Source organism: Miniopterus schreibersii (genome assembly GCF_964146895.1).
Source record: "Miniopterus schreibersii genome assembly, chromosome: 10".
Taxonomy (NCBI): Eukaryota; Metazoa; Chordata; class Mammalia; order Chiroptera; family Miniopteridae; genus Miniopterus; species Miniopterus schreibersii.
The window spans coordinates 83,094,720-83,155,667 of record NC_138110.1 but is presented as its reverse complement, the minus strand read 5'-3'; the positions used below and the strand labels follow the sequence as shown (position 1 = coordinate 83,155,667).

Sequence of the window (60,948 nt, the reverse complement as noted above, 5' to 3'; positions counted from 1 at the left end):
GAAGGTTTGTGGGTCCTTGACCAAGTCACTTACCTCTCTGTGCCTCAGTTTCCAGGTCTATAAAGTGGGACTAATAGTAGAACCTACTTCACCATTTGTTTTCATAATGAGATGAGTTAATACTAGGACACACCTGGCTCATAGTAAACAAGCTGTAGATCATGACTGTTTTGTTAGCACCTGAAGTATCGTGGTTATTTCAGGTGCTAACAAAACAGTCATGATCTACAGTGTTTCGGGAATGTTGAAACAAAATAGTGAACATGTCTGCAAACCAAGGAGCTTTGAAACATTGAACCCAGGTGACCCTTGGAGAGGTCACGCAGTTCTTGACACTGTTCTTGACACGCTTTCTCCAGCTTTTCACTATAACACTCTGCCTTGAACACCTTGCAGGTGTACCTTGACCCACTGTCTTGGCCACAGTGACGTGCCGGTGCTGGCGTGTCCGGCCTCGGGCCGGGCAGGCTGCGTTCCGCTTCCTCCTCTGGCCCTGAGTGTGTGTTCCTGAGCACCCACCGAAGGTGCGCAAGTGAGGAAGGGGACAGAGGGACGGACACGGTCACTCTGCAGACGCCTAATCACGCCCTTTACCAGTGTTTCCCAAATCAGTAATTGTCTTCTCGACATTGAGCTATAGTTTTTATTTCTTGGCTGATTTTCAAAACAAGGTGACACGTTCCCTCCCTCTTTTGGTTACGTCTTTACTGAGCGAGAACTCAGACCCCGTACAGTGACCCCACTTCACCTGTGCAGGTTGGTGGTTTCAGGGTGCTCGGAGCCGCACACTGTCACCACAATAGGTGATAGAGCATCGCACCCCCCATAAAGCAACCCGGGCCCTTCATCACGGCCCAGCCCTCCCAGCCCCCGCAACACAGACCAGCTTCTGTCTGTCTGTCTCCCCCGTGTTGGCTGATACTTCAGAGCGGGAAGGGACGGGCTTCCTCTCCCGAAGGGACAGTGCTCTCAGGCTCCCCCCAGACTCTGCTCCTGGCTCCTCAGCCCCTCAGACGCGCGCTTGCTTTCATCTGTCTGTCTGCCTGGTCCTTAGCTTTCTGTTTTTCTTCTTTGTGGGAAGAGCCACTTCTTCCTCTGTCACCCGCCCCCGCACGTGGTGGCCAGCCACCCTCTCTCCTCCAGGCGGGCCCTTCCCCGGTCACCACCCCTGCCCCACCGCTTCATCCAGCGGCTGCCTGAGAGCAGCACCTTCCTGTGTTTCTCTTCTCTGGTTTTCTTTCTTAGGGGTTCGCGGGATTTTCTGTCTTCAGGTCACTTTGTGGTCCCTCAGATGTCCAATGGCTGGCACCTCTTGTCTGCGTGGTTCTCGTCTGCCCTGTGATCTGCTTTGATGGATCAAACACTTCCCATCACAAGGCGGCGGCTCCATCTTCCTCAAATCTCCTTCTTACAAAGTTCACTCCTTTTTTTAAAAATTTATCTTTATTGTTGAAATAGATGTCCTCCCTCTTCCCCATTGCCCCCCTCCACCCCGCACCCACTCCCTGCCCCAGGCCTTCCCCACACTGTTCTCTGTGCCCATGGGCTCCGCAGAGATGCCTGTAAGTCCTTTGGCTGATCCGCCCCCACCCCCTCCCCCTCCCGCCTTCCCCCTGAGATCTGCTCCAAGCTTCCATGTCTCTGGATCTATTTTGTTGGTCAGTTTTATTTAGTTCATTAGATTCCACATATGAGTGAGATCATGGGGTACTTGTCTTTCCCTGACTGGCTTATTTCACTCAGCATAACACTCTCCAGGTCCCTCAGGCGCCCGAGGCCCACCTTCCGCTCCCAGGCCCTCCCCTCCTCCTGACGCGCCGACGGTGCGAGTGACCAGCCGGCGAGCGTTCAGAATCCATGCCCTAGGGGGCACTTTACAGAACACGTCTCAATATTGCTTTGTTATTATGAAGGTTCCTGATGCACCGAGCAGCTCAGTATTTTTTCAGGAGTGCCTCCTATCATTTAATCGAACTCTTCAGTGGAACGCTCGACTCTTTTACTACCTCTGTCGATTCTGTGCTTATGAATTTAACATTCGACTTTGCTTGTCATGATTCTCAGAAACAATCTCAAATCTGATGTAATGACATTTTAAAGTAGTTGAATTGCTCAGTTCTGTAGAGCGTACTAGGTTTCGGATGACTGGGACTTGCTTTTCTTCTGAATTATTTGGCACCAATGACATTCTGGAGAGACTTTTCTTGCCTTTGTGAGCAGAGTGGAGCCTTCGCTGCTCAGGTGTCGGGGGACAGGCCGCTCGCGCTGCTCGGTTCAGTCACATGTTTTAGGCTCCCCCACCTGAAGGATGGGTGAAACCTGCTGCTCTCGGGAGGCCGGGAGGCAGGCTGGAGGAGAAAACGCCCGGGCAGGTAGCTCCACCAGCCTTCAAACCTGGGGATGAGCAAACGGCACCCGAGATGGGAGAGGGTGGGCGGTTTACGCAGACGGCGGGTGGCTCATCCGTCCCGGCTCAGCCCTCACGTGGGCTTTAAGTTCTCCCTCCCCAGACACGAGCCCCCCCCCACTTCCATCTCCACAGAAAACGGGTGGCTCAGATCACAGAGGCAGGAGACAGCAGTGAGAAAAAGACAGAGAGAAGCTACTGTCTTCTCTTGACTGTCACCTGACAATGGACTGTCACCTGGCCATGCCAGTCAGGTCTCACCTAGTGTCGTTACTCCTGTACTTACTTTTAAAAAATAGTCTCTTATCTCCCCAAATAAGCAGTAAGACCATTGCCTGTACAAATAAGTAGTACTTCAGGTGGAAATGCCCTTTGTTAGAATTTTTTCTGGGTAAATTTCAGCCCCGTATCCCTACTTTGCACAATCGCACCCTCACAGCATTGGGGGGGGTGTGTGCCGAGCTCGGGTCCACCTGGTCTTTGGTGACTGCATTAGTGCAGGGCACCCAGGGCTTCTGCCAGGACCCCGCGTGGGCGGGAGCTTCCTGCTCCACACATTGGCTTTGGTTTCTCTTTGCTGAGGAATAACATTAACAACCCCCGAGGCCTGGTTTCAATGACAAGGCGTTCCCGGAGTTCTGACAGCACTTCAGTCTGTGGCTGGCCTGCTGGCATCTGCTACGCTGCACGTGGCTCCCCACGTGGCTGCCTGCCTGCCAGGCTCAGGGGACTCGCTGTGGGCAGAGTTCCTCTCCTGGTATACACAACACAGCTGAGGAAGTTAGGGTTTCTTGTCCCTGCTCGAGACCGGAAGGAGTATGGTCTCCCTGACCTGGAGTTTTGAGGACAAGATGAGGCCCCTGGAAAAATCAGCATCAGAATCCCTGGGTTGTGGACAGTGGGTGACGGGGCCCCAGGGATTTCTTGCAGGGCCTCTGTGGGGGCAGTGTTCCCTGAGCCAGGTGGAGACAAGACGTGACCCGCTCTGGGTTCTCTCTGCCATCCTGGTCCCCAAGACCCTGGCCTCTGGGCATGACCCCAGGGCTCCGATAACCTGTAATCCACTGCGGTTGTCCACCCCTCCACATGGGCCTCGTTCCCCCTGCCTGTGGGGTGCCTAAAACCCGTGGACTCCATCAGCTGTAAAACACAACTCCCATGGGTAGGTGGCTGCGGACTCAGGGTCCTGCTCTGCTTCTGCAGTTGGGACGGTCACAACAGCTCTGATGGGGCCAGACAGGTGGGAGCTGCCTGTGTCTGGAAGCCAGTGGTCAGCTGGAGCAGACGGTCAGCTAGAGCAAGTGGTTATCTGGAGCAGGTGGTGAGCTGGAACAGGTAGTCCTCTGGAGCAGGTGGGTGGCTGGAGCAGGTGTGCACATGCTCCTGGTCCAGGTGATGCTCAGTTTCATCTGCTGTCACCTGCTGCCCTTCATGTGGTGTTTCCACTGACGTCTTTTTTTCTCAGATGAATGAAGACATCCTGGAGCTGTTCCTGCCATTTTCTCTCCCACTGGACTTTGGAAGTCATCTGATCATGTCTTGTAACCTCCACCTGTCCCATTGCTGCCACCAAACACCACCCGGACCAAGTGCAACTAGAAAAACCCAAGACCACACAGATGCCAAGGTGCTGCAGGGGAGGGAAAGCAGGTACCTCCCTGTGTGCTCCAGGTCTCAGTCTCGGCTCCCTGGAGTTTGGGGGAAACAGTATGGGGGGGTCTTGTACTTGGCAGACATTTGCTGGGACAGAGGAAGGAGCTGCTTGTGGGGGACACTGACATCTTGTGGGTGGGAACAGGGTGCTGCCAACTACAAGAACCCCCAACAGTGATCTGCCGCACCCTCCCCTAAGTCCCAGACCTCACATGGGAACTTTGGAGCTAAAAACAGGGTGTTTTGGGTAATGAATGCGGCCTGCCTGCTCCCTTCTCCAGGCCCAACAATTCCAATCGCGTCAACAGTTTTCCATAAGCTGCCTGCCAGCACCTCCCTCATCTGCGCACACGGACTTAATGGTCCCTCTCAGGGCCTGTGGGGCGGGGCTGTCCCACTGCTCAGAGAAACCGGGTCCCGGTTAATACCATTGGTTAATCCGTGGTTCTGGGAACAACAGCGACCTGGAGGAGACCGAAGTTTGAATGGTGTCCCTGTTGCTTGTTTTCCTAGATTTGCTGTGAATGACTGGAAATTCCCCGTCTCAACACCCACAAACCAGAGCTACCAGAACCAGAAATAGGAGGACTCCCACAGCTCTGTAAGCAGGTCCATTGGGTCACCAAAGGCCCCAGCTTCCCTCCGACATGCTCACAGGATGCAGGGACCGCCACAGCAATTAGACACAGTTGCTACTGAGAGAAAAAAGTACCAAATGCTGCTAGATTTAAATTTTTCTTGTGTGTGAAATTGGTCTCTGGCCAAGTTATAGATTTGGATTTTAGAAGGAAATGCAACAGCCGGCTGGCTCCAGAGTAGCAGCAGGTCTCGCAGAAGACGGCCTTGTTATGCAACACTGACCCGGGGAGAGGAATCCCTCCTACGAATTAGTGCCCTGCACTCTGTCCAGATACAGCTGGGTGATATTTGAAAACTTTCAGCATCGTTATTGTCATCACCACAGCACGTGCCCAGGGGTCCACACTCTCAATGAGAGAATTTGGTGAGGTCGTCCTATATGCACCCAGAGACTTCTGAAGTGTTTCCCTCCAGGATAAAATATCTTTAGCTAAAATTGCCGAAGGTGAGATTGCATGTGACCAGTCTGCTCTCGTCTCCCCACAGGAGAAGGGCAGGAGGTCCTGGCTTCCTCCCCACAGGCAGAACAAACCTTGCCTCTGCCCGGGGACCTGCACAGTCGAAGGAGCCACAGCTGTGCCCAGAAAAGGCAGGTGTCTGCTCCAATGAAGAGTTTGCTTGAATGCATGGAGACTGCACTGGGGGAGGGCACCCACTGAGGAGACTCACAGGGGAGGGTCCTGAGCCTGGACGGTCAGGTGGATATGGCCGGACCATCAGCCCAGTGGAGGCTGCACAGGGACCAGGGCTTCCTCTGCAAACGAGCCTGCAGTGGCTCACCTGTGTGGTGTGGTGCTGTGTCCTGTTGCAGCGGCTCACCTGGGAGGGGTGGTACAGTCCTTGTGCAGCGGCCACCTGTGCCATGTGGCACTGTGTCCTGTTCACCAGGTGGCTGTTTGTTCAGTTCTGAAACTGGGGACATTTGCTAATTTGACAAACAGCAGGTTGGGCACTGCCTGTGGGGGTGCTGTGAGAAATGATTCCACAACGGCCCAGATTCAGGCCCGATCAGTTGCCTGAACTGGGAGCAGTGGTGCAGCTATGACGTGCTTGCTGAGACCCTGCATGGAGGCTGCAGCCCCAGAGAAACCCGGTGTTGCAGGCTCAGAGCTGCAGGCAGCTGGTTCCCTGTTGTCATTACACAGCTGAATATTCTGAGGCAATTCTGCTCACAGGGATTTCTCACCAGCCTCACGGTTTGCTGTGTGTGCACGTGTGAGTGTGCTCACAGGTGATTGTATAGGTGACTGTGTGCATGTGTCAGTGTGCTCGTAGGTGAGTGTGTAGAGGCGACTGTGTGCGTGTGCTTGTTCCCAGGTATGTGAGTGCACGTGTGCACACGTGTGTAGGCATGTGTGTAGGTATATGTATATAGGTGAATGTACTATAATAGCTGAGACTGTAATGAGTTTAGTAAGAAAAAAGGGAGGTGAAGGCCAGTTGACAGAGCAGATGAGGAGGGAGGGATAATAGTCGTCTAACCAGCGAGTGATGATTTGGGGGAGTTCTGGGGCCCCTCTTGGGAGCAAGTCCCTTACCTCAAATCAAGGGAGGTGGATGGGGCTGTGCTGCCCAGGAGCCTGTTGAAAACTCAGACTCAGGCCCTGCCCCTGACCCCTTTACAAGATGCTGGGATCCAGCTGAGAGAAAGTTCCAGAAGCTGGCCCCCATCCCCCAATCTGGTCTCTCCTGCTCTACACTTATTTGATTCTATGAAAAGAACAGAGGCTCTTAAGAGGCTATTAAGAGACCAGCCGAGCAAGTGAGCATCTCAAGTGCTGAGAACGTTTGCTCGCCTAGCGATTGCCGGGGCCAGCGCAGGTGGGGGCAGCGGGGTGTCCAGGGGCTGCTTCTGGGCCACGAGAGCTGGGCAGCTGTTAAAAAGCCATTATTTAAGATTAACTCTCATAAACCTACCGTGACAGAAACGCATTGAAGAACAAAGCTCATCAACCTGAATGTGTTCGACCCAGTCCTGCATGTTCTTACCTTTGCTGGTGAGGTCACAGTGTGGTGTCCAAAACTGGCCCAGGCAGGGATGGGGAGGTGTCACTCCACAGAGGTTGGAAGATGTGACAAGTTGGCCCCTGCTGACTTCAGGGGGCCTCATCTGCACCACCCTCCTGCGGTCGCCCCTCTGCCTGTCCACCTGCCCTCCTGCCTGCGTGCCTCCCTCCCCAGAGGACCTGCTGGGTGTTGGGCAGAGCCATGGAAAGCTGGGTCAGTGGGAGGTTCAGGCACAGCCTGTGTGTCTCTGGCCACCTGTACAGCCGTCTACCACCACTTACTGTCCCCACCCCAGAGGATGGCACCCATGGGCCTCGAGTCACCATTTTCCTCCTCAGCAGCCGTGAGCTGGGCAGCAGCTGTCCCAGGTACCTCTGCTCCACTCCGCCCCAAAGAAATGCAGTTGGGCAGGACCGGCCTCCGTGGTCTCTCCACTGCCCTGTGCACCTGGGCACGTCTTCCCAGGAACCAGCACCCGGCCCAGCACCAAGTGAGCAGTGAACTGGACGACTGGTCCTCACAGGGCTGGCTGTCTTATCTGGAATTGAGACCATTCACAGAGAAGTGGAGATGCTGACACCCCCACCCACCTCGTTTGGACCCTCCACCTGGTGGGGTGCTGACTCCTGGGGGCCTCAGAGCTCTCTGCAGGGCTGACTAGGCATATCAGTGATCGTCAGGGTGGGGGCTCCCTGAGACCCAAGAGCCCCTGGTCTGATGTGGCAGGAGCGGGGTGGGTTCTGACCCTGGATCAGTCCTGACCTTGAGTCCCCAACTGAGTTCCCCCATCTCAAATCTGGACTGACTTTGCTGGAGCACTATCACCTCTGGGGAGATGGTGGAGTCGGGAAGAAGCTGTCCTGACTCCTCACGTTTGCCCTCGGAAGTGACGTGTCACCTTATAACCTTGTCCCACTTGGGAGAATGTGCTTGTCAGCTCACGCTGCTGGGCGTAGCTCAGGGTCAGAGGCCAGATCCTAAGAGGGCTTTTGTTTCCATGTGGCTTGGTGCCCGGCTCAGCCTCTAGAGGTCAAGAGGGCGTGGGAAATTGTGTGTGACTAAGAGACCGTCAACTCGAGTGGTGGTGTGTTCCCGTGTGGGCACATGCACGTGAGTTGTATGTACATGCCTGTGCATGCATGCATACGTGTATTCCCATGTGGGCACACATGCAGTGGGAAGCTTCCTCCCACCTCCTCTCTGCGGCTTTGTCCCGGAGGGCCTGGAGCCACGTCCTGGATGCTGCTGGTCACTGCATTCTTAGTGCTCTACTGTCGGCTTCTGAAAAACATCCCAGTAATGCAGACCCACAGCCATGGTCAGCCGAGAACAAACTCCCATGGCTGGGGCCTCCTAGGGCTTCCTGGGGCCTCCGGGCACCTCTGGGCATGCCAAGTCCCTCTCTACAAGCTCTATGACAGGGACGGGCTCAGGGGCCCCCCGGAGGAACAGAGGATGGCCCACTCGCTGCTGCAATGCACCAGACAGAAGAGCTTACAAAAAGGACCTTTATTAAATGGAGGAAAGACCTGTTTGGTGGGTCAGATATGAAATATACAAAACTTTACACCAGATCTGAAGAGCAGGCGCGGACGGCAGGCCGTGTGCAACCTGGTCCTGAGAAAAGAAGGACACAGGTTCCAGGGACCCCGGCACTGCTCAGAAACGAGCCCTGAGGGTTGCGGGGCAGCGGGGCTCCAGGCCTGTCCACGCGTGAACCGGCCTCTCAGAAATCCCTGCTATCTGGTGGCTTCAGAGTGAAGACCACAGGATGCTGGGTTCCTGCTGCGCCCGTGTCTCGTCGGATCCCGACTTCGCCCTGAACAATATGCTGTGGAATTTAAAGGAAAACCCTCCAGGCCCCTCACCACACGACAGGAACCGCGGCCCCGTCCTACGTGGCCGAGCACCACAGATCTTTGGCACGGCCCACACTTCCCATCACTGTCACGGAACAAGTAGACTTTCCGGTAGTAAAACTTCTCAAAACACCCATTTCTGCAAAATAACGTTTCTGTAGGTGGAGCTTTGCAAAATACACACATCTTCCTGGAGAGGACACCCCATCTGAGAGCTGGCATGGGAGGTCGAGGTCGTCATGGGAGGGGAGATGACATTGCGTCAGTCTGGGAGCCCTGCAGGTCACATGAGGTCGAGCTCCGCCTCTAGCGCCGCGGCCATCTCATCCGCCTCCGAGCTGCTCCCCTCTTCGTCCTCACAGCTGGATTCCCTGCTGGACTCGCTGGCTGCGTCTTCCTCATTCAGCTTCCTCTTGTGGCCCCTGAAAGAGAAGCACTTGCTGTGAGGTGGCCCCTCAGCATGCTGCTGTCAGCTGGGGACTTACAAATGCCAAGGGGCTTCCAGCCTCAGTATGGGAGCAAACCACAGTTCTGAGGTGGAGAACACAGGTGGGGCCACCAGACCCAGGACATTGTCTCAAGTAAAGGAGTCACGTGGCCACCTGACCCGGGAGCATGACATGGGCTCCCTCTGCTACCTTCCCTGCCAGGACCGAGACGTGGGGGATGACAGAAGAAAACAACACTGGCGTCAGTGACGCATCAGAAAGTCAAGAATCTACAACAAAGAAACCGTTTCAGCCCGGCCGGTGTGGCTCAGCAGTTGAGCACTGACCTAGGCTCCAGGAGACTGCAGTTCGATTCCTGGTCAGGGCACTTGCCCAGGGGGCGTGCAGGAGGCGGCCGATCAATCACTCTCTCACCATTGATGTTTCTCTCTCTCTCCTTCCCTCTCTCTGAAATCAATAGATATATTAAAAACAAAACAAAAAACAAACTGTTTCAGGTAGACAGTGAACCATGTTCAATCCCACAGGACGTAAGGGGCATAAGGAAAGGGGGCTGAGGAGCAGGAGGCTGTGGTCACTGTCCGCTCCCAGGCAGTGGCCGCAGTCAGAACTGGCTCGAACAGGACGCAGGAGCAGCCCAGCCCATAAACCTGCCTCCGTGGGAGGCTCTGACTTGAGGGAGCCTCCAGTCACTCTGGGTGGCTTCAGGCTCAGTCTGCCCACAGGGAGTGGGGCCAGTTACAGACAGGTGGGCGACAGCAGGGCCAGCCAGGCTCGGGGCCAAGGACGAGTGACACACTTATCCAGCCTACCTGGAGCTGCCGCCCATTCCCCAACACACAGCAGCCTGCTGTGTACAGTCACGGGAACCGTGGCTCTTCCATCTAAGACCCAGACAAACTGCCCCCCCCACAAGGCTCTGGACGGTGTTGGTTCTGACCACATGAGTGGGTCGTCAACCCCAAGGCAGGTCAGGACACAGGGCATGACCATGGGTAACAGCCCAAACCACCCATGCCTGGTGGGGGAAGAGAGCGCGACTGACGTTCCTAAGGGGAGTTCTTCGTTCCCTCTGTTTTAGAAATGACAAACCCCAATATATTCAGGGCCTTCCAGGTTAATCACCAATGTTAGAAACATCTTCCACGCCCGAGTGTCCACGTGTAAGCATGGGGTCACCACGCCCGGGAGTGCAGGTGGGGGGGGGGGCATGGGCAGGTGCCAGGAATCCAGCCCTGAAAACAGGGCAGTTTTCTGTGTTTACCACAGACCAGATGGGATGGTCACAGCACCAAGACTAGACTTTTCTGGCACATGGAGAAAAGTCTTTGGTGAGGGGAACGTCGACTGTCATCGCTGTCAACGGTAACGATGGGAAACTGCTATGCTCACTGCGCTGACCCAGTGTCTCGACATGCCCACCGATTCCACCAATAGCCTGAAGGGTCCTACGCTGACGTTCAGGTCAAACCTGCAGCGGCGCCTCCAGGTACAGACAAGTGGGGCGCCCACTGGGGAAGCTCTGGCTTAAGCAGATGCATCCCTGACTTTATCTTCGGGACTGACCTCCAGGAGCTGGAGCCCTGCCATCAATAGCCAGCATTTGGCAGCTGCCGATCTGAAGGGATGAGTCAGCTCCTGGCAAAGCAGGAGAACCAGACCCCTCTCTGCTTCTGAGAAGACGCACTGTCAAGTTCGGTGGCATCTGGATGCCTGAGAACAGCTCGGCCCCGCTGAATCGGCAAGATGTACTGCCAACCGCACGTGCGGCACCAGCACGGGCCCTGCCACCACGCAGAGGGAGGTCGGCACGCGCCAACAGGCCACATGGGAACAAAAAACCCAAAGCACGTTTCATGGGATTTCAGAGAGAAACACTAACTCTTGTGCTGGGTGGTGCCGTGTCCACCTCCCCCCAGGAGAGGACAGACCTCTGGGGGGAGGCTGTCCCCAGTGGGCTACAGCTGTCCCCTCTGAGTCTTGGTGAAAACGCTGCTTCTTTCTTTCTTTCTATGTGAGACAGAAGACACTGTTGGGTTAAAAACTCATAACCACAGCACATGCCACAGACAGATGAGACGACATCTCACACTAGGAATACCACTGAGCCAGGCCCCAGTCCTCATGTCCCTTCCCCAGAAACCCCCCTGGAACGCTTGCAGAAATGCAAACACAGCGAGCAGATGACTGTGTGCAGCTTGTCCTCACCCAGCACGGAGTTAACACCTTGCTGACCGGCTATTTCAAGCCAGAACTCGCCCCTGTGGCTGGCTACTTTGTTCAGCAAAGTGTTTAAAATTATGTAAATTAACATAAGTGCAGACATAAGTTATCTCGTGACGGATCAGCAACATTTGGACACAGAAACACGTCTAAACTTGTGACCGGGCAGCAAGGTGTTCACACGTTAGCTGGGAGCTCAGCCTAGAACCCACTCAGCTCAAAGTGGCCGCCTCGAGGGAGACTGTGTTTCTTGCTACACTTCGCGGCTGCAAATCTGTTTCCTGTCTCTGAGAAAGTCCTGCAAATGAAACAGGGACCATCTGTCTCCCTCTGTTGCTGGAATGTCTGCCCAGCCTTGCCTGTCACTGGGTGTTCACTCACCCAGGTGCAAAGCAGCTTACGGTCAGGCCTGGCAGGGGGAAGGGCCTCAGTGGATAGAGGGTCTACACAGAATCACTCAGTTCTGGGTGGGCTCGTGGGACAGTGGAGGCACCGGGAAAAGCACAAAGTGTCAACCTGTGTCGACCACACCATGGGCCCAGGTCTTCTACCAGCACAGTGAGGGGCTCCCAGGGCTAGGGAGGCTCCTGCGAGTACCTGTGTCCCTGCTGTGGACACAGGGGCCAGGTACCCTCCCGACGCGACCAGGACAGAGGGGCAGGGCTCCCAGTACAGCCAGGAGGGCTGCCTGGATCCCACTGCAAACACAGTTGCACTGGGAACAGACACAACCCCTTGCAGAAGACAGACAGCCGCCTGAGCAACAACTGAAACCACAAAATCTGAACGAAAACCCAGGTCACCATGATGTAACACTTGGAAAATGTCAAGTTTAAGGAATCTGTGTGTGGTTGGCTCAGAAGCAGAAGACAAGAACATTGGCCATCTCAGGACCACCATAGAGCAACTTGGGGTCCCTTCCCACCACCTGCTGAGGGTGACAACAACCCAGCCGCCTGGTCTATGAGCCGCGTGGAGACCAGGCCTGGGGCGGCATGAGCATCGTGTCTGAGCAGAAGGTGCTGCCACTCCCAGGGACAGCGCGTGGGCATGCGCGCTGCTCCTGCGAGCCCTCCCCCGGGGCCACCCTCACCTGGGCCCCCGGGGATCTGCTGCGTTCCTCTCTCCGGGTGACTTCGACTGGAGCGTGTGCCCCCTCTGGGCCACTGGGGCCTCAGGCTCCCTGGGCTGAGATGCCCCCTCCTGCTCCTCGGGCTTCTTCTTCTCGCTGTCGCTGTCGTCGCTGCCTTCTCCTAGAATGTCATCCACCTGCCAAAGGGCCAGCAGTCAGCTTACGGATCCACTTGCCAAAGAACCACCCACGTCCCTCCCAAGAAATGAAACACAGTGCAGATTTAACGTGCTGACCCTGCTCTCCCTACGAGACACACTTTCCAGTGCCACCTGGGGTCCCACGATCAACACTACTTTACACACCCACACTGGGCTCGGCAGTTTCCTCGGCCCAACATCAGCAGCTGAGGAACATGATGAGGCTCACGGGGGGTGGGGTGGGGGGTGGCGCAGAGCCTGGAGTCACTTTTGGCTGCATAACTCTGACGGGACCTCGTGTTTAGCACGCTATGGGATTTTACGTTGAACGACTGGGAGTCCAGGCCGCGGCGTCAGTGGTGCCTGTGCCTTTGCTCTAAGAGCCTGCAGGTTAACCATTTACGGACTTGCCAGGTGAGGGCGATGAGGGCAAACACGCTCTGGATAGCAGGGCGGGCCCTGAGCGACACAGGACACCAGCACGGCAGCAGGAGGGACAGGACAGAGGCTGAGGTCTGCAGCGCTCCCACCGGCCGCCACACTGCCACAGCCTCCACACAGCCTCCACACAGCCTCGAGGTGCTGGGACCCAGGCTGCCCCCGCCCCAAAAGCCAGGGAGGGAGGAGCTGCACCCCCCCCTTGCCAACGTCATGACAATGGTCACCAAGGGCGCCGGTGGCTCACTTCCCAGATGAGCTCTGCAACCCAAGGCCATTGGTCAATTCACCTGCTTGACCTTGGGAATGACCTTCAAGCAGCTCCCAGCCCTTTAGCCCAGAAGACTTGGGGTAGCAAGTACAGACTCCAGCCAGCGCCCTGCTCTGCCACGACAACTGGGACACTGCCATGGTCTCAAGTGCTGAGTGACCACAACTGCACCCGTTTTCACTGTTCTGAGTTAACTTGTGAGAGACGTGTTGCCCTCCCCACGGAGCCGGCCTCAGGCAACGCACGGAATGGAGACGTCAATCCCAAGAAGAGCCATAATCTGGGCCAAGGATCATGAATGTATTATGCACAATCCCAATCCCAACCCACAGTGCAACTGGAACGAGGCCACGAGTGCGTGACATCCGCCTCCCACCATCCCCACAGCAGTGAGGGGACCTGCTTGTCTCAACACTGAGCCAGTGGAGAATGTGCTATTTTGTTCAGAATTAATGACAGGACGGTACTGCTCCCAGGGCAGGGCAGACACACCCGCACGGTGGCCTCTGGGGGCCATCTGACAGCCTGCCTCAGGACAGACACTTTGATTGGCTCGTCCCAAACTGCCCTTTAGCTTATCAGTCAGCAAATCTATGGTCACTTCTTCTAAGGACATGTCTTAACACACGCAGACAGCACACGAGGCTCGAGCTTGCTGTGCTCTTAGAAACAAGCTTACAAGTTCAACCAGAGTGTCTCCTCTACAAACACAGGTCACGGTCTCAGGATGGCGGGAGCCCGTGTTGGGCTGTCCCAGCACAAGCACCGGCCAGCGCCCTCACCATGGCCCTGAGCCCTGGGAACCCCGACGACACTATGGCCCTTGTTTGGCAAAAACCTTTCTCTGAGGGAAGCTCCACACACAAACTACTTGGCACCAACATGACTAAAACAGACAACCACAATAGGCGTGCACATACCTCCAATTCTCTGAGAAACACAAGCAGAAATTCTCTCAGATCTGGGTTTGCAGGACGTGGCTCTAAGATGCTAGGGTGCTGCCGGGTGCACCATGAGGACAAGCGCCTGAAACAAACAGCTTGGGGGCAGCTGTGGAGCCCCTGGAACACCTGCCACGGGCCACATGTGCTTCCTGGGTGAGCTGAGCTGTGTGTGAAACAGCTCTGGTGGCAGAAGGAAGTGGGCACGGAAATGACGGGACCCAGGCTGCTGGGGCTGGAAGAGGCGTCTGGGCCCTGACACCCTGGTTCACAGCAGGCAGCCACTGCAAACCCATCTCCTGTCAACACCGATCCCAGCCTAGGAGCCCCCTCTGGTGGACTAACACAACTACAACAAGCTCAGAGTCCCAGGGACCTCAGGACAGGGCACAGGTGAGCACGGGGGCCTATACAGAGCACAGGTGAGCAAGGGACCTCAGGATATTGCATAGATGCGAGTGCAAGGACCTCACAGAGCACAGTGAGTACAGGGACCTCAGAACATGGTACAGATGAGCAAGCTCACATTTACAGTCACATTTCTCAGGACCCTCCATTTACTGAAACGAGTGCCACCAGGTAACTACAAAACCGTGCCAGGTGACCTGGGGATATGTCACGATTCCTAGAACTTAACTGTATTTGACATGAATGTTTTCGGCAGAGCCCCCACATAAGGAATTTATGCAAAACGACAGGTCCTCGGCTGCTAAGTCAGGGCGGAAGTCATCAGAAGTGGAGAAACTCAAGACACACATGTCCCGAGTCACCTCCGAGAACAGGATCTCGTCTGAACAAGGATCCTTGGCAGCAGCAAGGACCGGCGGCTCTGATCCCAGTTTCCACATTCCAACCTGTCCTCCCGTGAGAGGTGCTGGGAGCAGGGTTGCCGCCTGGGACTAGGACATGCCTCTCCGTCTGCGTGTGGAGCGGGGAGCTCCTATCTATGTGTCTCCTGGTTTCACAGGGACTTTTGTGACTTCTCTCCACCTGAAGCTCCTACTGTGCACACAGAGCCCCTCCTAGGACGCAGGAGGCGGCGCAACCCTCAGGCTTCACCCTTAGGACCAGTACTTGCTGAGACAATGTGACCAAGGAGAGGTCTGGCTTGGCGTGGAGGACCCACCGGGTCCACGCGTCTCCTCGTTGGCCAGCTGACACCTAAGCTTTGGAGGTTCTCTGAGACTCACAATGACAAATGACAGACATGTCCAATGGTCACAGGGTCTGCTGACACCCTGGAGTCTCACGTAACACCCCTGTCGAGGAGCAGACTCTGAAGGACAGGCCCCTCTGGTGAGGCTGCTGGCTGCCATAGGTACAGGGCGACCAGGGAACCAGGAGTGACTCTGCCCTCACTGCCCTCGCACAAGCAGCCACAGGACCCCTTCAGTGGGCGCCAACCAGGGGGAAGGAGCCTCATGTTTGACTAAGTCTTAAGAAAGAGCAGACATCTCTGCTCAGCTGCTTGGGGAGACTCCACGAGGGCCCTTCCCTATTGCACGCAGCCGTGGGGACAGCAGCCCAGGCCAGCACCACTGGCCACTCCTGGCATGCTCATGCCCCCACTTTTCTCAGCTCTCCCGCCATCCCTCGTGGGGCTCCCCAGGACCCCCCGAAGAGGAGGAGAGTCAGCTCCTACTCACTCAGGGAGCGCTGACCACATCCCCGCTTCCCAGGGTACCTGCCGCCCACAGCACTAGCGTGGCTCCTTGCTGGAGATGAAACAAGCCCCCGTCTCGCAACGCCCGCCATCCTCACCCCCTGCTCCCTGGCAGAGCTCAGAGGTCTCACTTCAATCCTTCCTATTCCGCAAAACAGTCTCTGAAGCGTTAAGGCTACTTTTTATTTCTGTAACAAATACTAGGTTTCAGAGGAAGAGTCACACTCAACACTCATCTGACATAAAAACTCCTCTGATACGAAATAAACAAGAGTCAAAAATGCTGTCACTGCCTGAAAACCGGGCAGGGTGTCTGCACGTCCCAGCAGTGAGGCCACCCATGACCAACCGGGGACAGACAGGTGGCCAGGAGGAGAGCAGCGAGGGCCCCAGGTGTCCTCCCTCCCGGCCCCTCCTAAGGGGGCAGCGTCCCTCCACTGGGGCTTGGAGAAGTCGTGTTGAGGAAATTCTCTGAGAGAGAACCTTGTATGAAACAGCAGCTTGTGCCTTGTGAGCTCTGAGGCAGGTGATGGGTTAGAGGAATTCAGCCCCTACAGAAACAGCTTAATGGTCACAGGATAAAGTATCGTCTGAGGATGCTAATCTGAGATGCTATACTGAACAGACCATGTACATCTTCCTGCTCTTGCTAAAAATAAACTGAAATTCTGTTTTCCTCCTCAGCACTCAGCCCAGCATTCCCCGTGAAGACCACATGACCTGTCCGCACAGTGCGGTCGTGCCAGGCAGGTGAGCACTGTGGCCAGGGATCTGTCCCTGAGATGAAGAGGACACTGCCCGGCCCGCCAGGGCCCACTGGGACTCTAGTGCTGTCTGTTTACTTGGGACGTGGGACATAGTTCTTACATCGGCCCTTCAAACAAGTCAGCCCAAGAACGACGCTGTGCTAACCACCTAGAGACAGAGACCCCGACGGGTGTGGCCCCTCCCCAAGGGGCCTGGCCCACGACCGGAAGTGAAAGCATAAATAAGGGCCAGGAGGGCCCTCGCTGACACGGGCCTCTGTGGTTTTAGAGATGGACACGAGACAGACAATACTGACTGACATGGCTGTCTAGCAGCACCCCTGGCCCCCACCTGCGTGATGCCAGGAGCACCCCTTCATCAACGACAACCGCAGATGCTATCAGGTGCCCCGAGGGAGCAGTGGGGAAGGGAGGGCCCACTGATGGACACCCCCCCCCCAAAGTTAGTGCACTTATTGCGATTCGACACTGTTGTGAATCTCTTTTCCTAGAAACACAGTGCTCGTCCCAACCCACAGGCAGGACACTGGGTCCCGGGGCCGGCCGAGGGCGCGGCCGTCACACGGCGCTCACCTCTCTGTCCATACTCTCTAGGTCTTCCTTACAGAGCGTGTACAGCGGCAGGGTCTCTGACATACTGGGCTGTCGCTTTCTTCTGGGACCGGGCTGCTCCCCAGCGCGATTATCTGGCAGCTCCTCACCAAACATCTGCTGCTGATGTGGCTGAACAGCTCTGAAAAGAACATGTTAGGTCCCACGTGAGGCAAGGCAGTTTCAGTTCACCTTCCCATCACTGAATCGGATCCGACCCGCGACAGGCAACCACACGCGCACACACAGAACACTCTAGAAACATGCTCTCTTCTGCCCGCTGGCTCGAGTCTGCTGGCCTCCAGTGGATGCAACACCCACGGCCGCCCAGAGCATCTGCCGGGCTTCACTCATTTTAGAACAAAGGGCAGAGAGGAAGAGCGACGATGAAAAATTTCCAAGAGGCCAGCAAGGAGTGTTATTTATCCTCAAAATAAGGCTGCGCAAGCCCTAAGATTTAAAAAACAAACTCACTACATCTCTACTATCCAGGCTATGAAAACAGGAAACGTGACGGCGAAGTGAAGACACAGACGCCACCTACCCACAGAGAACGCGAAAAGGCACCTTGAGTTCTGTGTCTGAAGTTGGATTAACTATTAAGTATTAATACACTAAACCAACCAGCAAAGACCGCCCCAGAGCCGACACCGTGTGAGCCAGAGACGGTTCCATCATGTTCCAGCAGCTCCCTCTACACGTCTCCATGGTCAGGTCTCGTGGACACACCCACACGGCCTGTCACGTGACTCCTGTCACGGCCGTGGAGTTTAAGGGGCTCGTGACCGCGGGAGTCACTCCTCTCTGAGCGCTGTCTCTGGAGCCAGCAGCTCTGGGGCTGGGAACCAGAAACCACAGGTTCAATCTCTACAACACTGAGCACATAGTAGTAAAACCTCGTTATTTTGAAGAAAAATGGGGGTATAAAGTCTAAACTACAAAATTAAAAAGCAGCAACTGTACTGAACTGATCATATGTTATCTAAGGAAGGTAAAATGTTTTAACCTGGAATCAGAAAGGACAACCTAAAAAATGCTGATCTCGGCTTATTCAAGTCAGAGTAAGTTGACTCCTGATCAACACGGGGTCCACCTGTGCGTGGACGGCCTTCAGTAAACACCTGCTGTTTCTGATCTGAGTTGGGAATTATGGGTGCGGGGGGCCGGCCGTGTGCATGATGTAGGCTGTTCTACAGAGGGGCCTTGAACATCCCGGAGTCTGGTATCCCCAGGGGGTCCTGGAACTGATCCCCCGAAGGTGCCCAGGGACAATGAGGCTCTGGGGACTCAAAGATTATATGTGAATTTTCAACTGTGCAGGTCACACCCCGCTGTTCAAGGGTCAGCGGCATGTTCCCGGCCTCGCCAGCAGTCCACCCACCACCCTGAGTGCTTGACCCTCACGCTCTGACGGGGACACCAGGCCCACTTACCATCAGCTCAACACGCAGAGCTCCAATATGAATGCGGAAAAGTGGCAAAGGGATCTTTTTACTAAAAATAAATACATTGTATAGTCTCCCTTCAGAAAAATGGTTCCAGAGTTTTAACAAAAACATGGAAGGTGGGAACGAGCACTCCCCTCTTCAGAAGCTGACCAGGGGCCTCCGGACCTTAGGGTGCGTGGAGCTAGACGGAGCCTGGGCTGCAGCGGGAAGGCGCGAGGGGGAAAGGCTCGATACCCCATGTCCCAAGACCTTGTAAATCGGTCATCAAACTGAGGGTCCTGAGTCCCTCAGGGCACCTGGGAAGTTCTCCCTTAAGGCCGGGGGCGGAGGGTAAGGGGGGGACAGTCTGTTTCTTCCTGCATCTTTCCGGAAGAACAGATCTTGACAGGCGGTGGGACCACTGTCCTTGCTAAGCCAGAGACCCACAAAATGCAAACAAGCCCCGTTTCTCATTACGTTTCTTTTCAATCTGGAAAATAGTTATGCATCCACCAGCAGCTACAAGAACATTTTAAACAAAGGGAACAGCAGCCTTGGCAAGGAGACAGAAGCACCAACTGACCAACCAACCAAGGAGACGCAGAGGGGGGTTCCCCGTCACCATGGAGGAACAGGGAACAAAACCAGTGACCTCAGAGATGGGACAGAAACCAGCAATCTCCACCAGACAGAAAGGAGACTGAAGAGGGAATGAGGAGAACAGCTCTGGGGACACGTGAGACGGTCACAAGGCTTCGACGTCCTGTCCCTGGGACCAGGAGGAGGAGCTTGGCATAGCCTTCAGGTCTGGGGCTGAGTGAGTCCCAGACAGGACGAAACAGCACAGCCACAGGACCACAACGAAGCCCCAGCTCAGACAGGGAAAGGTCCTGAAGGCGGGGAGGGAAACGCAGCTCGCAGGGCTGGGAAGAGGCGGCACAGGGTCTCCACCACGCGTGATGGAGCCAGGACAGAGGACGGGGGACGGGCTCCTTGACTGCGGCACAGTCACACCCATGTCTGCCTCAAACATGAAGAAAAAGAGAAACTGCACAGGTCAGAGGATAGCAGGGAACCAGGGCAGCCTTCTGCTCCTCACTGTCCCCCGATTCCAGTGTGATCAGCGCCCCCCCGAGGGCCTCAGCACTCGGACTTGGTGGACACACACAAAGACCTAAAACGAAAACTGCACCCTCTCAGGGAGAGGACCTGGCACGAGGCAGGGCTGCCAAGCCAGCACCAAAGTGAAACCCACGGGAGGAAAATCAACCACCTCATCAGAGTAAGAACTTCTGTTCTGCCAAACACTCTAAGACAGCGGACACCAGGCAGAGGGGAGTCTGCAGTCACAGAAGTGACAAAGGGCTCGTATCCAACGTGTACACTCAACCCTGAACCTTGGCAGTACAAGCAAGCAGCCCAGTTAGAAAAAAGTCCAAAGAGAGGAGGTGCTCCTGCCCAGGGCACACGGACGGCCCAGGCTGGCCCAGCACGAGACCTTGAGGAGGTGCCAGTGAAAGGGGGACACACCTCATGCTGTGTGACACTGAGAGGCAGCGGGGCTGCTGGGGCACGAGAAGGTCCCACCCTGAGAGGGCTGGGACCTGCTGGGGCACGAGAAGGTCCCACCCTGAGAGGGCTGGGCAGGTCCTGAAAGGACCAACCCACACTTGGCACCAGGACCCGACTCCGAGCGCCCTGGATGGGCCAGCGTCCGAGCCCAGAACCCACACCTCTCAGTGAGTGTGTCAGACGCTCACAGTTCCAGAGCCTCCAGGGAGATGGGTTCCAGGTGCCCTGTCACAATAGGGTCCCGGGCCCAGAACAGGCTGTGTTGCCGTTCTCAGGGTGAGGAGAAGGGGCTCCCCCTCCCACCGCCCTTGACACATAGGAACCACGGCGGGCGGGGGGGGGGGGGCACCTGAGCACTAGGACCAGCAGGAAACAAGGTCTGGCGAGCGCCTTGGGGGGGAAGGCATGGGGCTCACGAGGCCCAGAGCCTGCAGGTCCTGAACGTGCAGTCTACACACCTTGCATCTGAACTGCTGACCATGGATGGGGACCTGTTCTAGGGGCTGGGCAGCCATGTGTGGATAGGCCCAGGTACCTACCTGCTGGGGCTTCATTTTCCCTCCTTACCGGGGACCCCCATCCCAAGGTGCCACGACATCCCCACTGAGTTCAGGGGATGCCCACATGGGACTACCACCCAGCTGCTCTCAGGGGCTCAGCCACCATGGCCACTGGGCTGTAGCTGTCCCATCATGCCAGTGGGGAAATCCACACAGAGGGCCACCTGGCCCTGCTCTTGTGACAATATCACAGTGACTTCCTGAGGAGCGCTGTCCCTGGCCTCACCCCCCCACCCCCCAGAAAACCTCTTATGGTGCAGCACCTCCTCCTGAGACCATGAGGCTGTCAGGACGGGTCCACAGTGTCCTGTTCCTGGGCAAAGCATAGCTGGATACCCAGAAGGGACGGAAACAAAACCATGTGCACCCAGCACCATCCAGTCTCCTCTCAGGTGGGGAACCTCAGGAAGGACGACAGTCTCACCACGGAGGAAAGATTCAGCAATAAACACCCCGCCCACTCTGTGGCAGGGATACACGTAGGCCCAACCGAGCACCTGGAAGTCCACCCACGTCAGACGCTAACCAGAAGCCACCCTCCTCGGAGGGCCCTCTGGGACAGCAAACGCAGAGCTAGAAGCCCACAGTCCATTTTTGCAGGACAGCCTGGATGAGGGTCACTCCAAAACACTACTGAGTCTCTCTGCCTTGAGTCCAGGTCCTGCACGAATGCGTCCATCACGGGCTTCAGCCGAACCTTCGATCGACCAACAACCCATGGACCTGCTGCTGTGGTGACAGAGAGGAAGCCACAGGTCTGCTCCCCTGTGCTCGGGGGGGGGGGGGGGGGGGCTGAGCTCACACTGGACCACAGGGTCTCCACAGAGAGTGGGATGCAAACGGAACCCACCTTGAGAAATACTGCAAGAAAGGTCTCACGGTGAATACTATACGTTATAAATGTTTGAGCCCTAAGTGCAGCTACAAGAAAAGCGCCCAGCACCCCCCGTATTCAGAGTGAAGAACGCCGTCCAGAAGAAAAGTACCGTGTCCTCTGTTTCCACGGCAGCATTGACTACAAGATGCTTTTCTAACTCAACCAACACATCCCAGAAAGGACAAAGCAAAAATAAAAAAAACCCAGCAAGAAAATGGTATATTAAGGCTACAAAGGGCAGCTTGCTGAAGCAAGACCCCGAAGGTAGGTCGAGATGCGAGAAGGAACCAGCCCTGTGATCCGGCGCCTGCACCTGTGGGTGGGACGCCAATCCAGCAAACTTGGCCAACTGACCGTTTATTAAGGGGCCACGCGACCTTCCCTCCACCCTGTCGTGACTGGAGATCACAGGAACACAAGCAGCAGCACAGAGATGTCAAATGTAGCTCCTTAAACGGTGGAATTTGGTTAGTGATGATGCTTCTAGTTACAAACAACAAACTCCCAAACAAAAGCCCAACACAACTGGTGTAACCCTGGGCATCTGTCCACGCACCTGGGGCTCCACGGCAGGGCCAGTAGACACCTTGCCTGGCACTCGGACAGCTCTACGTACACTCTCTGAGTGAACCATGGCTCCCGTTGAGCTCTGAAGGGTCAGTGTTGCCAGGGGAAGGCCAGAGGAATGCCACTGCCTGTCTAGGCCACTCCCAGCTCAGGGCAGCCGCTCGGGGGCCCAGTGCTGCCGAGGGGGAGCAAGAATGTGAGGCAGGACCACACGCCTACCCCAGAACGTCACCTCGGACACCGCCCCGAGCGTATCTACACAGTGGGGTGTATGGTCCTCAACCTCAGGCAGGCGGATTCTGTCAGCAGAGGAAGTGAAGGGCGCACCTACAGGACTCGTGGGGACGGCTCACTCAGCAAGCGCCCTCCCCCCCGGGAAGTGTCAATGCTGGTCCACTTGGGTGTCTCACTTCCACGTCCTGCTCACACCCACCATCGCCACCAACTGCCCACCTGGCTGAGCGTGGAAGCAGCAGGCAGCCAGGGAGGCTGAGAACCACCACCCAGCACGGGCCCAGAGGTTCCCTCCTCCCTCATGACACCATCTGTCCTGGGGACGAGGCAGTCGGGGGTCAGACCCAGCCCCCCACCCTGTCATCTGCTGGGATGTGGGCAACAGCGGCACACGTGTGGTCAGCAAATGGAATGGCTCCTGGAGGGCGGCACTGAGCAGGCGTGAGTTAGCCGGTGCACAGCAGATGACAGGTAACCCTGACTGCTCCAGCTGGGACCCGACGCAGATAGGAAAGAGTGCAGAAAGGTCCCTCATGGAAGTGGGAGGCACTTTCCACGTGGTCAGTCAGGGCCCTCAGCAGAAAACCACATCCAACCCAGAGCTAGACACAGCCTGACTCCACACACATGCTGTGCCCAGCCCACCCGAGGGAAGCCACCAGCAAGGGTGTTCCGTGGTGCAGCCAAATGTACCTGAAGGAGGAGTGCTCCGTGTGGACTTGCAGGGAGCCGGGGGGCCCGGGGCCGGCAGAGCCCTTCCGGATGAGCTTGCCAGTGCTGGCGTCGTAGATCCGGACGTCGGGGCCGGGCTGGGCCCTGGGGTGCACAGGTGTTGGATGGAACAAGGTAGCGGGCAGCGCCCCTTGCCTGTCGGGAAAGGCTGCGGGGCCATCCTCCCTGTGGGTGAGGACAGGCCATGAGAAGGGGCCCAGACTGACTGGGGGACAAGGGATGCCCTCGCAGGCCCGCAAACTAGGTCCCTCCACCTGATGCTCAAGAGCCTGTGTGGATGAAGGTGTGGACACCACCCTTCTTAAATGCCAGGGCACAGCCCTGGGCAGGACGGCACAGACATGAGACAAAGAGGGGCCCCACCTGGGACCTCAGCACAGAGGCTGCATTGTTGTTTCCCTCAAGCCTGTCGCAGGATTTTCCCTCTAAATACAACATTCAAACTGAACAGAAAGATTTTTTAAGTCTTTCTGAAAAAAATCACCAGCCTCTCTTCCGTATTCCTCGCCTTGGCCCAGCTCCCCCACCCCGATTCTACGGCAGTTGTGTGGCTGACGTAACTTCCAGCAGCCGTGAAGGAAACACGCAAACCAGATTCGCGGCTGAGCCCTGCTGCAGTCACAGGACTAGGCAGCAGCCGTCCCCTTTTTCAGATAATCTGTGCAGGGCAGAGCCTGGAGGAGCTGCAGTGGGGCAGCCAGGGCACAGGTGGGAGGTCTCTGAGGAAGCCGAGGACCGCCCATCGCGGATGCCACGTGGGGCTGCGGGCAGTGAGGCTGGCAGCCGGGGGGCTCTCCAGAGGGGACAGGCCTGTGGGCAGCTCACCTCTGCACTCTGCCGTAGTCCTCGCTCAGGGGGAAGAGCTGCTCCTCCACCCTGTCCCACCGCTCAAGGCAGCTCCACAGCCAGTCAGGGTTCACCACATGCAGCTGTCCACACGCCTGGGCTTGCCGCACCTTCTCTGTACCTGCAGGGAGGGGCACAGCAGCCCTGCTGTCCAGGGGCCCTGCACCGAGCCCGTGGCACCCGCCCAGGACACGCCCACGTGCACACAGGGGCCCAGACGGGCAGGCACGGAGCTGGCCCGGTTAGAGTACTGCTGTTGTGCGTCTACAGGAAGACACTGCTGAAACTTCCACGTGACACGGGAGCCATGCTAGTTTCAGGGTGACCAGCTGAGACCAACGCAGGCACGCCTGGCCCAGAAGCCCCCTCGGGTGCCCTTGCCCCCACCCCAGGGCGGGACCCAGCGAGGGCCCAGAGGCTGGGCCGGCCACTCACCTGCCTTGGCGGCAATCAGGTGGGTGGGCCTGTCGGGCGCGTCGGGGTCCACCACCAGCTGGGTGAGGATCCGGGCGCCGAGCGCGGTGGCGTGGTAGTGCTCCCGCGTCCGCTCCACGGGCAGGTTGGTGGGGTGTAGCCCACTGAAGACGATGGCCACGTCCGCGAGCACCCGGCTCTTGAGCTCGGGGACAATCCTGCGTATGTCAGGGGCCTCTGGGGCCTCCCCGCGCAAGTAGCGGTCGTACCGGGCGTAGTAGGCGGCGTGCACGCGGGCGAGGATGCCCTCCAGGTGCACCAGGTGGTCGTCCCCATCCTCCTCCTCCTCCTCCTCCTCCACACTCTGGTCCAGCGACTCGCCCACCGTGATGCCCGACTGCTCGCTGTTCTGGGACTCGGTCTCGGCCTCCTTCCTGTCGGCGGGGCCGCCGGCCAGCCCGCAGAGGCCATCCCGCTCCCCCTCCTCCTGCGGCTCTGCCGGCACCGCAGGCACAGGCTCCCCGCAGTGATTTGCCCCCACGGGCCTCTCCCCTCCTGGGCCCAGGGCCCCGCCTGGCTGCACAGCTCTCCCCGTGTCCTGCACAGCCTTAGGCTCCTTCTGGCTCCTCTTCTCCCCACTTTCACCGTCGGAGGTGCTGGAGGACCGACCCTCCGACTCGCTGCTGCTCTCACTGTCGCTGGACAAGTCAAAGTCCAGGTCGCTGCCCGCAGTGCCCTGAGGCCGCTTCTCAGCCGAGGTCCGGCCTTGCTGCTGAGCACAGGCCGGGGGCCCCCTACAGTCTGCCGGAGGGGCGCGGGCAGCAGGTGAGGCCCAGTCCCCATTGAGCTCCCTCGCGGGCTTCCCAAGGCCGTTACTCTGCTCAACCCCAGGGACCTGCCTTCCCTCCTCGGGGTCCATGACAGACGGAGCTTGATCTGGGACGTCGGCGCCTTTGGGAGGGTAAGTCACTGCACGTGCACACAAAGGGAGAAGTCACCGTGATTTTCGAGAAGAGGAAAAGCCGCAGGATACACCCACCACACCCTGCTCAGATAGGCCCTCGAGCCCTCCTCTGCAGGGAAGCCCCAGCCCTCTCAGTCCTAGTCTAGTGGCTGAGCAACAACTGCACATATCAGAACATTTCACTTAATCCTACTCAACTGAAAAATTTTCAGATTAGTACTATTTAAAAACTCAAACTGAAACCAAATAACATCATGCTTTTCAGTACAACATAAATACAACAGCCCCTGCAACACTGACATACAAAAAAACAGCAACAAAGTGAATCCTGCATCCAGAGCAGGGGAGACAGTGAAGCAAACACTCATGCTTCCTCGAGGGCCAGAAGGGAGCCGCCCACCTTTCTTCCTTGCCAGAGGCTCCCGGGACCCGGGGGGAGCATTGATGTCCCCTGTGCCCTGGAAGTAGACGTATTTCTTTACGGTGATCAGGTTGGGGGCGAACTTCCAGACGTCTTCTCGATCATCGATAATGCAAACCATTGAGTCTCCACAAGGAAAGAGATTTCTAGAAGCAAAAGTATATCAGGACTATTAGTGCAATTTACAGGAAAGAACCATCAAGTGACCCAGGTTCTCCTAACACTCACAGCATTAGCAGCAGGCCAGCTCCTGAGGGAATGTGAACCTGAGATACCAACACCAACGCCAAACACCTTCTTTGAACTCGTGACTTGGCGGACAGCGCACCTGCTACTCAAGGAAGCTCTGTGCTTTCCACCCACAGCCCCCTGCACTTCCTGTGCCCCAGCCCTGCTCTCAGGCCCCTCTCCTCAGACCCTGTCCTCCTGGGCTCCTGCCACTGCCTAGACGCCAGGGACAGGCGGGGGAGGGGTCTGGTTGGAGACAGTGGCAGAAATGGAAGCTAAATACAGAATCACTGCTCTGATGCTCCCAGGGCATCCACACGATGGGAACCAACAGTGGGTCTTGTGACGACCCCAGCAGGCACATACCTAAGGTTCCCTGTCTTAGAGAACGGGTCAATGCACTCGTCCCTCGACAATATTCGGTGAGAGAAAAGCTTCTTCTCAGGGTCTAAAAAGCCTTTGAAGAGAAAACAGGACAAGGTCACCCATGTCTAAGATGCCCAGAGGCTCCACTGTGCACATGGCAAAGGTCTCAATGCTTCCTTAGAATCAGACACAGAGTCACAGAACCTCCGTCTTCACATTAGTCTTCACACCGCGTGTCCTAGCAGTCACACAGCAGCCACGTGCCAAAAGCATGTATGTTGAATTTTAGTTACAAGATGATTTTAGTGTTGCTGACGTGTCTGTGATTAAAATGTCCTATGAGGGCACTACATGGAACAGGGCCACGTCGAGATGTCACGCTGCTCTATTTGCACCTCGAGTGTTAAGTGCAGATGGACATAAGTGACATGGCTCCATAGCTGTTTCCAAACCAATTAATAAAACATTTTCTTAAGATCACTTACACAAGAAGTTTCCTCTTCCTGGTATCTGTGGTCCTGACCAACTTCCAAACTGGTCTTTGGCCCTACCTGACCAGAGTGACTACAGGGCAGGGAGGGGCAGGAGCAGTGGCTGAACTTTAGACTTAACCCTCCCAGTGAGGCTGACTCAGAGCTCATCACGGACAATTAGAATGACCCAGCATCAGTGTTCCGGGTGCATCTCTCGCAGTTTGGCTGGAGCCGCACACTCACCTGCGATCGTGTGCGCATATAGCCGGCTACCAAAGGTGAAGACATGCAGCTCGTACAGCCTGGCAACCTTCTCCAGGAACTCCCTGCAGTGTGGACGCAGGCGAGTGTGCAGCATCGGCTCACCCCGGCCCAGCTGGAAGTGCAGGATACCCTGCAGAGAGCGAATGGCCAGTTGACAGAGGACCCGAGGGCACCAACTCCACCCCACCATCACAATGGGTCCAGGCAGGAAGCCAACTGACCCAGCACAAGCTTTCCTCACACGTGCTCCACTGGAGTGAGCTCAGCCCCCTCTGCAGCCACTACCCACAGCAACCACACAACTACCCGCGACAACCACACAACTGCCCACAGCAACCATCGATGACAACCACACAACTGCCCACAGCAACCATCGAGATCACAGCGACTACCTGTTGCCAGTCTACAGTAATTACCTATGGTAACTAGGGCAACTATCTACAAGTACAGAGAGTGCCTGGGACAAACACCCACAGGAACAAGCTATGACAATTGAGACCACTACCCAGTCACTACTGCATCTCAGAAGGGCTGCAAGGACACCAGCAGACCCTACGCTTCCTGACGACTGCGCCTACTCTTTCTGATGGCAGATAAAGCAAAGTGTCCCCAAGTAATGTCACGCACGTCTGTATTGTCACACACTGACATCTGTCCAACTGCAGAACCACAGCAGGTGGCTTAGATCAGGTTCCCATTAGTCTACTGACAGCATCTTCCCCAGGTACCAATAAAAGCAAACCACAGGTTCCACGGAGGCTAGTCCACCTCACAGACCACTTTAAGACACAGCTTTATTAACTTACAGACACATCACAGGACCTGAAACAGCATTTTAAACCACCTTAGCAGATAGTGAAATTAGTAACACTCAGTTGCTTGTACACAATTAATATGCAAATAAGCTCCCTCTCTTGAGGAAGTAAACTCAGACCCTTTAATCCTGTCATTAATGTTCTCAGTTAAAATGCTCTAAATAACAACTATAAAGGGAAGGTGCCGATCTCAGGCTTGGCTAACTTTCCCGGCTCTAGTCAGCCAGAGCCCTTCAGGATCGGGCTACTTAGAACACTCAAGAGTGAAGCCTTATAAACGACCTTCACCCCACTCAGCAGTAAACAGTCACTGAATGGCAATAAACTCCCTTAAAGGCACAAGTTCGGATCTGCAGAGTTAAGAACTAAACCCATCTTTCTGAAGTCTCAGCAGCACCCAGGTCAGCTGCAGCGTGTGGGTGGGCTCTGAGTGGCGGGTAAAGCCCTGTCATCAGGCTGCTACCAAGCCCAGTGGAGGGATGAGCCTGTGGGCAGGGTGTGGCAGAGGCACTAAAGCCACTAGCAGCAGATGGGACGGGCCACACAGACGCCAGGACACCTTCGCCTTCTAGACCACACTGGCTGAGAAACCAGCACGTTACAACTAGTTCAACTGTCATAAACGCCAACTTCAAAGCCGCGATAAACCCGAGTGCCAGCCTGGCCTGGCCCGGCCCCTCCGTCAGGACACCCTCCCATGGTGCTGTCCTAACCAGACTGATGAACCTGTGGATGCGAAAACCCGAGCGTTAACAGAGGGCTACACAGCAACCATCCTGCAGCAAGACAGTTACAGACAGACGACAATCTCAGTGACGCTAGTCTCCATAGGTGGTAGCAGCAGTTGACAGCTCCACGGGTGGGGACAGCCCTCTGCACGCAAACCTTCTGAAGGGTCCAGAAATTCAACTTCCCGGCCCCACCGAGCACAGAATTGAAGCAGCATTCTGTCCTGACCCTCTGAATCCCCGGTGAATCACACAGGGCAACATCCGGCCTTACCTGCAGCCCAGCCCACTTGCACTGCCCCCCCCCCCACTAAAGATGTTCCCGGAGGGCACACAAATCTGCTCCTCTCCCCCCGCCCAAGATTGCCCCCACTGCTGTCCACTTCCAGGCCTCCCAGGTCTCGAGCCCTCAGCCCCTAATGATGTGTTCAGGTGTGAGCCTGGCACACAACAGGCTCAACGATGAGGCGCTGAGAGTGACGAGGGCCATGTGGAGGCCCTGCCAGTGGGAGAACCCTGAGATCCTGAACTCACTTTGTTGGACATCTGCTGGCACTGCTGCTCGGTGGTGTGGATCAGGGTCTGGTCCAAGTCAACCATGAGCACCAGCTTCCTGTTCCGATGCAGGCGCTGCTGGTCCTCTCTCCCTAGCTTCTCAGCTTGCTGAAGTTAAAAGAAACAGGAAAAACGACAATGTAAGTATATCTGGATTCAAAATGAAATTCAGGTGGAAGCTGAGCATGTTCTTTGCTGTCCTCTGTGTCACCCACCAGCAAACCTGCTGCTGTTCAGACCACGCGGGGCCACAGGGCTGCTCCCCCTGCTGCCTGGAGCTGGTTGTGTGCACCCCACCCGGAAAAACACTCTGCCTTGTGAACCTAATCCTGTTGTTTCACCAAAGGTGTAAACCAGGGGTGGGGAACATCCGGCCCATGGCTGAAATCATTGGGTCTGGCCCTGCCTAGGCAACTGTAGGCGGGACGCGAAATTCAATAAATCTGGTTTTTTGCAGAGCTAATTTTTAAGTTGATCATTTTGTACGGCCCATGAATGATGTTACAAATATCCAAAGGCCCTTGGCAGAAAAAAGGTTCCCCACCCCTGGGGTAAGCCCATGAAAAAGGAGCTAGAAGTGCTTGTTACTAGGAAACTTCAGCTGGATGCTGTGGAGCAACTCAATGCCGTGAGCTGCAGAACGCAGGGAAGTGGGGCAGTGGGCGTGGGCGTGGGCTGGGAACGACGGGGACCCGAGGTGAGGCAGCAGGCGTGCAGCGTGCGTCACAGGTGCCTGCCACTCAGAGCTGGGCTTCACTTCGGAAGAGACCCAGGTGGGCCCGGGGACTGCATGGCACAGAGGTCGCCCTTGTGGGCCAGCGGGGACACTGCTTCTGGAAGGGCCTGGTCCCACCACGCACAACTAGCCGACGGAGGGGACTGACGTGGGCCCATGACAAAGACTTGGGGGCCCGCACCACGACCATTTCTCACTGCGACTGACACTCATGACTCCTGTCAACAAACGCCCAGCCTCATCAGGTTCACAGAATTCTACCCTCTGTTCCTGAGGGACTGCAGCCAACAGGGATTCCATGATGGGAGGAAAAATGGGGGACACTTAAGTCTCCTCTTTATCATATAACCCCCAAGTTGTGTTACACACACACACACACACACACGCATTTACACTTGTTTAAAGTCCATTAATTCAGAAAAACCTGAATCCTGTATCTCGTATTTTGTCTTTCTCACAGAAAATAAAGTAGGTATCACTTAAAAGCACGAATCTAATAAAATTGTAACAAGCTCTGAAACTGCTTTGTAACTGAGTTTCTATACAACCCCAACAGACCTGTGCCTGAGCTCCGTCCTGGTCATGCTCCCTCTCCCCACCATTAGACCCCGACCATGAAAACGTGAGGTGGCAGGGACTCTGGGGCTCTTGGAACAGGTAAAAAGAACAGGTGTAGTAAAACTCCAAGCCTCCCAGCTGTGCAGACACCTTTAATTCCTGGGCACACAAACACACGGGGCCCCCAGGAGCTCTGGGGCCTCTTAGAGGTCCCTGCACCCAGTCTGCTGCACCAGCACAGCCAATGTCCTCGACCCACAGGGCTCACCCCCCTCCCCCACGGTCGCCAGTCCTGGCAGCAGCTGCTCACGGGGCTGAGCCCGGCCCTCGGCCTCCTGGACTGGGTCTGCTTTCACAGCACCGCTCACCCAGCCCCGTGTTCACGAATCTTATCTCTCCGGCCCAGACCCAGCTCCAGGGGAACAGAGCCAGAGCCTGGAGAGCAGGGAGCCAGGTACTTCCCAGGTGGAATCACTTGGGAAAGAGACAAGCGTAGCCCCCGCCCGTCGTCCTTCCAGTGGTCACTTCAGAAACCAAGGTGATGCCAACCCTGAACGTTCCCCAGCCACCCTCCACCTGCTCTGGGACCCACAGGTGGCCGGCACTCACCTCGGAGCTCACCATCAGCTCTGGGACGCTGTGCACCATTGACACGGTGGCTGTGGACAGCGGCATCTGCTGCCTCCCGTTCTTGCTCTGCAGCCTGCGGGAGTAAGAGGGCCGTGAGATGGCCACCTCCAGCCGCTCACCGAGGCGGCAGTGAGCACTTTCATTTCTACGTGGTCCAAGTGCTGCTGGCGGCCACGGGGCGTCCTTCACTTAAAACACACAGGAGCCTGGCGAGATGGTGACCTTCCAGCCCCTCAGAGCTCTGCCGAAAACACACTGACCCACGAAGACACAGTCCCGTCCCCCCCCCCCAGTGGGGTCAGCACTGGCGCAGGGGGTGAGGCGGAGCCCTCTGCTGGAGCACAGGCTGCCTCCAGGATGGGGGTCTGACAGAAGGGAGGTGAGGTCTGCTCGGTCATCCCTTCCCTCACACCGCAGTGACCAGGCGAGATGACCCTCGTGCAGCCAGTTCCCGGCCCCCGCCTGTGCCCTCCACCCTACACTTCTGTACCCACGGTCCCCCTCCACCATGAGAAGCACTGTGCTCACACCAGGTGGGTACTTACTGGGTCAGGTCCTGGCCACACTCGGCACACAAACCCTTCATGACGACAGGGTGGCTGCATCCTTCTACTCGGACCAGAACCGCTCTAGACACGGGGGCAAAATGCAGAAATCAGGAAGGGAGGCCCTGAGGCTCCTGTTTCTTACCACCCTCCACAGAGCGCTGAGTGGGAGGAAGGCCTGGCTGCGCACCCAGGCCTCCTGCGCACCTGGGTGGGTTACCACCCCAGGGCCTGGCTCTCTGTCTGTAAATGAAGGAAGAGCCATTTCACCTGCAGGCCCCTCTCACATAAAACACAACCAACCACACAGAACAGGTGCAGGAACTAAAAATGTCCCGTCAGGGGAGGAGATGTGGGGGTAAATGAAAACTATCTCAAACCTCTTATATTCCTGATAAACGACCTACAAGAACTGAAACTTTGTTACTACGAGGAACACCACCGCCACCAAGTAATAAGTGGCTGCCTCCTCCGTGCTCCAAGTGCACAGAGAGGCTCGACGCACCTGCGTTTGACAGACCATTGCAATCATTCCAGTTTCCACGAAGGCAGAAATTACCATTTTCTTCGTATGGGTCGGGCCCAGGGCGAGGGCCTCCCTGTCCCGTCTGCAGCCTCCAACCCCATCAGCTTATTCCTCTCCCTGGAGCACACTCTCCCCTCCTGTTAACACCATTTAAACCTCTATGGAAAAATCTGCTCTAATTCCCATCTTAAACAATAAGAGGAACAGACCAGCCCCTGCACAGGACCCCACACAGCTCCTCACCACAACCTTCCCCTAAGGAGCCTGGCCAGACGCCTCCTGCCTCAGGCTCCTGCCTGGCAGAGACTTACCCTCCACCCGCTCAGGGCACCCAGCATTTCCTCATCTCTCACCACTGGCCTTGTGCCTCTGCTTTCCAGAGCCAAGTCCGGCCTTAGGACCCCAGCTGCTCTCTTCCACGCCCCCCCCCCCCCCGGTGTATGGCTCTGCAGCACCCCATCCACCCTCAAACCTCATCCCCATGTGAGCACCCCTTCCTCGTTACCCAGGCTCAGTGACCTCCACAGGAGCACCTGCCCCCTCTTCTCCAATCCCACCCACCTCTCCTTCAGAACACCTTACCCAGCTGCTGCATTAAGGACACACCCTCCCGGTGGACAGGGTCCCACCCACTTTCCCAGACCCCCTTCAAACGCTAATTCAGGCTCCATCCCCCACTGGGGACCCTCCCACACCTGTCTGAAAGCATGTGGCAGAGTCAGCAAAGGAACCCGAGGCCTTTCTCAAGAGTCAGAAGCGTTTGGATCCCCAGCTGATGAGTCTTCTGAAGGGAGCTGTGGGGCCCTGGAACTTGGCAGAAGTCTGCTGTCTGTCCCTTGGAACGCTGGTGGCAGGTTTTGTGAGAAACTGAGCAAGTGGTTCGTTCACCATCTACAAGGGTTAAACGTGCCAGTGCTGCTTACATTTTACTACGGGTTCTTCTGAACTGTTTTCCCGTGAGAACACGCAGGCCACACGCCACCAGGGACTGAAGGGTGCCCAAAGTCTGCATTTAGTCACTTATTTTTAAACTAAAACTTGTGGCTTGCAGGATGTTTTTTCAGAAATTCCCCAAAATGTAGTTGGACTTCATCAATTGCCCTTAATAACATTAGCCAAGTTCTTAGTTTTGATCAAGACTAATTCATCAAATTTTCTGTGTACTTACTAAGAAATCTGTCATGCCCAGGTCACTAAGGTTGAATGGGACCCCAGAGTGGGGCCACTGATGATAGACCAGCGGTTTTCAACCCTTTACATCACATGGCACATAAACTAATTACTAAAATTCTGCAGCATACCAAAAAATATCAGACAGCCATCACAGTTTGGCTGTTGTCATTTTTCATTTGACAATCTAAGGAGAAAAGAGGTCAGCTCCCCTAACTAGTCAGGTGTTGCACGTTTTAAAAATTCTTGGGATACACGGTTGAAAATCTCTGCTCTAGAGGAATAACTCTACCTTAGGTGGAAGGAAGCTTCCAGGACAGACCCAGGTGAGAGGAAGTCTGGGTCTTGACAGATGATGAGGAAGCAGGTGAGATGCTATGGCTTTAGGCCTGAGGTTGGAGCAGGAACACAGAGCAGTGGGTCCAGCCAAAGGGCGCTGGGCACAGAGCAAGCAGGCAGACAAACCCCAGGGCACCAGAATGGGTACCGCTGTGACGGAGCCGGCCCAGAGAGCAGAAGGCACCCACAGTGCCACAAGGCCTGGAGCAAACCTGCCGGCTAAGGGCCAATTGGACCCAAGGAACAGGGAAGGAAATGGGTGAGATACAAACAAGACCAGCAGGTTCTCCTGGAAACCAGCAAGTGAGGGACAGGGGCCATTGGCAGCAGGCACAGCTGAATGTGTGCCAGGAAGTGGACAGGGCCAGGGCATCGCCACCAACAAGGAAGCAGACATGATGGACCTTTGGGAGCCCCAAGGATTAAGAGTGGGCAGAAAAAAGAATGACAATTAGAAAAAAATCAGTGTCACAGAGGCTGCAGAACCAGGCCCAGGACCGACTAACATCAAGGAGGGAGTATCTAGAGAAAGAGAGTGTCAGCATTAAATGCCCCCAAGAGGAACCAGATGGGGGTAAGATGCATGTCTGGGAGAGGGAGATGTCCATGTTTCGACTGGGGGGTGGTTTCTAAGGCACGTCTGTCAAGACTCACCAGGCTGCACCCAAAATGCATGCGCTGTTCTGGCTGGTCAGAAACACATGAGCCTAGGCCACTGGACTTGTCTTTTCAGAAAGGCCCTCTGGCAGAACACCGCAGGACAGACCGGAGGACCCAGGCTGCTCCCCATGGACTCATGGAGGCAGCCCCCCAGGTCCCTTCTGGTCTCCCTCCCCACCCAGACGGCCCTGCCCCGTAGCCAGCTCCTATCTTGTCCCAAGGAAAACCCACACACGTGTACACACAATGGCCTCCTTCCCATCACCCAGCAGACCACTGGGACCTCACTGTACCACTCCACGGCCACTGTGACCCAACAACATGCCCAGATGATCATGTGGACCCAGGCACTGGTAGAACAGGGCTCCCTCCGCCTGCACCACTCCTGCCTCAACCTTATGTGTGAACAGCCCCGGCCAAGTGTCCCCCACACCTGAGCTGCACAGAGCAACAGCACTGCAGGACCACAGCTCTTCACTGGCACCGAGCTTCACCTCCATCATGCACAGACTGGCGGGTTTACAGGTGCATTAAGGCCGAAGCGCAGGTCAAGTGAGATGACTTCAAAGCAGTGATGAGAACAGGCAACAGCGTGTCACACAGACAATAGTGAGCCCCTCCCTCTAAAGAGAACAGGCAGCCTGCTCTGGGGAAGCATCCATCCCGCCCCACCTGCGCTCAGTGGGCAGGTGTCTGCAGGCCAAGGACCCCGGCTCCACCTCCAAAGAAGAGCAGCCGGGGAGAGTAGGCGCAGGTTGAGGCTCCCGGGTGCGATAAAGGATGGGCTTACCCTGTCCTGTCCTGTCCTCCACATCAACTTCCGGGAGCGAGCACAGCTCAGCGGCTGAGGGTCAGCGCGGCCCCAGGGCGAGGGGAGGAGACCACAGTGAGCAGCCCCAGCAGAGGAAGGCAGGAATGGACAGAAAACCGACTGAGTGTGGGGGACACACTGCGGCCCCCCAGAGGAACGCTGTGCACCACCCACTCCAGCAGGAGGCAGGATGCTCAGCCCCGCCTTTCGGCCCCGAGTCGCGCACACACACCTGTGTCCACTCCAACCCGATCTCAAGAGCACACGCGCGGGGCGCCGCCAGGCTCACACACCTCAACAGGGGAAAACGGCTCCTTAACGAGGTTAAATCTAAGGACCCGCAGCTGAGCCAACCCCAGGAGGGCGCACCACCGCCCGCGCCCAGCTGCACCTCGGGCCTGAACCAGGGCGCAGAGCCGCGCCAGGTTTTACAACCGCGTTCCGCAGTTTACGAGAGTCTGAGGCGCGCCCCCGCCCCTCTCCAGGAGTTCACAGCGACGAGCGTGGAGCGCGCCGATTCCTCCCGCACTCGCCGCCGCCCCGAGGTTTCCAAACTCACGAGCGCGGAGCCTCAGGGGCCCGCACCTACTGCAGGAGAGGGGGGAACGCAACCGCTTTCTAAAGAAAAGCCCCGAGCAGTGACTGCCGCGCACCGCGGGAAGGCGCGCAGCCCGGGCGGGGGAGCCCCGCCCTGCGACGTTCGCCCCGAGCGCGGCCCCCAGACCCGCTCCCGCCGAGTGCCGCCCCGGACGCACTCACCCGGGGGCCAGCAGCTGGCCCGGCTGGGCGCACAGCTCCCGCACCACGCCGGCGCGCTCCGACCTCAGCCTGCGCTCGGCGCGCACGCAGCCCCCGGCGCCGGCGCGGGCAGGGGCGGGCCCGGAGGGCTGCGCGGCGGCGGCGGCCTCGAACACGGCCAGCACCGAGCCGATGCGCACGGTCGCGCCCGCTGCCACTCTCCACTCGAGCAGGCGCAGCGGCCCGGGGCCCGGGCAGCGCACCTCCGCCACGGCCGCCGGCGGGGTGCCTTCGGCGGGAACGCGGTCGGCGGGCGGCGCCTCCATCGCGGCCCGCGGGGTCGCTGCGGAGATGCGGCGGGCGGTCCGCTCAGGGCCCGGCGCCCATCGCGGGCGGGCGGGCGGGCGACCCCGGCCCAGGCGGCGGTGGCGGCTGCGCTGCGATTCCCACTCCTGCACCGGCTTCCACCCGCCGCCCGGGTCCGCGCCGACTTCCGGGACAGCGTGTGACGTAACGTGCGTGCGCCACGTGCGTGCGCCAGGGGGCCCGCTTGTAAACACAGGCGCACGCCGAGACCGAGAGGCGCGGCACCGGCCACCGGTACCGGAGGCGTCCCAGGACCAAGCCCGCGGTGCTCGGCGCGGCGGGAACAGGGCCGCTGCCCCCGGTCTACCCTGTGAACGACGGTCCCGGCGTGCAGCGCGCGCCGCTGTCCCACAGGCCCCTTCACACGCCGAGGCTCTGGGGTCTTTAAACCATGAGTCCCGGCATGCACCCCGCGCTGCCTTACCGCGGATCCCCATCAGGCGCTGCGAATCCCGGCATGCCACGCGGGCCCCGTCCTACCGTCCCCTCGCGCGCCGAGGCGGGCGTCCTGAGGACTACGAATCCCGGCATGCCACGCGGCCCGCTTTGCTAAGGTCCCTTCGCGCGCTAAGGCGGGCGTCCTGAGGACTACGAGTCCCGGCGTGCCACGCGGGCCCCGTCCTACCTTCCCCTCGCGCGCTAAGGCGGGCGTCCTGAGGACTACGAGTCCCGGCATGCCACGCGGGCCTCTGAGCCGCAGTCCCGGCAGCCAGTGCGTGGTCAGGGGTCAGAGGGCGGTGGGCCCCCCCACGTCGCTCAGGGTTGCGTAGTGGGGGGTGCGAGCGGCCCCGCCCACGTGCCCGCGTGGGGCGGCCTCGGCGCCGTCGCGGTGACCTTGGCGGGCGCTCCTCCCCGTGTCCCCCGCTGTCCCCCGAGCTGGGTGGGGCCCGAAGCGCCCGCCCCGCCGCAGCGGAGGCGGGGGGCTGAAAGCGGTTCTCAGGTTGGAGGCGCGCCCCGAGCCTGCTCCCCGTCGGAGGTCACGGTGCCGACGAGCGCGAGGCGCGCAGACGGGGCCGGGAGGCGCCGCGCAGCCGGGACGCGAGCCGCGGAGGCTGGTCGCGCGCTGCGCTCGGGCGCCGAGGCGCCGGCTGCGAGGAGGGGCTCCCCCGGCGCCGGCCCTGGCCGGGGGAAGTCGGGGGACGAAGATGAACGAGCCCGAGCGCGCACGAGGCGCTCTTGGGGCGAAGTGAACGAAATGAGGAGCCTGGAGGGCTCGCCAGGTCGCGCCGGACTGACCCGGAGGGAAGGGGCTTGCAGGAATCGGGGGTGAGGCCTGCCGGCCGCGCAGGACCAGGATCCCGCGGAGTCACGTGCCAGCTGTGTGTCGCCGGGGCGCGCGAGTCGGGGAATGGGTGACCCGGGGCGCAACGACGGAGCGCGAAGCGGCTGCGTGTCCCGGAGCCTCTCGAGGACGCGCCCCCAAGGGGGTCCTCGCTCCGCACCCTGTCCCCCGCCTGCGTCCCGACTCCACCGCTGCTCCCCCAGTTTTACCTAGAGGCCCCTCCGAAGCCCAGGCCCGCGGGCGTGGCCAGGCGTTGAAGGGAGCCGCCTCCCCAGCAGCAGCTGCTGATTTTTCGATCCCTGGTTATCCAAGAAGTCCGCACATCTCCCGGGGAAGTGATGGAGCAGAGACCAGGGTTCTGAGTCATGGCTGCCCCAGCAGTGCCGTCTGAACCTTTGGCTGGATCTCTCTTTCTTTTCTCCCCATTTAAAAATCACTTAAATTTTGTACATACCAAAGACCACGTGGAATCCTAAGATGAACCTATCAGCCAACCTAAAGTCTAGAACATTCCCAATATTGTTACAGCGGCCTGTGGTCACCCTCTCATCCTGTCCCCTCGATTCCACACGGGGAGATCGGCCACCTCCGGGTCAGGTTGCATTCTCCTGCCAGGTTCTGTCTGCTGCCTCTGAGCAGAAGGCCTCACCCACTGTCCTCTGTGGGTTCTGAGACTTTAGGCAAAATGACATAAGATGAAACCAGTTTTACCCCAGGCTTGGTGATTAAAAACAAGAGTTCGGTTCTTCCAGTATCTCCTTCAACGTTATAACCTAACGACGTTGAACGGAATGATGCTATTCGAGGATCTGCTGTTTACACAAATATATTGCTTAGTTTGCGTGGTTGTAAAAATGCATCATATACACGCTCTTTTAAATCTGTGAATGGCTTTTCCATTCATCACTGTGTATCCAGAAATCATACTGCTTCACATGGTTAGGGCCGGTTTACTGTGGCTTCCGCGTGGCTGTACCAGGACGCGTCTGCCATTCTCTTGTGGGTAGACGCTGGGTTTTGTTCCCACCTGGCGAGCTGAAGGTGCTGTGGCAGCCCTTCTGCCGTCTCCTGAGGGTGAGGACCCAGGTGTGGACTCTCTGAGTCGTGGGTGCAGAAGCTGGCGTTTTCCCAGATGGCCCTGCACTCCCGCCACGTCCTCCACAACTTAGTCTCTGCCAATCTAGGTGAAAGCTGGGGTTTCGGGTTTCTCTCGTTTTGTTTTTTTGGTTAATCCTCACCGAGGGTATTTTTTTTCCATTGATTTTTTTGGGGAGCATGGAGGGAGGGGGAGAGACAGAGAGACATTGATGTGAGAGAGACACACCAATTGGTTGCCTCCTACATGTGTCCCAACCAGGGCCGGGGATTGAGCCCTTGAGCAGAATCGAACCCTTGACCCTTCCATGCTTGGGCTGACACTAACCGCTGAGCATACCGGCCTGGGGGAATCTGGGGTTTTAATTTGTGTTCTGATGACCATTTGGCATCTTTTCATAGCTTCCATTTTTTTTCTTTTTTTAAGTAACAGACAATTTACATACGAGGAAGGATACGTTCCAATGAAGAGAAGGTGGTTCTACTGAAATAATGCACGTTTAATATTTACCCACACGTGACATGCCCTATATGATAAGTATTTGTACGTTGTGTTGTGTGGACCCACCCTTCTCGCGGGTCGGTGCTCACTTCCATGCAGCTCATTCTGCAGAATTCCTTCATTCAAGCTCTGCTGGAGTCAAGCTCAGTCTCTGTCCATCCGAGATGCTTTATTTTGCTCTAATTGTGGAAAGATAGCTTTGAGTTTCAGGAGACACGTGGTGATCAGATGACAATGCTTTTTGTTCCTGTTTTTTTTTTTTTTTCATTTAGAAGACATCATTCCATTGGATTCTGGGCTCCACTGTTGAAACTGCCCGCGTCTGAGTGCCGTGGCTTCACGGGTGACCTGTCCTCTCTTTGTCTCTGGTGTGATCTTATCGAGTGTGTCTGCATGTGGGTTACTTGTTGATTCTATTTTTTATTAGTTCTTGAAAATTCTCAAGCATTCTCTCTAAACATTTCTTCCCTTTTAGTCCCTGGAGCCCTGAGGAGATACGTGTTAAATCTTCTTGTATAATCCATCTCCCACATCCTTCTCGTGTTCGCAGTTCTCTGTTCAGTGTCCTGGGGGATTTCTTCACATGTAGCCTCGAGTTTGTTAACCTCTGTCATCTGTGTGTAATCTGATAACTCATCTTTTGAGGCTTTACCTCAAAAATTATAGTTTTCATTTGTGAAAATTCTATTTGGATGTTTTCAAATGTGCCTGTTTATAGTCTCTTCTCACTTGCTCTGTTTTTTTTGTTTTTTGGTAATTTAACCTTTTTTCTTTAACGGTTCACACCTTTTTACAATTCTGAATCTGAGCATTTCAATGATTTCGATCTTTGTGGGTCTAAACCTGTTTTGTGTGTGTTCCCCCGACTCCTGTTCACAGATGCGGCCTGGCCCTTTGACCAGAAACTCATGTTGGGTTGATGTGAATCTGTGGGACCCCTGGTGACATTTGTTCTGACAAGAGCCAGAGGGCCCAGGTCGGGGCACTTCTGGACCTGTGCTGTGGTGCCAGTGCCCGCAGCAGCTCTGACACGGGTGAGCTCCCTGAGGCAGCCCCACTTTGAGGGTTTCTGTTTCAGCTCATTGGGTTTCCCTTGGTTTGGGGGCCTTTAGGATGTCCCTTCCTTCCTCCAAGCCCGAGCTGACTTGGAAACTAACCTTAGAGACAAACAGCCTGTCGCGTGAAGGCTCTCAGGGCATCTAGACTGCCTGTTGCCCAAAGTGGAAATTCTTGTCTTTGATTTTTGTTTGTTTTTAGCAGGATTAAGTAGATCAAAGGGGGGACCTTCACCCAGCTTCCTCCACTTTCTTCTTTCCCTGGGGCCTGTTTTTCAGGATACAGCAGCACTGGTTTTCATGGGGCCGTGGCTCCCAGCTTCTTTATTTCGATGAGTGGGGCAGAGGAAGAGCTGGAGATAGGAAGTTCCTGTTCGTGGAGGGGCCTTGCGGACACGTCTGGGAACCAGAGGCACTTCTGACACGAGAATTTAAAGTCGCCTGGAGGTGGGAGCTCCATGAGATAAGGTTCTGCAGCCCACCACACGTGTGCGACGGTGTCACTACGCAATAGGTCGGGTCCACAGCAGCTGTTCTGCGCACAGTCCTACAGAACAATCCCTCTGTTCTGCACCGTGTCCTGTGAGCCCCTGGCGACGGCTCCCTCAGGTGCTCGCTGCCTCTGCCACCGCCCCCTGGTTTGGCTGACGGCCCTTTCCTCAGCAAAACGGCTCTCGGGGAAGAGAGAACTAGTGAAAACAAACGCACTTTGACTAAAAAGAACATGCTAAGTCTTTTTAAAGGAGGCAGTCATTCATGTTGTGTGAATTTTGGATGGAATCTGAAACGGTGATGTGCCTCTGGGAGGAGGCAGAGTCCTGGGGGTGAGGACCCTTGTGCTTGGTCCCGGGAGCAGCTGCTCGCCGTGTGGGGCGGGTTTGAATCAAGGATGGAACGTGCTGATTTCCAAGCATCAATCAGAAACAGTCCCTTTAAAAAAATCCCACAAATTGGCCGGAACAGAGGCATTCCAGATGAGGAGACTGACATTCAGAGTGGTTGGGCATGTTTTCCACTTCCCGCACCTGAGGCTGTGTGTGGAAAATTAGTGCTTGAATCCTAGACAAGAACAGTGACTGTTTCTGGGGGTTTAGCCTCCAGTGACAAAGACTGTCCCAGAGTAATTGCAGTGATCTATCCCTGCGAGTCAAGGGAGGCCCTGGAGCTGGTGTGGGATAGGACGTCGGCTGTGCTCTGGGGTCCCGGGAGGGGGTGTAGTTGGGAGGGGTATGCCAGTTACATACCTGATGCAGGGGCTTGTCAAACTCACGGCTTCCACCAAGCACAGATGTTTCTCAGCCTCCCCCTCAAAGACAGCGCCACAGTCTCACCCACGACTCCACTGAGGACCTGCAGACGGGAGGCGGCAGTGAGCGCTCGCTGCACGGTCAGGTCTGCGAAATTGCCGCCTGAGGCACTTTTTAGGGAGAAGTGGCCTTAAAAAGAAATCACTTTTTAGAATGTCAGATACATGAATCCTGGGGAAAGTGTGTTTAATGGGAACCATGGCCACGGCTCACAGACACACAAATGACAGCATCAATTTCCGTTTTTAGGACTTCTGGGCCCTGGATGTAAATTTCCTGTCCCCAACACCAAGGCGAGGAAAAGGTGTCCTCACCATGGTTACCTCTCTGGTTTGGGCGGTTTCACCATAAGAAAGCGGGAACAGGGTTTTCTCCTGTTCCTATCCAATCCTTTCACAATGGTTCCTCTTTAAAAACCGAGATATAAATTCTAAATGTAAGTTATTCCTTTCGACTGCACAATTTAAATGTATAAAGGGCCTTTCCTTCCCCCAAAGGCCTGCATCTCCTAAACTCTAGGGGATCACACAAGACTTGCAACCAGCAGGGTAATGGGCAGCGGCAGCTCATCCTGGGCAAACCCCGAACCCGTCTCCAAGGCCCCTCTTCCCTGACTTCCCAGGGGCTGAAGCAGCCCCGCCGAGGCTCACTTCTTTCCTAGGACATTTCTAGGGAGCCCAACAGCCCCGCCGAGGCTCTCTCCCGTTGCTGCTTCTGTCCTAAGCCCTTCCTTGTTTCACTCTCCCCAGCTTTAATAAATGTACTCTCAAAATTTAAAAAAAGTGCACAGTTCAGAGGTTTTTAGTGTGTTCGCAAAGTTATGCGCCACCACCACTAATTCCAGAACATTTTCACCCCCCTAAAAGGAAACCTCGTAACCAGCGCCACCGCAGGAGCCTGCTTTTCCTAACGGGAGTGGCGGCCGCTAGATGGAGACACTCCGCCGGCGAATTTCTCTGCAGGGCCTGGTCCTGGCTGGGCAAGGCGGGCGCCTGAGCAGCAGGCGGGAGGCCAGCGGGCTTCGCGCTGGGCCAGTCAGAGGAGTCGCATGGAGCTTCAGCAAAGGCAAACCTTTATTCCACAGTTCCCCAAAATTGCTACAGAGTCCTTGGGAACAAGAGAGGCTTTTTAAAAAAAACTATATATTGATTTCAGAGAGAGGAAAGGAGAGGGAGAGAGATAGAAACATCAATGATGAGGGTCATTGATCGGCTGCCTCCTGCACACCCCCGACTGGGGATCGAACCCACAACCCGGGCATGTGCCCTGACCAGGAATCGAACCCCGTCACCTGGATCCTAGGTCAACGCTCAACGGCTGAGCCATGCGTGCCGGGCGAGAGGCTTTTAATAGCATATGGACAGACCTTTTTTATTTTACTCGTTACATAGTTATTGTAATTGTCTGGATGTGGAACAGAACAAATAGGACAAATGCATTAAACCCATGATGTTATTTGTTTTACTTAGGATAAGGCTAAGTTAAAAGAAAGGATTACATTTAGAGTTAATTTAAAGAAAAATATTACATATCCGCTGCACAAGTGACGTGGATGTGGCACAAGTCTTGTGGGGCCCTAAGCGCCACGGTTTGGGCCCAGTGCTGACTGCATGCTGCGGGAGGAGCCAGCGCACCTCCCTCTGGCTCCGTGGGAATGAGGCACAGAAACCGCGTCTCGTGTGGTCTGGGATCCTCCGCCTGCTCATCGGCAGGGAAGACTTCCAGCTCCTTTGCTCTTCCCCAGCCTCTGACGCAAGAGGCCTGGGGTTTGTTTCATTTTACGGCTGTGCGGGGACAGCGGCCCTCGGTAACTTGGCGCTTCCTCCTCTGACAATGCTTCAGGAGCCGGCCCTTCATGGAAGGATTAGTGGTCCACACGTGCCGGGAGCCGGTCTCCCCTGGGCACAGTAGCAGCGCGGAGGACCTTCGGGCGCTGGTCGCGATTAGTGAGGCCAAGCTGGCCGTTCTGAGTCCCTCGGGTCGGGATTTGGGAGTGAGCTGCGGTACGGCGGGTCAGTCTGTCCCCAGCCTCTGTCTGCCCCAGTGAGCCCTTGACCTCCAATGTCTGCCCTCGAGGAGGTCCCACCTCACTCTTTTTTAAAAAAGTTTTTATTTTTTTAAAATATGTTTTTATTGATTTTTAGAGAGGAAGGGAGAGGGAGAGAGAAGCATCGACGATGAGAGAGACACATTGATCGGCTGCCTCCTGCACATGCCTGCTGGGGATCCAGGCACAGCCTGGCCGTGTGCCCTGACGGGCGTCCAGCAGGTGACCTTTTGGTGTTTGGGCTGAGGCTGAACCACTGCGCCACACCAGCCGGCCCACCTCGCGGTGGTGACAGCCCCGGGCGTTCCAGAGGAGGAGACTGACCTTCAGAGCAGTGAGCTGACGTGGCTGAGTAACTCTGGTCCCCGGAGGGATGGCATTTGGGTTTTGGTCTCTAACTCCAGGTTTTCTTTCACTAAATTACACTTTCTCAGAATTATTTTTACCACAGCAAGATAATGACCTTGCTTGCGCAAATACACTTAGCCTTTTCCTGTCATGGTGAGTGCCAGCTTTTTCGTGGGGGGGGAAATTGGAACGAAGGAATCCGAGACATCGCGCAGTTTCTTCATGTCATAAATAGCGGCAAGGTTTTGGGAGGGAATTCATGTGCTAATTGATTCTGTGAGGACAAAGTGTGCTCTGGTACAATTGTATGGCATCAGAGGTGCTATTTCCTATTATTAAGCATCTGCTTAAAAGGCTTGGGGGATATAAAAGGTCTTAAGAAGTATTTGTTGAGGAAATAAATTGAGTAAATTTGATAATAAACATAGTACTTGATCTTAAAGAATTAAGAAGCTGATGAGATCTACGAAGCGTTACAAGAACCAGAGATCTGCGGAGCAGTTGGACTGGCAGCGGGTCATCTAATTACCCCCAGTTCCTGCAGCGGGTCATCTAATTACCCCCAGTTCCTGCAGCCCCCGGGCACCTACCTGAGCCGGCCCGTGGACTCGTGCAGGCCTCGGAGGTTCCCTGGTTTGCACCCTTGTCTGTCACCACACGGGGTCGCCATTGGACTTTTAAATATGCCTGCAGGATGAGATTTATTTTCCCGTTTTTATAGCCTACTCCAAGCAAAAGCGACAAAGCCCAGTCGTTAGGAAGCAGGGAAAGAACAGGTCAGGTGCGTCAGGAGAAGGGCAGCTCTACTGTATCCGGAGAACGAAGTGGTCTGATAGGAGTGGTGACCGGCGCCCGCACACGGACCAGTGTGGGCATCACCCGCCCTCTAGCGGAGGCCGAGCAGGGCGCCAGGTTTTCAAGGAAGGGTCTGGGGCCTCACTGAGGCCTGTCCCATGGACGGGGACAAGAAACGAGCAAGACGTCTGAACTGAGGGTGGTGGGGCTGGGGTGTCAGCACCTGGGGGCACGAGGTGAAGTCCTATGAAGTCCACCGTTTTCAGATCTCGAAAGGAACTCGGCTATAACCAGTCGTTACCGATGCAGAACCCAAACGTAGGCGGCATCGGTGAGACTCAAGGACGGGGTCCACGGGTCACCAAGGACTCAGCTAAGGAAAAGCAAAACCAGACGGGGGAAGCATGGCCCTGGGGGGCTGGAGAAGACAGTCTAGCGGCCCCCCCACTCCCTCTCCAATCACAGACGTTTATTAGCACAAAACGTACTGGGAGATGACGTTGGTTATCAATGTAAAAAGGGTACTTACAGGTATAGCTCAATTAAACTAATGAGTTAAATTTCACAAACGTGTAAAAAGTTGCTGAGAGAAAGATAAAATCATACGTTAAAATGCAGCGAAGGCTGGGTATGTACCCAAGAGAACTGGCAGCAGGACCTTGAAGAGGTATTCGTACACCATGTTCACAGCCTGTGATTCACAACAGCCAGAGGCGGATGCCACCCAGGTGTCCACCCTCTAGCGAACGGATTGGCAAACCTGGTCCATCTGTACCAGGGGATGTGACTCAGCCTAAAAGGAAGGAGTCTGACACCTGCTGCAACGTGTGCTGAGGGACGCAAGCCAGACACAAAGGACAGATGCCGTGCGGCTCCCCGTAGGTGAGGTGCCGGAGTCCCCGGCGGGACGGGCGCTTGGCCACTGCTGACTCCGGCCCTCCTCTGCTCTTTTTCACGCTGCGGCAGTTGGCCGACCACACTCCCTTCCGCCTGTGAAAGGAACCTAGGACGTGTTCAGGGTCGGTGGCGCTCTCTTTTGTCAGTGAACCTGCTCTCGTGGTCCAAGGCTGTTTCCTCCCGCGCCGACTCCCAGAGGAACGTCCCCGGCCGGCGAGAGTATCTGTGCATGAACCTGTCCCTGCAGAATCTGGCTGCTCCAAGGGCATCTGGCCTTTCAGACAACGTGCCCCTCTTGAGGAGGGCGGCAGAGCCCTCCCTGGCCCTGTCGCTGGGTTTGAGGGCCAGAAAGCACACAGCCCAGGAGGCCCAGCTGCCCTTTAAGCACAATGCGTGCTCCTTCCTTACACCAGAATCTCAAGAAAGGCTACCACCTGAGTGTGTTCACAGACACTGTCCAGCTTATAAAACGTTTAGGTCAGAGTTGCTTACAGGGTCCGAACGTTGGCGAAGTTTGCCTTGGCACAGACGCCACGCATGGGATCAGAGGTGAGCCGAACTCTGTCACTTTAAAACAGAGACGAACATTTCAGCGAGGTTGTTAGCAGCTCCAGGTGGAGATGGGCTCCCAGCCCACGGCCTTCTCCCCCTTCTGGCCCAGAGAGAAGAGGGGGCCTTCGGAGAGGCCACCCGGAAACCTCGAGAGAAAAACCTGACCGCGCCCCAGCCCCAAATTTTGGAGCCTTTGGAAACCGTTGCTCAGAAGTTAGGCTTTTTGTCCAGACTCTGGGGTGTGACATCAGCGTGGTTCATTCTGATTGGGGATGGGAGCCTGGGGTCACCTGGGGTCTTCTGGGGGACCCTCTGAGCCCCTTCCTGGCATCTGGCCACTGGGGTGCACCTGGGTCCTGCCAGAGGATGTGGTGCCCTGGGCCTCCTGGCCAAGGCCGGCCACCACAGGGCTGGCAGCCACTCCTCGTCCCCGCGGGCTCACGGCAGCTGGTGACCGCGTCTCCTCCTCGGCGTGGTCACTCCTCCCAGCCGAGGCCATCAGGAGCCGCCAGCCCAGCCCCTTCCCCCCGCTTTTCCAGACCAAACTTAAGTCTTCCGAGAGCACAAGCCCTGTCTCCCCTCTGCCCGCAGGAGGCCGCGCAGGTGCTGTGTCCAGGCCTGTCGGGGGGACTGTGCTCTGCGTTTTCACAGAACGCCCGACCAGGAGCTCGTTCCAGTTTGCGAATGGAAGTCTGAGGGTGCCTCCTGTGCGGCTTGTCGGGGCAACGTGACCCCAGGTCTGGTGTGACTTCAGGTTTAGGTGAGACCCCAGGTCCAGGCTCTGGGTGTGTCCAGCCTTCGTTAGGTGTGAGTTCTCCAGGTCCAGGCACCTCAGAACCGCCCGAGTGGAAGCCGGAGTCAGACGCAGGTGCCCCGCAGGTTTCAGGCGCAGGGCTGGTGTCGCTGGGCCCTGGGCGCGGGCCGAGGTCAGCCACGTTTGCCTCTGTTTCCCGGGCGAGTGAGCTGAGAGCTGGGCTCCTGCTTTCACGGCTCGTTTCCGTCAGCATCACCTCACCTGAACCCGTGGGCCACGCTGGCCGCTGCACATCAGGCAGAAGGACGCTCGCAGCTCAATTTAGAATCCCAGCGGAGGACTGACACCTGCTTATTTGAGTGTTAGAGACGAATGTCAACTGGACGGCCGCTGCGCCCGCCTCCCCCGAGTTCCTGGGGCCGCCTCTGTGCGGCCAGATGGCCGGTGCGGGCCCGCCGGGCCCGTCAAGCCGGCTGTGCGTCAGGCGGGCTCTGGCCGAGGGGCATCGGGCTGCCACCCGTCTGTCAGGAGCCCTTAAACACAGGCTTCTCCCCAGCGCAGATTCTGAAAGTGGGTGGAAAACTCCAGTGACTTCCTGATGCTGTGGCCACAAGCCGTGGCACGGTTATTCTTAGCATGGGCATGACAGCACCCTCCCGAGGACACCCGTGGGCGCTAATGGGTCCCAGCTGTCGCATCTGCACCTGTTCTGTGATCCGGCTCCGAGACCCTGCACGTACCGCGCAAGCAGCGAGCCGGGAGTCAGAAGCTGCCCCGGCCTGTGAGCAGCTCTGGGCCTGTCCCAGCGTCTGCACACGAGGCTTCTCGGCCCAGGGTGACTTCGGGATGTTACGGGCCCGCTTGATAACGGACTGAAGCCTGTCCTAATTCCAGAGCGGGCTAGAGGTCGATCACGGGTCTAGGGAAATGTGGCGCAGAGGTTTCGGGCCCCAGGCCCGTGTGGCGGCAAGACCGGCCAGGAGAAGGGCTCGCAGCCACAGCTGTGCTCCCGGGAGGAGAATGTCCCCTCCGCCCTGGGCCTCACTGCCCTCCACAGGCACCTCGTCCTCACAAGCACCAGCAATCGTGTGGGGCTGGGTCTCCAGTCAGGTGAACACGCTAAGAGCTGGGGGCAGAACTCCAGAGGCCACCAGGAAGGTGCTCCCCCAGGGGCCCCGCACTCCAGGCAGGTATTAGCTCCCTGCAGAGCCCGGAGTCTGGGGCTGGGAGTGGGGACCCTGTGCCTACTGTCCCGAATCTAGTAGCAGGTGCAGCAAAGAGCTCCTGCAGGTGCAGGACCCGCGGGCTTGGTGTCGGCCCCTGATGGGAATGCCGGGCTCTCACGTGGAGCCTGGGGGTGGAAGGGTGACAGAGCACCCTGCACCCGCCGGTCTGCACGGGGAACCCCAGCGTGCCCAGCTTGATTCTGGCTGGAATTTATTGGGACAAATGCTGTCTCCTAAGTTAGTTTTTCAAAATGTCTCTATGCCATTTATTGGAGAACCCGTTTTTTGTTTTTTTGCTGGTGATTTGGGATGTTTCTGTGTCATAGTCCAGTGTTTACAGCAGTGCTCGGGTCTGACTGTGGGCCTCCCACCCCGCCCCTGGGCTAGCCCCCCAGTGTCTGTGGCTGGGTCCTTGGACTCCTTTAAATGTGCAGACCCTTCCTGTAACTGGAGGTGCTTGTTTTGTCCTGCTGCTCTTTTCTTGCGCCTTCCCAAGGAGAAACATGGGTTTTTCTTTTCAAGCTCCAATGCAAAGGAAGGAACCCACTCAGGTTTTAATCACCGTCTCCGGCTGTGAGCACGCAGCACCCAGTGCCCAGTAACTGAAATGTGACTGCAACTCACCCGTTGTCAGGGCCCTGCTGGTGAGTCAGCGGACAGCAGGGTCTCGGGGGGCCTCGTGTCCCACACCCAGGAGGGTGTCCACAGGAATGCGGAAGGGGAAACTTCCGAGTTTTCTGCGAAAGAGGAAGCCTGGATCGATCATGAGTATCTCCACTGCGCCTGCTGTTCCTGCTTTCCCCAGAATAGCTCTGCTGGTGAGACGGTTACGGCTGCAGCTGGACACTCACTCAGGAAAACCCCACTCGACACCCCCCGTTAGTTCTACATTTGCACCTAAAACTCCCTCACAAGCCAGTGAGTCAAAAGTGGCCTCTCCAGTTGGAGTTGGAGCCACTGTCTGCTCTCGAAAGCATAGCTGTTTATTATTTTAAATATTCTCTTTAATGCAGAGAGTTAGGAATTAGAAAGCCCATAAAACTGACTTTCCTGAGCAGGATATATAGTCCTGAAGTCAGTGAGCTCTGTCTGTGGTATAGCGGTCAGCCAGCTGAAAGCTGTCCAAAGGCCCTGTCGCAGCAGATCTTTACAAGACAGGGAAAAAGAGCTGCCCTTTCATAACACCGCTGGGGGCTTCATTTGGCCCACAGGAAGGTAATCTCTGCCCTTCTACTCATACCTTTATCAGTCAGGTTGCCGTCAATTCAAACTCACATAACAGTACAATAGACGGGATCTATTGGTCCCTCTAGCTGACAGGTGCAGACGGACAGGCTTCAGGGATGGTCTGATCCAGCAGCTCAGTGGCATCACCTAACACTTGTGTTTTAATTTTTTTTTTAATTATTATTTTTTAAAAATTCTCACCCAAGGATATTTTTTTCCATTGCTTTTCAGAGAGAGTGGAAGGGAGAGAGAGAGGAGAGAAGCATCGATGTGAGAGAGACACAGCAATTGCTTGCCTCCCGCACTCATCCTAGGTCGGGGATCGAACCTGCAACCGAGGTATGTGCCCTGGGCTGGACTCGAACCCAGGACCCTTCAGTCTGCAGACTGGCTCTCTAACCACTGAGCCACACTGGCCAGGGCACTTGGTTGTGTTTAAAATCTTTCTGTTCTTCCTCATTCTGGGGCTGGTTCCATTCCACGTGCATGGCAAGGGGATGTGTGAGCGCCCGGGGAACAGAGTGAGGGCCTCCCTGTCCTGGTACCAGAGGCCAGGTCAGGAGGGGCACTGAGTAGACCTGCTTATGGCACCCCTGGGCTGGGTGAGGGCGGGTCGGGTTACCAATGCCGTGTATCCCCGGGGCCAGCCTGTCCTGCGAGCACCGATCGGGGCACATTCCCTGAACTTGGTGCATAAAGTGACGGTGCTGAACGAGGGTCCTTTACACCCGATTCTGACCCTCCCACCCCAGGGCAGGGGTCTCACCCTCAGAGCCAGCAAATTCAACACAGGCCAGGGGCATGGGGTACCCCTTTCTCCTCTCTGTTTAGGTAATTCTAGAAAATCCTAGAGAATTCTGGACACCAAGGCCTTACCCTTCTCAGTGCTTGGTTTACTGGGACTTGGACCTTGACTCATGCTTTGGTGAGTCGAGTTCCTCCCCTGGCCCTTCCATAGGGTGTCACTGGGAAGTCCCAAGAGGTGTGCCACCCAGTCTATCCGAATAATGGGTTATATTTGGATTTTTTTTAATAAAAGAGGAATTTTATACAGTTCCCTTTCTCGAAGAAGGATTTGAAACCCCTTCCCCTGTCCCGGCTTCTCTCTGTGCCCCCCGAGCCCCCCTCGGTCCCTAACACTGCTGGGTGAGTTGCATCCACAAAAGTCAACTTAAAATTATTTTCCCAGGTTATGGAAAAATGTTTGACATATCACCAGGCGGTTCGGGCTCCGGACAAGTCTTGTCAGCTGAGATGTCATCATAAAACCTGCTGGCAGCCAGAGTGGAGAATGCTGGGTCCCTGTCCTGATTTTCCACATGACGCAGAGCGAGTGGCGCGAGCTCAAGCCACCGTGACGTCTCCATTACAGCGGTAACAGGCACGGGGCTTGTCCCTGTGCCCTCTCTGCCCCCCCCTGGTGACTTGGGGCCCTTCGTAACCATGTTCCCAGCCAGGCCACCCTTTTAAAGAACACACGGGACCCCTAAGTGTGGGTACAGGATGGTGGGCGGGACTGGGCACCGAATTTCAGGGGCCCCATGGACCCCTGGTTCCCTTGTATCCCTGGTCCCTGTGCTGTCATCTCAATGTCCCTGTGGAAACTGCCCCAGAAGGAGGGGGAGGAGGCTCCTCGGGACGGCAGCTCCGGCTCCACGTTAAAGGGGCTCCACTTATTACTTCTAAGTGTGTGAGCTGATGTGGGAGAGAAAACGTCATGTTGTTCTGGATTATAGACCGGGCTTGGAGCCGGCACAGATGGATGGGAACCACAGCCCGCACCCCGGGGCCCGTCTCCCACCCCCACTGCGTCCCCAGTGGGCCGGGAACATCCTCCCAGCTTAACGATGTTGGCTCCCTTTGATAAAAAGCCAAGCAACCTGCAAACGCGTTCTTGGAGCTCGCTGTAAGTTAATTAACGCGACTCGCTGTCATATTATTCTTAGATTCAAAGCTAATTTGGAAAGCTCCACGTTCCTTTAAACTTGCTGGTTAAAGGGTCTGGCAGCCGAGCCTAATGAAGGGAGAGCGGCTTCGCGTGCGATCCTGCAGTCAGAGGCAGATATTAGATTACACCCCCCGCTGCTCCCAGACACCGAGGGGATGAGCGTTGACCCCTCATGAACTCGTGGCTGCTGTGGGCCCCAGGTCCTCACAGGGGATGTCCACCAGGTGCCACTCTGTGGAGGACACCGATGGGAGCCCTCGGCCCCTGGAGTCTCATGACTGAGTCCCCTCTCTGAGGTCGCCAGGTAACCAAGGTGAAGGTCACTAGCGATGAGCCATGAGGACAGATGTGCCCTGGATTCATGACCATCCTCAAACCCACCAGGTCGTCAAAACAAGGAGAGTCTGAGGAGCTGCCACAGCCCAAGGGAGCCGGAGGGCCCATGACACAGTGTCACCTGGCATCCTCGACAGGGTGGCCCCAGTCCCATGGCTTTGCTCTTGTGAGGGGAGGGAGATTATGTGAAAACACAGAGAGGCCCCGGGATGGAACCACAAGCCAGGCTGCAGACACCACCAGAGGCTGGAATGGCCGGAGGACCCCTCTAGATTCTCTGGGAGCCTGGCCCTGGGACCCCCAATTCCAGACTCTGCTCCAGATGGTGGAGAGTGAATGGGAGCTGGACCGTGTGTGTGTGGGGGGGCTGGGATCCTTAGTTGTGGGGCTTGGGCTTCACTTGGCCTCTTGAGGGTTAGGGTTAGGGTTAAGGTTAAGGTTAGGGTTAGGGTTAGGGACCCCTCTCCCCTCAGGCCCCAGGAGGTCAGACAGCAGCTCCAACCCTGGGGTCCAGGGACCTGACCGAGGATGCTGGGCGAACATCTATCTGGTGTGCCCAGGACTGGAGCTTTCCAGGGGTGTGGGACCCTTTGCACCTAAACCAGCCAAGTCCCAAGGAAACCAGGTGATTGGTCGCCCTCCTGGGGGCTCGGGGGGGGGGGGACAGCCTGTGGGATGGTGCCCAGCCCGCATTCCTCACTGGTCTAAGGGAGACCTCAGCCTGCTGGAACACGATGGGCGGGTGTTGGGTGGAGGCCCCGGCTCGCACGCCCAGGCTGGGACACCTGGAGGATGGCCACAGCCTGGCGGGGCTGCTGGGGTGGGAGCTGGGCCAGGCTTCAGGGTGGCCGTTGGGTGACGTGCTGAGACTTCAGGTCTGTTCTCGGCAGCCCTTCTCCTCCCTCTCCCTGCAGGAGGGTGGTGGGTCTGGGCCTCTCGGGGACCTTGTGTCTCAGCACCAAAGCCCCTGAGGGGCCTCTCTGTCCCCCGTGGGGGTGGAGCTGGGATGGCTGAGGGGTCTGGGGTTGGGGTTAGGGCTGGAGCCTCCTTTGCATGCCCTGGTCTGGCTGCTGGGGGCGAGGCAGGGAGCATGTGACATGGCTGGGGATGGGGTGGGAGAGGCCATGTGCTCCTGCTGAGGGTTCCATGAGTAAGGACCCCAGGACCTATGCACAACCGAGAGCAGGGGCTCAGCACAGTGGGGTCAGAGATGAGAGAGGAACTTGGAGTTTCCAATGCTGCAGGTTCAGGTCATGTGCACTTGCTGCTGGGCAGGTACGGAATCCGATCTGTTCACAAAGTCAGGACTGTGGGCTCATTAGTGCGGCACTAGCTGTCGCTGTTTGATGTGTGGCTGTGAAAAGACACGTCACCATCTCACAGTCGTATTTGTAGAGAACTATCTGTGCATCTGTGTCTCAGTCTGTGTGGCTCCACCATCGTCGTCCCACCTGTCGACTCCACTGGTTGGCAGTCACTTGCCCGAGGGGGGTTCTGTGGGCACAGAGGGGCAGCAGGCCTTCGCGTGGAAGGAGCAGGGTGCAGTGTATGTGTGGGAGGGGCGTCGCCCTGGTGGCTCAGGTGTAGAAGGCAGGCCCTGGACAGACTGTCCCTGGACACACAGACCGGCCTGGACACACAGATCGTCCTGGAGAGAATGTCCTGGGCAGGCCTGTGGGCTAGGCCCTGCAGGGCCACTGTTGTGACACCTGCCCGGGGTTAATGAAGATCGATCACACAAGGCGTTGGATTCATGCCGTAAGTCACACCGACAAGCCGCCTCCTGCAGGCGTTCTGTTTACTTGAAGCGATTTCGTAGTGCCGACTTTGAGGCAAGGAATGCGCGCATGCTGCTGGGTGTTTAGAAGGAGATTAATAGATTATTTGTAACTCCTAATGAAAACATTACACATGCCTCACGGTCGGCTCTGTCCTACTCATTTCCAGGCTACTAATTGCCAGGCACATATGCTCTATTGAGAAATGCAGAGCCATCTATGAACCCAGCCACATTCATTAAAGTATAATTGCTTGAGTGAAATTCTTATGGAATCAAGCATAGTTCAAGCAAAACATTGCCTTCCTAAGGGTTGATTTTCCCAGCCAGTTACTGAAGTGACTTTGGAATCTCCAGCTTTACGTTCAGTGGGTTTCTCCTGGTAAATCTGTCAGAAGGAACATTCCAGAATTGTGCAGGGCTCACTCTGGCTGTTGGGACCTCCCAGTTTCACCTTAGAAACTCTCCAATGGTTAAAAAACCCGCAAAATAAGGCAAACCCCAGTGGCTCTCTGGCTCCCCCTGGAGGTGGGAGCTGGGACCGCTCTGCTTGCACTGAGGGTGTGTCCTGGACAGGGACCCGCACCCTGGAAGGACAGTGTCGTCCCCCTGTGCCCCCCGGGGCCCTTCCCAGACCCCTGGCCTAAGGAAGCCTGAAGCTGGATCGCCTCAGGTGAGCTGGCTTGCAATGCAGCCAGGAGGCCAGAGAGCAGCCAGTGGGCCTTTTCAAGCAAATTAACGAGACGGGAGCTGGGCGGTCGCATGGTGTTAAAATGGCCCTTTCACACCAAGACGGAGCCCTCTTCTTGCCTCAGCCAGGTGCTGGCTCTTCTGGGACTCAGTTTCCTCAGTTTCCTGTAAAGAGGCAGGCAGCAGACACTGTGAACGAGGGTCAGCCTCAGGGCCTCCTTTCTTCCTGGGACAGATTTGATCACATTTGCTATGGGTTCCCCATTTTTTAAAAACCTGATTTAAACAGATTTGGCAAATAGGCCGATCATCTTCTGTCCCAGTCCCTGACGCCCCACGTGCCCCATGGCCCCAGGCCGTCCCTGCAGAGCTGAAATGCAGACCAGCTGCCCCATCTGTCCATCCGTCAGGCGCCCTGTGAGCCCACTGGGCAGGTCCCCACTCTCCCTGGGTGACAGGCCAGCTCTGTCCACGCCAGTAGGGTGAGAGGTTAGACTGTGACCATCTCCTGATGGTCTGAATCTTGTTTGAGGCCAGACAGCCGACAAGCGGTAGGAAGAGGGTCCAGGACACACTGGCTGCAGTCATGCTGCTGGGACCCCTGAAGGCAGGGGGTCCCAGCCACGCAGTGCCCTGTGCTCAGCCGCTGATGGTCTGGGCAAGGGAATGGGAGGTCCTCTTGCACGGGTGCCTCTTTATCGGGATCCCTTGCTCCCGAAGGCTCCCTTGTTGGTCCCCATGGTGTCCACGTACAGCCTGGGCTCTGGGAACTGCAGCTTGGAGGCCTCTGTGCAGGACACTCTGACCAGCCCAGGGACTGTTCACCGTGAGCTCAGTGCTCAGGCTCCAAGATGAACCTGTGTTTAGCACATGGCACTGGAACCTGCTTGTAGCCCCAGCGCCCGAGGTTTTGCCTGGGAGGTGCCAGCAGTCGTCCCCATATCCCACACTTGCCGCCTGGTTTAGAGTCTGACAGCCACACAGAGCACCCACGGTGGCCTGGACCTTGGGGATGGAGCCCTGGCAGCCACTTCCTGGCAGAATCTGTAAAGAAGAGCCCAGCGCCTGTAGAAGCTCGGACACGGCAGCTGGAGGGGCCAGCGGGGTCTGCAGCATCTGACCCGGCGACAGGGCCGGGTGCTCCCAGACTCCTGAGGACTTTCCCCCATAAAGGGCTTCCGAGGGTCTCGAGCTGCTCAGGGCGAGTCCTCTCTAAGGAGGGAATGGGGATAGAATGGAGCCCAGAGAAGTGGCAGCAGGTGGTCCCGATCAGGCGCGAGCTCGGGAGAGGTGATGGACTGACAAGGCTGAGGGCTGTGTGCAGAGAACCCCGCCCACTCACCTGCTTACCCTGCAGGCCACACACATGCCGGGGACCCCATATGGGCAGGGAGGTGGCAGAGGGGCAGCATCCAGTCAGGACGCCGGGGACAAGGGGTATCGGGCCAGGCCTGGCGCTGCCCTCAGGTCAGTCCTGCTGGTGACACAGGTCTGGGTGATGCCTGAGGCAGGCTCTGGGCCATTTTCCTTCCGCAGTGGAACAGGGGGCTTAGAGGAAGCCACAGGGTCCCACTGAGTTACTGGCGTCCTGCAAGGACGAGCTCACAGTGGGAAGGAGGTTCTGTACCCACCCCTGTGCTCTGTGGGAACTGACCATTTTCCATCTCAGAGGCAGGGCCTGCTGACCCCACCCCCCACGCTGCCGAGCACCCTGTCCACGAGGCCGGGTGTGTTCGGGAGCCATGTTGATGGTTCCTCTCCTCCCTCGACTGGGGCTGGGCCGGTGCTGTCCCAGAGCCCTGCACCCGGGCTCTGGTCTGTGGGTGGATGAAAGCTGGTGACCGAAGCTTGTGCCCAGCCCTGCCCAGTGGAGAATGCTCCTGACCTGCTCCGTCTCTGGTATCAGTGAGGTGGTGACAGTGACGTGCCATGTGCATGGGCTGCACAGTCCCACAGAGAGTCTCACGAGGCTTTGGAGAAGGGTCTACAAAGTCTGCCCCTCTCCAGCCTGTGGCACTATGTCCTGGGGCAAAGAAGGGGCACTGAGGGCAGTTCTGGGCTGGAACCCCCACCTCTAGGCTCCTATGGGGCTATCAGGTGGGGGAGCATCTAGACCAGGCTCCCCAGGCTGATTGTGGGAGCAGGGGTCCAGCTCCAGTGCAGCCCTGGGGTCCAGGAGGGCATCTGAAGCCTCCCCAGCCCCCAGGCCCAGTGGCTAGTCTAGGGCCACAGTTTGCAGACAGGCTGAGGTCTGTGTGGAGTTTGCTGAGCAAACATGTCACTATTCTCAGGTTTCTGTTTCTCTGGGTGGTGATGCCCAGCCCTGGGACCAGCCCCCAGCCCACCCCACGCCTTGGCTTCTCCCTCAGCCAGTCATCACCTCCAAGGCCCCTCCTTTTATGGGAGGAAACTGAGGCCCAGGGACACTGCCAAGGTCACTGCTAATTAGTGGCAGAGCTGCTGTGGTTCCATTACGACACTGCCTCCCACGGTAGGGGCAGGGCTGGGATGCAAGCCGAGGGCCTGTGCCAACGTCTCAGCAGATCCCACATTCCTAGCACGTCCATCTCCCAGCCTGTGACAGGCCCCATGGCCCAGCCCCTCTCCTAGCCTGGCTCTTGGCATCTCTCCGTAGGCTCAGTGAGGGCCCCATCATGGGCTTTGGTTACCACTAGGCTCTGCTTGGGTGCAGACAAGAGTGGGCGTGGGGGTTGCTGAATGTGGGGTGCCTTGGTGACACCCCAGAGTTGGAGCCAGGTGAGCAGTTGGAAACACACTGTGGGGTTACCTGCTTCTAGATGGACCAAAGCCAGGTCAGGACCAGGAGGAGGCCAGATGGCTGGAGGTGCTAACCTTTCCAGGGGTGCCTCCAGCGCCCGGTCCTGTGGTTCACCTGTCCCTGTGACGAGGGACAGGCAACTTGAGAGTCAGGACACAGTGAACATCCCTCTGCAGCTGAGAGGCCTGCCTCCTCCTGCTTTTCCCCCACATTAAGGAGAAAACAAAAAATGTTCAAAACCAGGGAAACGGACCACCAAACAGAGGTGTGTTTTTGACTTGATCGTGTGTAAACGTGTAGCTGGCCAAGCTGGCCCCGGTGGGCCCCGCGATGCGGTGCAGAGGGTGTGACTTCTCTGGGCTCCCAGGACCAGGTTGAACAACTGGTGAGAGTGGGCATCCTTCCTGATCTTACAGGGAAAGCGTCCAGCCAGTCCCCTCGATGTGATGTTGGCTGTGGGCTCGTCGGCCTTCATTCATCGTGTTGAGGTGTGTGCCTTGCTGCGAGTTTTTGTCGTAAATGGACGTTGCACTTGTCCGAGTCTATCGATACTGCTGAGGTGATGTATCCCGTGACTGACCTGCCAACACTGGACATTCTCGCATCCCTGGAATAAGTCCATATGCTTGCGTTGTGACGATTCTTATGATGAATTGTTGAATTTGGTTGGCTTGCATTTGTTTTGGATTTTTGATCTGTGTTCATCAGGGATATTTTCCTGCGGTGTCTGGTTCTGACATCGGGCGGTGCTGGCCTTGTCCCTGAGTCCTCGCAGCTCTGCCTGAGCTCGTGTTTGAGGGGACGACTGTGTCCTTCGTTTCTTTGCATTCGTAACACTGTGGGGTCACATCCCACATGGACCTTGATTCAAACGTTGGTTCCCTCTGTGGGGTACAGACTCAGACAGGCCTGTTGTGGTTTTACTCCTGACGGGCGCAGATTCCTGGTCCAGGCTCACAGAGAGCAACCCTGGCCACATCTGTCCTGGAAAGTGGGGTCTGCTTGGCAGCCTCGGCTGTCTGTGTGCTGCTGGGTGCTGTGAATGTGGACTCCGTGGCCCAGGGCCGAGACACTGCCGGCTCTCCACCCAGGCCTGTGCCCCACGGAGGGTCAAGGTGCTCCAGAGGTCGCCTGCCCTCTTTGTTTCCATAGTGAGGACTTATATTCTGCATCTTGGCCTGGACATGACCCAAGAGAGCCTGTGGTGGGCTAGGGCCAAGGTGTTTCTGGAGAAGGTCTCTCTGCCTCGGGCCACGTCCAGGATGCAGGAGCCCTGGGGTGTGAGGAGTAACAGTCACCAACTGGACCCAGGTCCCTGGGTCCCACCTAAACAGAGCCCCACCTGTGTTGTCCAGTGCTCCCAGGGGCGACCCACAGACCTCTTTCCTAAATGACCTGCCCAGGTGTCCACAGCATTTGCTTACACGTCGGGTCAGTTGGGCAGGAGATACGAACAGCCGTCGGCTCTTGAGTTGGCAGGTGGCGAGCCAGCCCGGCCTCCTCGGGCGGCCACAGGAAGGCGTCCCAGCAGGCGGGCTTGGACAGCGTCCGAGTGGGGTGAGGAGAGGAGGGATTCTGGTAGCAGTAAAAACAATAATAATGAAAATGTCAGAAACACAGCCAGCCCTTCAGGACCGTTTCACTTGCCGGGTTGTTTTTCTCTGTTATTACCTGGCCCGATTCTCCGGAGAAGGTTGTACCGGGACTTGCCAGCGTTCGGCCGAATGGCTCAGCGGTGGGCTTCCTGTGCCCCATGGGTGCTGAGCAGCACCCTGACACCCGCCCTCTCAAAGCTGGCAGCCCCCAGACGTTCAGAGCCACCGGGAAGGTATGTTTAGACTCCGGTAATCTCAGACAGGAGACGGAGAGGCCTGGGGGACGCCCCTTTCCTGCTCCCGACCCTCACTCCTCTCCACCCTCCCGTGTCCCTGGCTTCCCGACACCTCAGTCACACATGTGACATCCATCCTCCGTCCTCAGGTCTGCTTCAGACCAGGAGGAATGACTAAGGGACGGGCCGTAAACCTGCCTTCCCATCAGGCCCGGAGGGAAAATAAGCCACTTGTGCTTGTTGGCACGCTTCCCGCAGACCTTGGACAAGCTTCTCGGAGGCCTGGCCTCCGCCCACTGAGCGTCCTTCCCAGGGCTGGGCGTCGCCCGAGGGGCGGGAGGGGCCGGGCCTCCCAAGGGGTCTCCCTCCGCCTCCGGATCGGCCTCGGTGGCGGGCGCTGGGGGTGAGCAGGGTCAGTGGGCAGAGCGGCTGCAGCTGACGGCAGAGAACAGAGCTTGCTACGCTATTGCTAAAATACCGTGTTTTCGAGGGTTGCTACAGAAACACCTCGCGTAGAATCCAAAATAGGGCGTCTAGACAAACTCCTACTGTCTGACCTTTCGCGAATTTCCTCACCCACCCAACCTGGCCCAGCCCCCGGTGACTAAGCCGTGATTCACTGACACCCTGTCACGGGGGCCGGTGAGGCCCAGGTCACTGTTGTAAATTTCGGCCTGTCTGCGCTGGCGACGCACAGCTCCCCGCCGCCAGCACCGTCTCGTGTGGCTTCCGAGCCGCGATGTCTGGAGCGTCAGGAACTCATGTCACGTCTGTTAAGCCCAGAAGCCGCGGGGCTGCCCCGGAGCAGAGCTCGTGTTCCCCGGGAGGACCCAGGGTTCACGTGAGCCGTGAGGAGGGAGGCGGCGACGGGCAGCTGGACAGAGCGAGGTGCTACCTGCAGGCCTGTCCTGGAGCCCTGGGGGCGCTGGTGCTGGCCCTGCACCGAGCGCCCCCCCTCGGCTGGCAGCTGCGTCTCACGGTGGCCTGTGTGGCGGCTCAGACGCCAGGAGACACATCTGTGTTCTGAATAAACTCAATATGCTAACGCTTGACTTTGTGGAGCTGGGGGCTGGTTTATTTTTCCCCAAACCCGCTGCTCAGAATGTCAGGAACGTGGGGCCCACGAAGGCTGGGGCACGGTGGCTCTGCGGGGGGAACGGCCACAGCCATGGCAGGTGTGTGGGGAGGCAGGAGCCCTGGGCGGGTGGACAGTCTAGGGACCACAGGGAAAGGCGGCTTGGCCATGGATGTGGCTTCAGGTCCCATGAGCACCACGAATGTTTGAAACACTGTGACTGGGGCTGTGCAACTGGGACGTAGCTGTGGTTTTAGAAATGGAAACAAGTGCCCGGCCGGGCATGGCTCAGCGGTTGAGCGTCGACCTAGGATCCAGGCGATCGGGGTTTGAGTCCAGGTCAGGGCACAGGCCCGGGTTGTGGGCTCGATCAATGACTCTCTCATCATTGATGTTTCTCTCTCTCTCTCTCTCCCTCTCCTTTCCTCTCTCTGAAATCAATAAAGATATATGGGGAAAAAAAAGGAAACAAGTAAGGTAGGACTTGCTTTACTGGACAAGAGGCCCCTTTGCCAGGACGGTGTTGGCGCCATGGAGCAAGGGGACCCTGTGCCTTCGAACTGCCACCAACTGGCCAGATGCTGTGAACTGTCCCACGAGGAGAAGACAGATCTCGCCAGGTAGCATCGCTCTTGGGCCCGAAAGTGAACCTGTCCCAGAGCCACTCTGAAGCCATGGACCTGCGGGAGCCACGTGTGGTGCTGGTGGCGGGCGAGGCCTAGTGGCCACACGTGCTCCGGGATGAGCGGCCTTGACTCGTGGCCTCTCTGGCTCTCAGCTCCCAGAAGGCTCAAAAATGTGCTCATTACCCACGTTTCTATTCAAGGTTCTTATCTGCTCTTTTTTCTGAACTCTGTTGCTCCAGGCTCCTTGAGAGATGATGAAAGATTGGCCACAAATAGCAGGATGAGGCGCATCCCTGAGGTGCCACCAGCATGAACTGCTCGGACCGTGTGCCCGGGAGCTGAGGCAGGCGGGAGATGACTGGTCACAGGTGCAGAGCTGAGTGCAGGGGCCGGCACCCCTGAGCACAGATGGTTTACTCAAGTACGGCTTAGTGCTCCCGTTGACTGTCTTTTAATAAAGAACATTTGCTGAGGAAAAGGGTGGGAGTTAAGAACAA

At 56.9% G+C, this 60,948-nt stretch overlaps 1 protein-coding gene and 1 long non-coding RNA gene across 5 annotated transcripts; one reads left to right on the top strand and one right to left on the bottom strand.

Annotated features, from left to right (window-relative positions):
• Window positions 1-8,200: 8,200 nt before the first annotated feature.
• CTDP1 (CTD phosphatase subunit 1) lies at window positions 8,201-36,745 on the bottom strand. 4 transcript variants are annotated; one of them, XM_081149386.1, is made up of 13 exons: window positions 36,727-36,745; window positions 31,693-31,776; window positions 31,127-31,220; window positions 29,203-29,331; window positions 27,105-27,255; window positions 26,389-26,479; window positions 25,774-25,940; window positions 24,431-25,378; window positions 23,975-24,116; window positions 23,111-23,314; window positions 17,163-17,322; window positions 12,331-12,506; window positions 8,201-8,987 (listed from the first exon to the last, which is right to left on the bottom strand). In XM_081149386.1, exons 2-13 carry the CDS (start codon window positions 31,731-31,733, stop codon window positions 8,849-8,851), a joined length of 2,442 nt encoding a protein of 813 aa, XP_081005512.1. In that variant the 5' UTR covers window positions 31,734-31,776; window positions 36,727-36,745; the 3' UTR covers window positions 8,201-8,848. The 4 variants fall into 4 exon arrangements, with proteins under 4 accessions (XP_081005512.1, XP_081005511.1, XP_081005513.1 ...); XM_081149385.1 differs by lacking the exon at window positions 36,727-36,745 and adding an exon at window positions 35,958-36,689; XM_081149387.1 differs by lacking the exons at window positions 12,331-12,506; window positions 36,727-36,745 and adding an exon at window positions 35,958-36,329.
• Window positions 36,746-38,030: 1,285 nt separating this feature from the next.
• Window positions 38,031-42,327, top strand: LOC308562892. Its single transcript, XR_013999688.1, has 3 exons — window positions 38,031-39,576; window positions 40,061-40,215; window positions 40,516-42,327. It is a non-coding gene; the product is annotated as an uncharacterized lncRNA (long non-coding RNA).
• The last annotated feature ends 18,621 nt before the right edge of the window (window positions 42,328-60,948 follow it).

Excerpts from the sequence above, each read along its gene's own strand:
- CTDP1 (XM_081149385.1), bottom strand. The coding sequence starts at position 36,262 with ATGGAGGCGCCGCCCGCCGACCGCGTTCCCGCCGAAGGCACCCCGCCG. Across the intron at positions 31,221-31,692 it reads TGTGGCCAGGACCTGACCCA|GCTGCAGAGCAAGAACGGGA; the intron begins GTAAGTACCCAC and ends TTACTCCCGCAG. Across the intron at positions 27,256-29,202 it reads GCCAGCAGATGTCCAACAAA|GGTATCCTGCACTTCCAGCT; the intron begins GTGAGTTCAGGA and ends CGCTCTCTGCAG.